This window comes from Polyodon spathula, chromosome 2, assembly GCF_017654505.1.
Source record: "Polyodon spathula isolate WHYD16114869_AA chromosome 2, ASM1765450v1, whole genome shotgun sequence".
Lineage (NCBI taxonomy): Eukaryota > Metazoa > Chordata > Actinopteri > Acipenseriformes > Polyodontidae > Polyodon > Polyodon spathula.
The window spans coordinates 19,372,911-19,434,418 of NC_054535.1; the positions used below are offsets into that span (position 1 = coordinate 19,372,911).

The 61,508-nt window shown below is 37.9% G+C and overlaps 1 protein-coding gene across 4 annotated transcripts; it reads left to right on the top strand.

Moving 5' to 3' along the window:
* Window positions 1-4,917: 4,917 nt before the first annotated feature.
* On the top strand, window positions 4,918-38,632 carry LOC121331125 (spermine oxidase-like). Of its 4 annotated transcripts, none has more exons than XM_041278354.1 (7): window positions 4,918-4,938; window positions 24,560-24,794; window positions 25,402-25,628; window positions 30,965-31,138; window positions 34,414-35,107; window positions 36,917-37,077; window positions 38,448-38,632. In XM_041278354.1, the coding sequence occupies exons 2-7, from the start codon at window positions 24,587-24,589 to the stop codon at window positions 38,598-38,600; spliced, it is 1,617 nt and encodes a 538-aa protein (XP_041134288.1). In that variant the 5' UTR covers window positions 4,918-4,938; window positions 24,560-24,586; the 3' UTR covers window positions 38,601-38,632. The 4 variants fall into 4 exon arrangements, with proteins under 4 accessions (XP_041134288.1, XP_041134295.1, XP_041134275.1 ...); XM_041278341.1 differs by lacking the exon at window positions 4,918-4,938 and adding an exon at window positions 16,474-16,603; XM_041278348.1 differs by lacking the exon at window positions 4,918-4,938 and adding an exon at window positions 16,639-16,724.
* The last annotated feature ends 22,876 nt before the right edge of the window (window positions 38,633-61,508 follow it).

The window sequence follows — 61,508 nt, forward strand, 5'->3', positions numbered from 1 at the left end:
GCAGAATTTTTTTTGCAACATATGACTTGAATGACCGAAAGCAGAACAGCGTGGCAGAACCTCTGATTGGAGATTGATCACTTTTATACAGATAATTAATCTCTTCTTGGTGGAACTCGAGGTTCACTTTGGGTCACGTTCACTCCACAGCACATCAGGTGATGCAATGTTCCTCTAATGACGTTCTGACACACACATTTACACTCCTTGACTGTCTGAATATTTTGAAACTTTTAAGTAATATTGTTTTGTTTGTTTTGAAGAGAAAAACAGTGCTTTCAAAAATAAGAACAAGCGAATGAACATGCCTACTTTAAAGTGGTAGGACTGGATTTTAGTCATCACAATTGGCCTAATGTATTGCTGCTGATTCAAAGTGTCATCGGGCTGCCCAGTGGGGTTTGTTTGTTATATTTGCATAAGATTATGGGGTAGGTGTAAGCATTGGTGCAGTGCAAATAATTGCAGATGCAAAATTTAAATTGCATTGTGGTCCTGCAATTATTTTGCACAGCGCCCTATGTAAGCTTAAGAGCAATGCAAATTACAAATTACACACACAAATAATGATCCGCAATTATGATAATGAGGGCCTCAATGAGCGCATAACCCTACTTAGTTGCTTCACTTGCAGCCCAGAACTGACAGAGTTAGGAGAACAGAGAGCGGTAGGCGCTGTGTGACATTTGTGGAGCATGAAAATACACAAAATAAATAAATAAATCCAGAGGAAGGGCAGCATAGTCCTGTTGGAGCATGAAAATGAAAATAAACATTTCCTGAGAAGGAGCTGTGAGTCCTGATGACTGAGGTCACAGCATGAACAGAGTTGTTTGGAAATGCCTCAGCCAACATCAGTTATGCTAGTATCTTTAGGAAATTATATGTATTGGCCTGCCCTTTTCAGTATGACATCCATAAATTTTCCTTGCATTCTGGAAAAGGTGGATTGGGCTATCCCTCCAGACATTCCAACTGTGGTTTGAAAGGAACCAGAGGCTAAGTAGTGCAGAGAACACAGCACTTTAACACGTGCAGGGATAGCGGCCCCTAGATTGACGCTGGGGTCTAGCTCATCCATTAATTCAGGATCTAGAGCCGATAACACTTTAGCACCGCATAATCCGGTATCCCAAACAAAGAGACCCTGGGATTGATATGATATGCAGGGTCTTCTTCGTCTTGCCCGTCTCCTCCAAACGTGTTCCTGCCTTTCCTCAACAAGAGCCAAGTGTCGCCGTATCAGAAAATGTACCACAGCAGCCATCCTAAAACCAATGATAGGTGTCTGCAGGTGTGTGCTTTTATACAGCTCTTAATTATTCACTTCTACAAGTGCACCTTGTAAGAATAGTGCAAGGCAAAATCCTTAGTATCCAGATCCAGCCCAATTCCATGCTCTTTTCTTCATTTGAATGTATTAAATGCATATAATTATAACGGATTAATGCTGGCAAAGTGTAGAACGCCATGTGAACACCATTCTTTACATAAGCCACATTATGGGGGTTTTGAACTTTACATCTACCCATATATCAACACGTGATGATAGTTCTTCATACAGTTTGAATATAATTAGGAGGCCACACATTGGACATATTGATTGACACTATGTGTCACACAGTTTTCTATTTACAGTATGCATACATGCCAACAGTCCCTATATGGCCGGGACAGTTCTGATTTACTAGCAAATGTCCTATGTCCTGATGCATAGGAAGAAAGTCACGATATTTACCCATAGAAAAAACATAATTTATTCTGCACTGTAGCATTAGTGAAAACCACACGCTGTGCTCTTTGTACAGCTGACACATCTGCTGAAGAGCTGTAGCTAAAAAGAAAAATACAGATGAGAGAATGACGGTTATAGACAGCTATTTCTGCAAAATGATCTGCTTTTAAAGCCATTGACTTGCTTCAGGAAATATTCTATGGGCTTGTTTGTTAACATTTTTAAAGGCCCCTTGTTTATTTTGTAAACCCCCCTAACTTAAAACACAGATACCACCTCCATTTAGAAAAATCCTGCTTAAACAAATGAAGCTTTCTAACAAACAATCATCAAAGCCATTCTCATTTTCTTTCCTCTACATTTCTTTAGTAAATGCAGTCCTGTAAGGGGTAAATTGTTGGGGCTTTCTGAACAGTTGCTAAGCAACTGAGAGAGCATTTAATAGGTCAATAAAAGCCAGTTGTATTCGGCTAACAGTACTGATTCCCTCAGTTTCTGAACTTGTTCCCCTTGCAGTGAAAAGATACTTTTTTCCCACTGCTTTGCTTTCTACAAGGCATTCACTGTGGGCAAATCATAGTGGATTAGGGAAGGCTCAAGAAACAATGCATGTTGTTTTGGCTTTATTGAGGCCAAGGAACAGAGAGTTCTTTCTGCTATCTCACAGGCTTGGCTTATCCAGTAATAGCATTCCTTCTTTCTACTTATTCAACAGCTTCTAAGGTCACTTGCAGCACAAAATTTTAGGTATGAGTTTGGTCCCCATTGTTTAAAAAAGAAAGACGTATTCTGCCTTATACTGTAAGTCACCCTTAAGTTGTAAAATATTCTGTTTTGCTTACTTATCAACGACAATGTGTTTTTGTTGAAAATGTTTTTAATAGTTTTTATTGCATACAAAGCCTTTTAGTCGAAACACTTGCAAGTTTCTTTCAGGATTTCTTAATTATATACAAGAATCTGTATGATTTTGTGAGTTTTATGTTTTAGCTTTGCTTCACAAGGCAGGTTCTACAGGATAACAGACTGCTTTTTAACAATTGACATATCATTTTACACATTGACATCATTTACAAGCATTAACATTTCAAAATATGGACACTACAAATGGACAGAATATGCACCTTCACCACAGACATACTAATTTAACTTTCACAACTTGAGATCCCTAGCCAGAATCTTTCTGTCTCAACCACAGCCAGTTGCTGTTCCTTTCTGCTGCAGCAGATAAGTTCTTCACTGTGTGACGCAACTCTTGGCCACTGAACCCGACATCTCTGAGAAACCGGGTTGTAGAGTGTGCCACAAATCCTCGACAACCCACCTTCACTGGGTAAACCAGGACTCTCCATCCTCACCAAAGTTTCTTCCTCTCATATGTCTCATCCACAGCATCCTCTCATGGCACTGTTAACTCTACCATATGAACAAGGCATCCTGATCCAGACGACAAGCCAATGTCTGGTCGAAGGTTAGTGGTGGCAATCTCAGGTGGAAAAATGAGCCGTTGACCAACATCTGCCAGCATTTTCCAGTCTCTAGCAGCTTCCAGTTGTCCTTGGTGAGGCTTGGTTTTAACACCTTTTCTTGGTGGTTGCTCTCCTGGAAGGAGGAATATTGTCTTTTGTATGTAATGCTTTGATGGAACTGGTGGTAACTTATTGGTCATGTTACGTTTGTATTCTAAGGCCAAACATCGCAGCACCAGGTCATGGCGCCAAGTAAACCATCCTTAGCTAAGATCCTCCTTACATCCTTTCAAAATGTGCCTTAATGTTGCAGGTGATGAATACAAAGGACATGAAGGATCCTTATCCACCCAGAGGTTTAGGTTCTGTGGTGATGGGAGAACATCCTATGTTGATCTGATGAGAAAACTGATCCTGCTCTGTTGTCCATTGTCTATTGGTCTTGCCAGCAGATCTTGTGTTGTTCCATACTCTCCCATCTCATCCATTTTTCCTTTTTGGCCTAGGAAACAGCCTTTACACACCTCATCCTCTCCTCCTGCTTTTGCACCTCATTGACTGCCAGTTTCTTCCATTGAGCTGGGGATGCCTTGTGCCATGTAGGAGAAGCTGAAATGAGACCAAGACTCCCTCTTCCATGCTGAACTTCGAAGGGCAGCCTTTGCATCTTCCATGGTTTTCTTTGCTGCTCACTTTCTTCCAGTTTTCAACACAGGTCCTGCCTCCCTTATGCCTTTGTCACGTAAATCTACTAATGCCATTTCCAGTCGGACCTTGATGCACTTAAACTCCTTGGTTAGAGCAGAGACTGGTAGCTGCAGTATTCCTTTACCATAAAGTCCCACTCTGCGGAGGCAGCGTGGAACTCTCAATCATTTCCTGGCGTATGAACTGATTAAAGCTTCCAGCCTCTCAACTGTTGTCAAAGAAACCTCGTACACAGTCAGTGGTCACAACAGCCTTGGCAGTAAACCAAATTGAAAGCACCAGAGTTTCAGTTTGCCCTGTAAAGCGCTGCTGTCTATGCACTTCAACCCTTCCGCTGCTTGTTGTCTAAGTTCTCCCACACAAACTGTGTCCTTTAGATCCCCATTGTATCTCCCAAGACTTTGCACTGGCTTCTTAGATACTGTTGGTATTGCCTCACCATTAATGTAGAACCTTTTATCTACTACATTACATTTAATTATAGAGATGCTCCTTGACTTAGTGGGCTTGAATTGCATTCGTGTCTATTTGATGTTATTGGTTAATTTGCCCAATAGCTGATTAGTGCAGACTACTCTTGTATTTTGGAATTGGAATTGGTGAAGTTGCATTCCAGAAGCCCAGTTCTCTCCTCCCACTACCCATTTTGATGACCTAATAATTACTTCCATTGCCATGGTAAAAGCCAGTGGAGAAATGGTACATCCTGCCATTATTCCAACTTCTAGGCATTGCCATGTAGCGCTGAATTCTGAAGTTGAAAAACTAAATTGCAAATCTCCAAAGTAGGCTTTCACTAAATTTGTTATTGTCATCGGTACACTGAAAAAATCAAATGCTGCCCAAAGAAGTTCATGTGGCACTGAACCATATGCATTAGCCAAATCCTGGAATGTCACATGGAGCTCTTTCCTTTCCTTTTTATTGAATTTGTTGCCAGATCACACTGATGTGTTCTAAATAGCCTGGGAAACCGGGAATGCCCGCTTTTTGTACTGAAGAGTCAATGAAGCTGTTCTTTAATAGGTAAGTTGTCAATCTCTGAGAAATAATGCTGAAGAAAATCATGCCTTCTATGTAACAGGCCTAATATTTATTTAGTTATAAAACAAATACTGAATAAGATGTCTGAGTTATAAAGTGCCAGCACAGCTTTTGTTCAGTTCAGATACTGTATCTAAAGGGAGAGACAGAAACAGAAGTTAAACTGAGAAGTTGTTTATTGTTTGAACAACACCGGTACTGTATTTACTGTAGGGGAACATGTGGTAGGAGTGTTATATCCGAGGCTCATTATAATTGAGACACTTATACTTAGCCTCTATAAGTCTCTCAGTTGTAACTTAGGGCTTCTGTTTATTGGTTTTTATTAATTGTATTTTTCGGTGCTTATTTTTTAGCTATTTTTGAGTTTGTAAATTGTTGGGTTAGTTTACAGGGCTTTTGTTTTTGTTATACTGAAATTTGTGTTTTCGGTTACTTTCCAAAATGCTTAAGCGTTTTTGTTTTCTGGAAAAATATGTATAATAGTAACTCCACAGTACTTGCACACTGAAGTTGTACCTTCTGTCCTTTGTTGTCTTCCACAGCAAAGTCCCTATGGTCATGGGCACATTCGTCTGGGGGTTTTGTGTGTAGGCATTTTTGTACATTTTGCTATACAATTCTGTTTTAAATCCTCTGTGTCTTAACTGTAATACAGATTTAAAACTCGCTAATCCTCCATTCCTGATTGTAATCTCGATTTAAGTCTCACAAGTGGAGTCTCCGATAGAAATATAGGAATGTGCTGTCACTCAATAGTTGGGATGGGTTTAAAGTATTCAGAACGAATCAATGATAGATACAAGTCAGGAATGCGGGACATTGCCCAGCAGCACTGGGAAATGCATTTCTAATTTTTTTTTTAGTAGTTTTTATTTTTTATTGGGAAAAGGGTAAAGTCAACGTGAATTGATTAAACTTTTCCACAGTTTTTCCTGTGTTTTCCGGTGTTTATTGACTATCCACCGATTTCATTTTTCTTTTGTATTGGGGGTGTTTTATCGGGTTATATCGGTTAAAACCAAAAATCAGAAGCCCTACATATACTATAGCGAGGCGAGGTATCACTGTGTATATATATATATATATATATATATATATATATATATATATATATATATATATATATATATATATATATATATGTATAATAGATGGGCTTCAGTGAGTTACAGGAAAATAATTCCATCTAGGGTTTCTGTAACGTCATAAGATCGAGGGATGAGTAATTTATAAACTGTCACAGAAACCTGAGAAGGAATTGTTTTCCTATAACTCATTGAAGAGGCCCATCTATTATTTTTTTTTATAATACATGGATACCCTTATGATGCTAATATTAAAGAAGACGAGATTCAGCAGTACGGTTGAGTTTTTTTAAAATGTAGTGTGCTGTTCAGAGATTTTATGTTGTTATCTGTTAGTGCTTTAGCTTTATTTAAATGATTGCCTTTACCTTGATTTAATTTCCCATTCCTCTGTATATTATATTATTTATTAATTTTTTAAACAGGCTGAGGGCATTGTCCCCTGGAGGTAACTATAGTTTTTTTTTTTCTGAGGGGCCTTTAGTTTCCCTCTATGAGCCAAGGTCTGCAGTCCATAATTGTTTTATGAATCAGGCAAGAAAGTCATGATTTTGAAATCCATGGTGCATGCTTAGAAACAACATTTTGGCATAGAACTCTCTGTCTGACTTTTTCACTGCGGCATGGAATTCTTGAAGGAGTCCATTGAGTTTGTAAAGGTTGTATTTATTTATATCATGGAACTGGATTTGTCTGAACTTTACGAAGTCAGAAAACACTGAAAGCAAAGTTTTTATGACGATTTTAGTGTTTGCAGCATATTTTATAATTCATTTTGTTGTCATTCATTTTGCTTTGTTGTGACGAAGAGAGTAAGGACGTTCAGAGTGATGATGTAATGTGAGGGAGTTTATAAAAAAAAAAAACTATTGACCGTAAATAGCTTCACAGGGGCAATAGTTGGACCTATTTTGGTCAAGTGTAAAATAGCATGCATGTACAATTTACTAGCAAAGCCTAATGCACAAAATCAAAGGGTTGAACGACATGAGGAATTTGGTAGAAAATGCCACTGAACAACAAGTTAAATAAACAACTGCATGCAACTGCCTGAAAGATACTCTAAAAGAGAAAGGACTGCAGGAGGTATATCTCTGGGGAGGTCACACTTGTCCCCAGAGACTTTAAAAATATGGAGAAATGAAACCACACCAAGTCTAAAATTGTGAAATCTGAATGTCACTGTTAGCTGGTTTCAACCACACCCTGTCGTTTTGTTTTGAAACTTGGATTTTGCTGTGCATCATTAAATTGATTGTGAATACAGAGCCATGCAGTTCTGCTTGTTAAATAAAATATTCTTCAAAACACCTAAGGCATGAGTACACTGATATAGTTCAGATAAAATAGATAACTGACATTTAGCAGAAAAGCTCTTTTAGGCTCCATTTAATTAGAACCCAACCTCCTACACTATTATAACTACATACTGTTCTAATTCCTTTTCTCTAAAAACCAGATAAGTAGATTATGAGTGAAATCCTGTTCACTTCATGGTTCACCTTTGACATAATTCAGCCAAACCATTGCAAATTTGATTTCTTAACACATAAAAAAATAATAATAAAAAAAAAAATGTATGAAAAGCAACGGTGCTTCATCATGTGCACATCAAGACACTGGCCTTCTGCTAAAGGCATACATATTATATTTCAGGGATTTCATTCACATCATATATTTATCTGCCATTGGAGTGTAAGTGCTACATATTGCAATTTTTTTTTGTCCATCTCCCGTGGTTGAATTTATATTTGAGCCTTGATGTCATTGATGGGAATGGGCTCTATAACAGGACTGTGTAAGGTTTGTTTTCTTCTTAAAAATAATAAGTCTTCTTCAGGTAGTTTCAATCAAAAGAGTTTATTCAGGAACACAGTATAAAACAGGAACTGAGTAACACAATACTTAGGAAGTAGAGTTCTGTGACTATATTGTGTCGTTTAAACAGAAGTTTGTGGTTTGGGCACCTTTTGAAGAATTAGCATTTGTGACAAACAAAAAAGTGGCCCAAGAATACCAGTTCATCTTGGTCTTATTAAAACAGTGTGGGTGTAAAGTGTGTATGTGCAGAGTTGCAGGTTTCACAAATTTGGGCCATGTTATACAGTGGTTCAAAAAGCTTTACATTAAACACAGGAAAATTGCACAATGTTTAGAGACAGCCTTTCACTGATTTTTCACTCCTCTACCATTTCAAGGGGCACATAAGCAAAGGTTGCATAAAGGGAACGACTGATGAAACAGCAAAAGCTTGTGCAGTTTAACTGGAACAGAACAATGTGTACACTGCCCTGCACAGGGTGCGTCTTTATCAGAAAAAGCCTACATATTCAATTTGTATAGTGTGTAATTATTTCTTACAATAACATCATGGCCCAAGCTGGCAGGAAAGAGACTCAGAGAGAGAAAGTTGTAGTTAAAGCGCTGTAGCTCACATTTATTAAACAAATAAACAGGCATAAAGGTCAAAATACAAGGTTAAAAAACCAATACCGACCACAAACACTAATGTCAGGTTGGGCAGGCAGGCGGGCAGGCGGGCAGGCAGGCGGGCGGGCAGGTGGGTGGGCAGGCGGTCTTGCCTGCCTGCTTACCTACCTATTCCCTCCCCCACACAAAGGCTTTCTCCTTCCTTTTTATACATGTGGCTACTCCCCAATTAGCAACAGTTACCTAACTGGAGGACTGCCACACCTGTAATTAATGGTAGGGATAGATTTAATCGCATCCCTGCCAACATTTCATTCCCACACACACCTTATTTACAGTAGCAGGGCTTGTGCCCTGCCACAGTCTTCTTTCAGTAAGTCAAACAAATTTCTCTTCATGAAAGTGTTGCTAACAACTGAGATAACATAAGGCAACAGGTGAAACCACCTATTACCCTGCACTGAGTGTGAAAAGAAGACAAGTTCTGTCTCTAAATGAACAAATGACATGCGCACACTGTTGAGCTTTACAAAGAAAGTGGTCTCCTTTGACCAATTACCAAAGGGTTAGCTAAACACAGTGCTAATAAAGTTTTAAGAAATATGGCCCGGTTTTCGAAAGAGGTTTCATTTTCGGTTGAAATGGCAAAATCTGCAGAATTTTTCCAGCAGTTAATCTGTTAAGAATATCCACTTATTTTTTAGCGTGATCCTCCATTTTATTTTCCAGGTGATCACATTTCATACAGAATTTTCTGCTGTTCTAAATGCATAAGTAATGAGCATTTAAGCGGTTTTATCTGCCAAAATAATACTTCTGGTTCAATTGTGTTAGCAAATGATACATAAGCACAATCAAAAATTATACCAAACCAGCAGAAAAATTAGTCAAAATACAAATGCGAACACAAGGGCAAATTTTTTTTTCCATTTAGTCTTACCGATGGCTCGTTTAATTAGGACAAAATAAGACAAACAAACAAACATGATCAGAACAAATTATGGAAGTTTTGGGTGTGAAAGGATGTATAACTGCTGTGTACAAAAATGTACAACTTAACAATGGGTTAATGGGTTAATGCCCTGTTTTTTTTTCCTTTTTTCTTTTTTTGTCAATTAGCGTGTCTTTGCTCCCCCCTTATTGAACACACTTGCTGTCTTTGTTAATCATGTGGTCGGGTGTTGCTTATCAGGACACTCCCTTAGCTTCAGATCAAAGGACTCTGAACTTGATATAGGGAAGGGCCATTAAAGTAAAGGCACGAGCTGTTCAAGTGACAGCAACAGCAAACCATGAAACTATAGCAACGGCAGAGGAGAATTTGAGAGTGCGAGAAAGGGAAGTTGGAATGTTCCTTTTTCCTTTTTTTTTTTACTGAAGCAATGTATTTTTCTTGAACTGTTTTTACTGGAGTCCAGTGAAATTGTGAATGCAGTTGACAGAGAGAAATTGAAAGATGTTTTTTTGCTTTGTTTTGGGACTGGTCAGGGGGCTGATTCAGCAGTATCTGGCTATATATTATTTACCAATTTATATTCCTTCTGGTCTCCTTGGTGACTTAATTGCTGAGCCTTTTTTTAACATGTTTACGAATATCATAAAAGCGCTTTTGAACGTCGGATGTATTTCTATTGGCATATCCCAAACTCTTTACAGAAGTGGCTATGGTATCCCATTTTTTTCTCTTTTTCTCTATGTCTGTTTTAAAATAGTGTGGTTTTATTTTGCAGACCCAGCTCTTATTTTAACATTTCCTTCTCCCTTTGACAACTTTGGGCTGCACATTTGGGGTACGAGCAAGGGCTGAGGTTTCTGGACATCAATTTGATTCAGTTGTGTCTTCACAGAAGAACAAAGGCGAATGTAATCAGGGAATCTATAGGAAGAGACACTGGCCCCCTGTGGCAATATATGTAAATTGGGAAGAGTGTGTGCAATTTGAACTTATTCGAGTGAAAAGAGATCATTGTGCTGCTTTGGGAATGGAGAATACATTTGAATACTGCCTTGAGAATCGGTGGAACAGACGAGATTTGAATTCCAAAAAATGTGAATGTTTGAGACTAGAGCCCACACACAACTGCTTCTGACATGGGATCCATGCTGAATGCTGAGTCCAAAACTCGCTGTCTCTGTCTGTTTTAACCCAACTCTTATCCCGAATGTTGTTTCCATCATAAAATGAAACCCTTTGCTGTTTTCCGACAGGTGGAATGGGTGGAATTTACATAAGTGGTGGAAAAACTATTCAGTATTTAAATAACAAACGTATATGTTAATGATGCAAATTGCAGTTTTTATGTAATTTCAGGATTTCAATCAATGGAGATGTGGGATTGTGGCAAGGTGTGTTGCAGTACGCAGGTGTAGAGGTGATGCTGTGTTAAACATAACGATAGACAACAAAGTACTGTTGAAATGGTGGTTGTAATTTGTAACCCAATAGTCTCATGAAAACAGTAAACAATAAATGGGGGACTGGCAGTACACAACAATATGAACTGCTCAGCTAAATAAACACAGTGTTCAGTCCTGAAATAAAAAGCACAGTATTTAAACACACACAATACACGAGTCCAAGTCCAGGGTGAGTGCTGTTAGTGCTAATGGTTCTCATATGTTTCATCGGATTCAGAGAAAGAAGAGAAGATACATTGAAAAGAACACAGTAAAAAGCAAATGCATCAGGACAAAGAGAAAAAAAAAAGTTAGAGAGCTCCTATTTTAACATTTTTTTATGTATACTGTATGAAATTATAGTTTCAGTTATGGAGGCTATTTTATGCCAAAATAAACAAATTAATGCATAAATAAATAAAAATAAATACATACATGTTGAAATAAATAAATGTCTTTATTTATTTATTTATTTATTTATTTATTAATTTATGTGTTTGTTTATTTAGCTATTTTTCATTTTGGCATACCAGCTACATTATCCCTTTCATCCTTTAAAATCTCAGCAATCTCTAGCAGCACATTGCATTCTATCACCAATTTAGTCAGAGTCACTGCACCCACATCAGACCCTTTTTTTAGACGGAGCCTGTTTGAAATAGGTTCTACATCACATCAACCCTTTTGATTGTTGCACTGGGAAGAGGGTTTGATACACACTTCATTTGCATGTTCTCATCCTTCCTGGCCATTTTTGATTTTTGCTCGGAACAAGAACAACAGTTAAAATCCAGCCGTCGGTTGGAAAAGCTTTGATTTTCAGTGCATTTGTTTTTTACTAGAGGATAGTTCTACTGACCGTGCTGAAGCAGGCGGAAATCTCACTGGTAGAGCTTTACATTATCCACCGCTTTCGTCTTTAGAAAATAAGCACAGATTCTTAGATCATTGCATATACCACCAAAATTAACTGTCAGGGCTCCATTCTAGGTCCCTTGTTGTTTTCATTATATATGCTACTGTTAAGTGACATTATCCGTAGACACGCAGTGAACTTCCATTGCTATGCTGATACCCACATTTGTCCCTAAAGCCAGGAATTTCTTCTGCTTGGATGTTATTAAGTACTTGCCTTGCAGACATCAAGCATTGGATGCCACAGAATTTCCTAATGTTGAATTCACATACTGTAAAACAGAAGTTACTGTATGCTAGTGGATTCACAGAATAGGGGGCGAGGCGGTCATGGTGGAGCACAACCTTTTGCACCAGGTAGACCACCTCACCCACTTGCTGCAGCACTGTACATGGTCCCACCCAAGGAGCATCCAGTTTGAGAGACTGTCACAAAGACGGCTGAAGTGGGCGGCGTCAGAACCAGGAAAAGGAATACACACAGACAGGACAGATGATGTGAAAGGATGATGGTGCTTGCTTGCGCCGGTTTATTGCAAAATAAAAGGGTTTACAAACAAACAGAAACAGGACACGGCACTTTACACCAAAATAAATAGACAAACAAAAACGGACTATACTTAACAAAACACAATGCACAGACAGACACACTAACAAACATGATGAGCAGATAAATACAAGTATCGTGCTGGTCCCACCAGCACGCAATAGCAATTGAAATTATAACGCTCCTACTTTCTCTCCCGTTCTCCACTCACCAAACACCCAACCCCGAGTGGGTGAAAACATGCTGTTATTATGCAGCTGTACCAAGACTCGATTGTTAATTAATCATTCAATTGGAGTCTCGGCACAACTGCACGTGAATTAATAAAAGTGCAATTCCCCGTGCTCACATATTATTACTTTTTACTTGCACGTGAAGTGCTGTGCAATCCTTGTGCTTAAATACAAATATACATTTTAAACACTTGTGTTACACACATCAGTTTATATCCCATGTATCAATGACTATACACCAACATTTAACACACCACATGCAACATATAACAGATAATATACACAGGGGCGGGCACTTTGTCACAGAGACCATTCCTTCTTTCGGCGGGGAGTTGTAAACCCACACCAACTCCCCAGGCTGAAAGTGGCGTCCTCTCTCCTGCATGTCGTAGATCCGCCGCTGTTGGATCCCGGTGGCTTGGAGCTGTTCTCTGGCAAAGGCGTGAGCGTTTTCAGTTGGTCTTGCAAGCGCTGGGTGTATTCCATCCCTGGTGCTCACTGGTGGCTATAACCAGTTGGGTGCAGAGAGTGGACAGATGAGTCAAGAGTGGAAGTTTTTTTGGCCAACATGGGCCCCGTTATGTCTGTCGAAAACCAAACACTGCATTCCACAGTAAGAACCTCATACCAACGGTCAAGCATGGTGGTGGTAGTGTCATAATTTGGGTATACTTTGCTGCATCTGTACCTAGATGACTTGCCATCATTGAAGGAACCATGAATTCTGCTCTGTATCAGAGAATTCTACAGGAGAATGTCAGGCCATCCGTCCATGAGCTGAAGCTCAAGTGTAGCTGTGTCAGGCAGCAAGACAATGATCTGAAACACACAAGCAAGTCTACATAAGAATGGTTGAAGAACAAGTTTAGTCAAAGTCCAGACCTAATCCGCATTGAGATGTTGTGGCAAGAAGTGAAATGAGCAGATTGTGCTCGAACACCCACAAATGTCACTGAGTTGAAGCAGTTCTGCATGAAGGAGTGGGCCAAAATTCTTCCACAGCGCTGTGAGAGACTGATCAATAACTATAGGAAGTGTTTGATTGCAGTTATTGCTGCTAAAGGTGGCGTAACCAGTTGTTCAGTCTAAGGGGGTGATTACTTTTTTACACAGGGCATTGGTTGTTGCATAACTTTCTTTTAATAAATAAATAAAATAAGTATCAATTTTGTGTTATTTATTCACTCAGGGTCCCTTTTATCTAATATTATATTTTGGTTGAAGATCTGATAACATTCAGTGTCAAATGCAAAAAATGCAGAAAATCAGACAATGGGCAAATACTTTTTCATGGTATTTTACATACATGCACACATAAACAAACAGTCCAATAGTTCACCCGATGATTGCTCTGCAAAACTGCATGCACACAAACACATTAACCAATTACTTATCAAGCCAGCACGTGCATTTTTACTTTGCTGGGAAGTGGATGTGTCCAAATTTTTAAACAATTGTGTAATTCCACCAATCAGGTCTACACGTTTCCTGTGTATAATTTAAATCACACATGTGATCATCATAGTGTGAGGATCCTGTTAAGCTAGATGGCATGGTAATTTATTTGTCACAACTTAGGTTCAAAGGATTGAAAGAGTCATTCCCAAGATTGGTTTGGGTGTTTATTTTATTTTTTTATTCAACTTATTTATAGTTTGTTTTCTCTGCAACCCATTTCCTTTGAGTAAGTCTTTTCAAAGTTTAGGACATTGAATTTTATCTTGGTCGTACAGGGTTTTCATTTTTTTTTTTCCCGTTGAGTTGAAGAAGAAACTGTTTAACCGCTAAATAGTGTGGTTTGTCAGACAGTAATTACATTTATTTATGTATTTATTTATTTAATTTAATTGATTTTTTTGTGTGTGCTACGAGACCAATAGAAATGCACTTTAATGCTACATTTCTTTACACCCGGAGAAGCAATCAGAGCAATACAAAGGACATTTCAGTATTTTCAGTTTAAATGCAGTCTCTAAATGATATCATGATTTTTCCTTAAACCAATCAGAAAAATACACCAATCTCTTATCACTAGGTTATTGCCCATTTGTCTTAACCCTAGCTTCAAAGCATCTGGTTCAATCCAGTTTCTTTTTGAAGTATCCTGTTTTTATAACCCTCATAAAATCAATTGTAATTTCTTAAGAAACCCTGTTTTATTTCTAGTTTGTAAAGATGTTTAACACAAAAACAATGATCCACCATAAATGGCATATGCCTTTCATGTTAGAACTGGACATCAAAGGAGAGGCCGACACCTATTTAAAAATGTCAAGCCTAGCAAGGACAAAGTGACCAGAAAGATCTTTATCAACTTACTGACTAAGTAGGAATTTAATCAGAATCTGATTTAATCTTTAACCCATTCTGTGAGTTGTATTGTAAGACCAAAAAATTCATTTATATCTAAATAAAATGTTCCAAAAATAATAATAATAATAATAATAATAATAATAATAATAATAATAATAATAATAATAATAATAAATAATAATGTGTGGATATGCTAAATAACTGAAACATAAATACATGCTTTTGGAATATTATTGTGGTGTGTTTGTGTTCATAGACTGTCGTTTTCCTGTTGTACTAAAGCATTTGTACTGTGGGCTAATTTTGAGATGCAGAAGTGTTTTTGTTTTTGTATTTAGTTTTGTATGCAACGTTTTCATACTAACTTTTAAACTTGATAACATGAATTAAAAAAAAAAAAAAAATCAATTGAAGTATATGATTGTATGCTTTTGTGACTAATTTGAAACAATTAGCATTTAACGTATTAATTGATATGTTTCAGTATTAACTGTTGGAACATTACTGTTCTATAGTTCAATATAACATTTCATTTGTATAATCTGTGTGTTGGATTATTGGAATGTCTAAGTACATTTACTCTAATTAGTTTAGACTGTTTTTATCGGGGTGCGGTTCTGTGTCTTGAAGAATGTATTTGTATTTGGGGGGGGATTCGAAGTCTGTGTAAGCTATAGAGATCATATACCGGGGTACAGGCTCAGTCCTGAAGGTAACCACCCCAAACAGCAGCGTCACAAACAGAGGGTATATGAACCACAACAACTGGTCAGACCAGTGCGTTTCTGTGCACACATCTACCTTGGCACTGGGCGCTGAGAACTGGTAATTTGTTCTGTATTAGACTATCAATGTGTACATTAATATGTTTATAAGTTGTTGCAATTGTACATATCGGTCCTAGAATGATGATTAATAATACATCGTTGGTAGGATATGGACTGAACTTTACACCTAGTAATTATGGTCTATTTCCATTGATTGGTATAATGTTATAACTGTATTCTTAATATGTCGTGGAGAATATAATTTGATGAATGTTGCATTACTGTTTACCGTATGTGTTACATAAAGAAAACACACAAAACAACATATCTATCTATCAAAATTGAATAATTAAAGAAAATAACAAATAGTTGCCATAATACTAACAATCCAACATTAACTAAATCGAGTTATGAATCGCATTGATACCTTTTGTTGGGTAACTGATTTATTAAAATGTTTGGATACACTGTTGCTTGATCCATGTCTTGTTCACAGTCATCATGAAATAATTTTATGATATTTTTTGTTGGGTGGGTTGACTGATTGTTCCGCTAATGCATTTATTTTCCAGCAGCGCTTAGCGAATATTTTATTATTATTATTATTATTATATTATTATTATTATTATATATTATTATTTATTATTTATTATTATTATTATTATTATTATTATTTTGGTGGGGGTGGCTACTTCGGTGCTGCACTAAAGCTCAGGCGGTAAATATGTACACCTTACTGGTGCGACCTGCAGCTCAAGAATTCAAGAATTAATAGGAGGCTGGTCAGTAATCTAAACGTCACGGCGACTCATGTTTATTCAGTGAAAGGCAGCGGCGACGGGAAACTGGCTGCTTCTGGTTTTAGCACTTACGGAAAACAAAGCAAAGCAGGATATAATATTAGAGAAAACACACAGGAGCTTGAGGACGCTTTATGCTGACGACGATCAGAGCCAGGTAGATGTGAATTTTAATACTTCCACTGGGTCTTCGTTTTTTTTTTTTTTTTTTTTTGTTACACTTTTGCTGTCGTCTAGCAACCAGAATACAAAGCCGGGATGTAAAAGATTTAATAAAAGTAAGGTATTATGAACAGGGGGGGGGGGGAATCAAACCAAAAAAAATATTCAACAGTAATAATATAATACTGTTGAACTGGTTTCCGCTTTCTGTTGAAACGCCATAGTATCCAGAAGTGTAATCTTTGTCTCAGTGATTAAAATAGCTATGCCGTACTGTACAGTAGGTGTGGAGTGGATCATATGGGTTGTTTATTTTGCCGTTAGTTTTACAAATTTTTTTGTGAATAACCATGTTTACATGGCTATGCGTGTAGTAATGATAATGAATGTAAGTTGTTCGCAAAAGTTTGAGGGCGCTACATTGCTATCGTTACCTATTTCTTTACGTGGCATCAAGGAGCAGCCAGATGCGTGACACACTGTAACTAGGCTGATTTATTATTTCTGAAAGTAGTGACTAAGCTTGAGCTGTGTTGGAAACAGCGAGATGCTGTATGAGTGTGACTGGGGAGTATCTTACAGCGATTTTCATGTGCAAAAAAAAAAAAAAAAAAAAAAAAAAGTATTGCTTAGGTAGAGCTGCAGTTTTGTATATTGTATAACTGCGATTTATTGGTCATTTGTTTATAAAACGTTGTATTTATTTATTTGTGTCTGAATAGGAGCATAGTAAGATGTGTGTCTAAAAGTACACAACTTCTAGACAAAGTAGACTTCCACTGTTGTCGTGAGCAAGGCAGTTTTCAGTTTGAAACCTAATAAACAGGGCTGCCCAAGATTTGAACACAACTCATTTTCAAATGAACACATAGTGTTTTTCAGTATGCAGGGGATTTTATTCATGGCAAAATGATGTTGGTGTTGAGTCAGTGGCTTTGATAAATAGGTTTTGCATGCTGTGTTGGCAAAAGGTCTGGGAGCTCTAGATATAATTTCTTTAACTCTGGGGTCTCCAACCCTGGTCTGGAGGGCAGGTGTCCCTCCTGGTTTTTGTTCTAACTATATCCTAAATTACTTAATTGGACCAGTTAAACTTCTAATAAGCACTTGATTGGTCAAATTAAGTAATTTAGAGTACAGTAGAAACAAAAACCAGGAGGGACACCGGTCCTCCCGGACCAGGGTTGGAGACCCCTGATTTAACAGATGGAGTTAAAGTAGGTAGAATTGGTCTAGTTTAGTAATTTTGGGTACAGGTGGAAGAAAGACCAGGAGGCCTACATCACAAGGTCCACAATTTCTGCAAAATACATTTCTGGTTTGTACAGCTTTTAAAGGTTTGCTAACCTAGGCCTGTCGGTAGAATAACATTCTCAGTTCTCAAGCCCCCTAATATTTGCTTTTTCACGCATTTGTTTTCCAGACATTAATTACACTTTGACTCTGACAAAGCCAACTTTTCTAGCCGCATCAATAATTTTACTTTCTGTGTTTAAAAGCAGCCTTATCCAACAGAACCTAACATTCACCCTTATGCTACACAAACTATAGGAAACATTGTTAAGGTGTTTTGGGATTCTATTACCTGTAAAAGTGTAAACAAAAATAGGTCATCAAATTACTTTGTAAACAAAGGAGTGAGAGGCCTACACAGTAGAATGTGTTTTGTAAGGGTTCCTTTGCATGATCTCTTATCTTGAATACAAATAAGGTCACTTTTTGTCTTCTAATACATTTAAAATAGTGTTTCAAATAGACTTGCGAGGAATCGCTTTCACAGACCTCTCTCAGGTTGCAATTTGTGTTTCATAAAACTTTTGCAGGGCTGCGACATCGCAGATTTTCACCAGACACCTGAGACTGCCAGACAGCAGTCGCAAGTAGCAATATCCATCGCAGATCCTGTTTTATGACATACCATTGCGCTCCTGCTACTAGCTCGCTGTGGAACTGTATGCTTTACTGAACGGTTTTCAAACATAAAACATTATGATGACAGTATGAACTTGTCTCTGTTTTATAATCACCCCTCCCCACCAAACACCACATACAGGATGCTTTTAGTTTTTGATATATACAAAAGGTTTAAATTACAATTTAATGACATGTGAAAAATAACAGTAACAAGGTCAAGCTGTAAAAACAAACAGTTTACTTATTAAATACAATCATATACCAAAAGTCCCAATTTATTCAGTATGATAATAGCATTATTGGGAAGATTGCATTGCTTTAAGCTGGCAGCAATGCCGTGCAGCAATTATTACATTAATAATAATAGTACAAACCAAATTAAATGTGTACAATAAGTTAAACGCACAAACGTGATACAAATAAATAAAATGGACCAAACTCAAGTGACAAAAATAGTGACGCTTGTCTCCTTCACACTAGATAAAATTTAAAAGAAACCCGCTAGATTTCCAAATCACAGTAAGAAAAAGCACTTTCCTCAATTCATCTCGGCTGTAGTTCACCACAGCAATAACAAAGCTTTGTTGCATCAACCACCTGAATGTTATTGCCTGCCCCACACTTTTAAATGGTGAGGCTAAATGCAGCTTGATTATCAGGCATGCCCCTAAAGACTAATAAGTGCCAAGGTAGCAAGTGTGATGAGCAGGCTGTATATGTTTCGTCCAAAAGAACATTTTCAGAAAAGTAAACACAGATCAGTGCACTTTTCTTTAAATACGTTTGCTACACAGCGTTTTTTTTTTTCTACACAGCTGAAGAAGGGCTTTCCTTAATGTATGTATAGCTTGTCACTTTTCACAGCTCTTAATCTCTGTCGACAGTGAGGTATTTTAGTTTTCCTCAAGCAACTTTAAAGCTTTTTTCCCTCCCTTTTAATTTCGTTCTGTTTTCTAGGTCTATCAATTGTTTTTTCTTATTTCGGCTACTGTTCTTTGCTCCTCCCCAACAGTGTTTACTGCATCAGTGATCATCTGCAACTTTAGTTCATGACTAAAACTTCCAGAAAACTTGCCAAATAGAACTGATTTGTGTCAACCAGCCATTTTCAATAGTTGTGTAATTTTTTTGTTCTTAAAAGCTTTCCTTTGCAACCCTGCTATTGTGTATTTACCTAATCGGTCACTGTGCCTTAAAATGGATTACCAAGTTAGTGATTCACTCATCGCAGATCGCAAAAGTCAGCGCAAGAGGCAGCACTTGCGAAGTGCTTTATGAAACGCATGCAGCGCCAACCTCTGCGTCCTCGCCACCTCAACGCAATCGCAGACTTTTGTGAAACCTGCCCCTGTTGTCCAAGTACAAATACATATTTGATATGCTGTTATGTCAAATTAATCAAGGCACTGTATCCAATGACGTCAATTTTAAAATAAATATATAATTAAAGTTGGATCCTCATAATGGAGAGATTGCTGTATGTGGAGTACAGGTGTCCCATTGTGCTAATCCACTCGTCTCTTACCTGTATTTTAAATTCTGCTTGAGTCCGATGGGCTCAACTAAGTTCTGGGTCCACATCACAATGCTGCAACACAATCTGGCTTGACTGAGTACGACACAGGAAAACTCCATAAGCAAGCCATGGGTATGAGTTAAATTCACTTTAGTCAGCTGGAGTTTTTTTTACTTTATGTACAGGGCTGTATTAAGCCATCATGGAGCCCTAGGCAAACATACATTTATGGGCCCCTACCTTCTTATATAATTAACAACAAATATACAATTTTTACAATTTATATATATATATATATATATATATATATATATATATATATATATATATATATATATATATATATACATATATATTATATATATATATATATATATATATATATATATATATATATATATATATATATATATATATATATATATATATATATATATATATATATATATATATATATATATACCATATATCACACACACACACACACACACACACACACAGTACTGTGCAAAAGTTTTAGGCAGGTATGAAAAAATGCTGTAAAGTAAGAATGCTTTAAAAAATAGACATGTTAATAGTTTATATTTATCAATTAACAAAATGCAAAGTGAGTGAACAGAAGAAAAATCTACATCAAATCAATATTTGGTGTGACCACCCTTTGCCTTCAAAACAGCATTTTTTTTGTATATGATCATGACAATTACATTTGGCAAACTCCTACACGTTCACAACACCGCTTTAATTCCAGTGATTCTTTTTTTTTGCCACATCTTGATGTTCAAGAATTGTACAATTTCATTCTAAAGAAATCCCTTTCTTACATTCCAGATGATGTCATATACAGCCTTATTTTCTTTTAGTCATACATTGTTGACCAGTTAAAGCAGGATATGTAAAGATGTGGATGAATCATGTGGGGCTTTGAAAACTAAAGCATGTTTTGTGTATGTTTCATCAGCAGTGATGTGTGGTAATCCTGGAATAAATGAGTCTTCTACATAGAAGATGTTGGGAGGGAGAAGGAAGCTGAGTAGTTTTATTCTGTTGTAATCATGAACCAGCTCCCTTATTCATTTTTAAAGGCTTCCTTTTAACGTGTACGTTTAGGTGCTTATGATATGATTTTTTAATTTTTGTTTTTAATTTTTATTTTTTTTAAGAAATAGTAATTTTAGTAGATATCAAATGGGGATGGGAGTCCCTGGAAAAAGGAATACAGCCCTGCAGCCTTACCAACAGAAAAGAGTTGGCCATTTGCCTTTTGTATATGTCATGTAAAACACGTCTTAATTACTGATTTTCTGCTTGTAGTGGTAAATCCTGGGATTATTGTGAAGGTTAATTAGGTACAAAGTTTACAAGAAACTCCAAGAGCAATGACTTCAGAACAACTAGGATTTTTTAACTGCATACGGACTAAATAAATAATTCATGCTTATCAAGTCTGTTCTGTTCCGCTTAGTCTAAGTGGCACTGTGTGTGTGCGCGTGTTTGTTTTTTCTTTTTTACCCCTTTTAAATAGATCTCAATTGCTGTAATTAAATCTAAAATGCACAATTAGGCTTGTTTTTAGTTTGCTTGCACTTTGTGTACAGGAATCTCGTCTGCACATCTTGAACTGTTTAATTTAGAAATGGCAATGACTTAATACAGCAGGTCCCAGAATAGACAACTGCAAAATGTGGTCTCTTCTCTTGGTTCATTAAAACTAGGTCACTTATCATAGGAGGAACAGGTACTGCTATACAGTGTTTGTATTCCTACATGCTACGTTCCTAAATGATGCAGTACAACAGTTTATTGGGTATTCACTACCATTGAATTTATGTGTTTAGCTATATTGATTTTTTAATAGGGCTGCAACTAAGGGTACATTTTGACCTTCGAAGGTTTGGAACACATTACCGAAGGAAGGCTCAAACCTTCGATGGTACTAATTTACTTGCGACATCACCATAGCTACTTGTTTATATTTGATTGAAAATTCTATTTTCTATAAATGGAATAACACATTCACATGTGAAGTAGTTTTTTAAAAGTAGTGAGTAGTTGTTTCGATTAAAGAAATGCACAATCCTTTCCTTCAGATATAAGTTTGGTTTATTCATTGTGTACATGTTTAATTCCGGAAACAAAAAGAACGCTCAAAGCAAAACAGTACAGATCACACTTTCATATGCAAACTGCACGGTGCAAAACTTAAGTTCAAAACATAACGGAACAAAATAATACAATGGAATAGTGTAGGTTTGGTCCTCCAGGACTTTCTCGATTGTCAAGTCTCTAGTACTAGTCTTAATGAAAGAGAGAAATGAGCTGAATGCACCTTGATTAAGTAGCCACTGACCTCAGCCCCCCTCCTTTCTTCTCTCTTGAATCTCATGTACGTGTGGTAAAGAAAACTGGTTCTGGCTCACACTGCCTAAGGTGGTGTTATCTTGTGTGGCCCTTTTCTCAGTTTTCGAAATTAAATTATTAGTGTTGGCGTATATTTTATGTTTCAAACATATTCTACCATAGCACTACTCTTGTACACTAGATATTCAGTACATATTTTACTAAAGCACTACAATGGATATAATGAGACCTAGAGGGAGAGTGTGGAAGGGTGGGGGTATTCACTGACATGGGAGAGAGAAGTTGGTACTTGAAAACACTGCACACTTTTTGATTTATTTTAGCCCACAGAGGGGGCTATTGTCGGTGCCCTATACTTGCAACAGTAATCAGGACCACAGGGTTACCAACATAGTTATACACTGGTTCGTACAGGTGCTCAAAAACTATAATGAAAACCAAAGGTGAAATGAAAAGGGAAAGTAATACACAGTAATAAAACTACTAAACAAAAGTGCTGCTTGCTCCGTGCCCCCACTACCACTATGCTGGTCAGCTCGGGTCTCTGTCCTACGCTTTGCTGTGCACTATACACTGGGGTGGCCAAGGTTCCCCTATCACTGCGCACGTTCCCTCGGGTACGTAACCATATATTTTAATACATTGTTTCCTTAAGGCTGGCTGTCGTGCTTGCCTGGCTTTATTCTCTCGTTCCCACCACTGGCGTTCCTGCCTGGTGTTTGTTTATGCTCGCCTCCTCAGCTTACGTCACTGGGTTTCCCCAGTCATGGCCAAGCACAGTACTTATGGGCTGAGCGAACCCCAACCCCCCAAGGCCTGCCTCAGCTACACAGAGAGGGAAAGCCCACACACCCTCTTACTCACTTCTCCGTGTCATCACTGACAGGTGGCTGTTACGAGGCTGCTGCCCTCTTCCTGCAGAACCATGCATACCACAAACAGTCAGCACAGATCTCCCCTGTTAGAGAGATATAAATCACTTTAATTGAGTATTTAAGGTCTAATTTATAATCCTAATTTTATTTAACCTTTTTGTTCACTTGAAGCTTTGTAGTCCATCAAGATGGCATGTGTATTTTTGGTGGATGCTGGTACTATTTAGTAGTTTCTACAACTGATAGTAACACAGATTGTCATCTTAAACTTTTCAGTGTTACAGAGACTCCTTCCTTTGACCTGTGATGTCAAATAGCTGCCATATTGATGTGTTGGTGACCATGTGTGGCGGGGTGCCTCCACTGCGTGCATATTTTGTGTGTTATATGTTGTATGTAGTGGGTTATTGTCTGTGTATGTATAAGTGCACGGGATATAATGTGGGGTTATGTAGCACGAGTGTTGCAAATTATATGGTTGTATTTAGGACGGGGATTGCACAATAACTTCATGTGCAGATAAAATGTGTATTAGTACGTGGGCACAGGGATTGCACAAATCTAGTTCATGTGCTGGGATTCAAGTGAATAATTAATTAGTAATTGAATCCCGACACAACTGTGTGTGTATGTGTGTGTGTGTATATAGGTGTACGTTTCACTCACTCAGGGTTGTGTGTTCAAGGGCGAAGGAATGGGAGAGAGAGAGGAGAGTAAAAACTAAAAAGATAACTAAAAACAATTGCTACCCATGCTGGAGGACCAGCACGATATGTGTTTGTTTCTTCCACTGTTCGTTTTGTTTGTGCTTTTGGCTACTGTGCAGTTTTATTTTTGCAAAGTGTTTTTGTCTTGTTATACCTTTTTGTTTTACAAGAAACCAGCGCATCAGCACGATTTCCTCACTCAACAGTCCTGTCTGTGTCCTTTGTTCGTCCAGGTCTGATGTCACCACCAGCCAGCTTGTCATTGACGTCTGATATAATATAGTTGCCATATTGATCTCCTGTGACTTTCTGTTTCTGCTTTATAGAAACGGTACACTGAGTTCCTGTCGCTTCATATTTGGTACAAAGCTATTGCATTCTGTGATATTATCATTATCTAGTTAATTTTTATTGTACAAGACCAAATTAACTGCTCCTCTGACCATATCCATAATGTAGATGACATGCATTATCAAATCCATTTTACTCACGTTTGGAGATTCCCATTACGTTACTCTCCTTGGCTTGTTTTTGTTCACTAGTTTTAATTGTTAAACTTCTATTTTCTATGTTTTTAGATTCCTTAGAATTAGAGTTTGGACGGTATGCAAAGTTGTGAAATATCTTCAGATGGCACTGATGATCCCCTCAGTAGTGGCTTGCAGAGAAATCGACAACCTCGAATAGTAGTGATTGGTGCTGGTCTGGCAGGACTCGCAGCGACCAAAACCCTCCTGGAAAACGGCTTCACCGATGTCACTGTCCTAGAGGCATCTGACCGCATTGGAGGAAGAGTGCAAAGCGTACAACTCGGTAAGCAGGAGCAGTACAGTGCTGAGGGGGTCATGTCGACCAAAACATTTTAAGCAGTTCAAATGAATGACACATTGACACTTGGCAAATCAGGACAAGTCAATTTTCTTTTAACTAGTCCTGCTCTTTTAAAATACCTTGGTATTTATTACTGTGGTGAGTGGGTGCCAGAAATCTAAGCAACCTGGGCCCATGCTAAATGTCCATTAAACTGGTTGTAAGTCTGGGTAGGTTTAGCAGGACTTGGGATTACTGGTGTAAAATAGGATATCATTATGGGTTCAGCAGAAGCTATAGAGAGCTCCACCACTGATTTAACAATAAAACATTTATTATACCTAATTTTTATGAGGAGGCAAGTTATTTACTTCCGAGAGATTTTCTTTTAATATAGTATGAATTGCACATTTATTTTCCACCAAATTCAAATTAAATATGAAAAATCCACATTCATCCTGGCACTAATAATTTAGGGTGGCAGGTCCATAACCAAATTTAGTACAATTGCAAGGACAGGTTGTGTGTTTTTTTTTTCCCCGAAATGCCTGCATAACTAAGTAATTGATTGCTAAGACCTCCCCCTCCCCCCTTTTTTCTTTCTTTTCAGGACACGCTACCTTGGAACTTGGAGCTACCTGGATTCACGGTGCTAATGGCAATCCTGTCTTTCACCTGGCAGAGGACAATGGCCTACTTGAAGAGACTACAGACGAGGAGAGGAGTGTCGGCCGCATTAGCCTCTACGCCAAGAATGGAGTGGCTCACTACCTCACCAACGATGGCAGGAGGATCCCCAAGGACCTGGTTGAGGAATTCAGCGATGTATACAACGAGGTGGGTGCCAGAGTTGGATTCTGCACAATGGAATGGGACCGGGCCTTAGTGAGTTTGATAGCACAAAATGCAAGGGAATTTCTTGATTCACTGTGAATTAAATTTTTTAAAGATATTCCAGACCCCAATTTACTTACTTGCAGGTCTCTAGTAAAAACCTCTAGTAATTAATTTCAAAGTACATCTTTGCTGCAGTAATTTTCATATCTGTCCTTTTCCAATGTCTTTATTTTATTCATTGTCATTTGAATCAATGTCTTGAATAGTCTTCCACAGATTTGGGGTCAGTTTCACTAATTGAACTCAAATTCAGTTCTCTCTCCACATCAAGTCCTTCAATTCAATTCTTTCTCCAGATCAATTCAGATTAAATTCCAATTTCTTTAAATCAATCTGGTCAACTCCAGTTCCACCCATGTATACATTCAGTTCCCTTACAATTTTGTCATTACAATCCAATTCTACCTCTAGTCCATGAAATGTTATAATTTTGTATTAAAAGATGAGGGACACTCACACAAAATGACACTTAACAGCAATAATGTTCACTTCATCCTTGCACCAGCCCAATTTGAAACAAGGATCCAGACTTGCAGCCATCTTGAAACACTCCCATCTCCTCAAACTTTGCAAGGCACGTCTTCAAGGATAACTGCATGGTTACCACCATCTTGTTATAGGTTTCACTGATGTATGCTATCGCATGACGTAAACCTTGGAAACATCAATCAATCAAATTTACATTTATTATAGCACCCCATATACACGGGGAACATCTTGGGGCGCTTTACATAGTCAGCAAAGGAAAAAGCAACCGCTTTAGGTCTACAAAAAATAAAAACAGAAAAAACGCAATACTATATTAAGAATTTTTTTACTAAAAACCTGATCAAACAAATGTTTGTGTTTTTAAAAAGAGAAAGAGAGTGGATGCTTCTAATGTGCCTCGGTAGGGAGTTCCGTAGTGTGGGTGCTAGATGGCTAGACGAACGCGATCCATACGTGGCAGTTCAAATAGACGGTATACTAAGTAGATCTGCCTCCATAGAGGGCAGCACCTGACTAGGAACATAAAGTAGGGGGGGGGGGGGGGGGGGGGGGGGGGGGGGGGGGGGGGGGGGGGGTGGGGTCTGGGGGCGGGGGGCTTTCTGGGGGAGGGGTAAATTTAAATTGATAAGTTGTTTTTATTTAAAATAAGAAAGCGACCAGGACAAACTAATAATTGATTATTTCTAATGGCGGTTATGTTTACCGCCAGCACTTTACACATAACTCGTGCAATCAAACGATGTGAGTTCCGTCGTTGTGTTTTGTATTGGAGGCTTAGTTTTGTTGGGGCTAATAATTAAAACCCCGTAGCATTTTCCAAAGGGTTTTAGTGTAATATTATCTTCTTTTAAAGAAAGCTTTTTTTTTTTTTTTGAGATCCAACACACATAACCTCTGGTTTGTTAACATTTAATTGTAAAAAATGTTGGCCCATCCAGTTTGTAATCTTGGTAAGACACTCAGACAGCGCTGAAACCGCCCCCGATTAGATGGGGTTTTGTGGAAACAAAGTTGTATATCATCCACATATGAAAACTAATATGTAATAATAAAAGCAATTTTGTCAATTTGAATCTTCAAAAGAACAGAAGGAAAAGGGTCCAGGAGACATGTGGTAGCCTTCATAGACACAAACACATTGGCAAGCATAACATTTTACAGGTAAAAAGTTTGAGAAATGTTATGTTATTATTCTCGGAGAAGGTAACTGGAGATGGAAATCACTACTATGGGCAGAAACAGCAGCAGCATCACATAGTTAATATTTTTTTAAACAAAAAAATTACATAAGCTCCTGGCAACAGGTGTTGGAAAAGGAACGCAGAGTAGAATTTACAGGGGAGACAACATTTTACTAATGGTGGAAAAAAGGACTCTGGAGTTGCCTTGATATTGGAAAAATATCTACTTTTCTCAGCCCTTCAGGCCTTTCTGTATTTCTGCAGATGCTCGTGCCAGATCTGCTCATGGATCACCAAGTGGGATTTCTTCCAAGCTTTTTCCAGTTTGAGTTTGAGATTTCATAACCCTTAAATCATTTGTGGACTAAAGGGATTTTTTTGGAACTACAGCTTTACAGGTCTTAATCGGAGCCAGGTCATCAATTATTTCAGAAAGAGAGTGATATAAGTATTTACACACCAGTCTAGATCAGCACTAACAGAGAATTTCAAGTTTTGAGACTGGATTACATTTTGAAAAGCTGTTGAAGCAACTGCCGGATCCAATCGCCGCTGGTGATTATCTTGGCTCCCTGGACTTTCTCAGTGACCTCTTCAAATGGCTCCAGTATTTCGGAGTTCCCCCAATGATTTTCCATTCGTATGGTGAGCTTGCACGGGGCTTGAAGCTCGGATAGGACCTCTGCAGGAATTTTCAAAATTGACCTTGGCATCTTCAGCTGGCTATTCCACCTTGTGGCATTTCACATTTTGCAGTTTGCAGTGTCCCTCCAGTAACTGTTGCTTTGGATTTATGGCAGTTAAATATTAGAACAACCTTTGTCATCACCTACCTTAAAAGGGCCAGCCTGCTCCAGGGCATTAAGAACAACCAGCTGTAGAGTGTGAACAAAACAGGGGCTACACTTGGGTGATAAATAATCCAGTTTGTCTCTCACACTCACCACTTCAATATCAACAGCCTCATCTTGGTCTTTGTCACCATCGTCCAATAGTGGGAATATGGCGAATGCCTTCATCATATTGGCAGCATTGTCCGTCACTATGCCTGAACCTGTCAGCCATGTTGTAGACGTCAGTAGTCTCCTCATACATTCTGTAGATGTGCTCTGCAGTATGCGCGCCCCTCAAATGCAGACAAACCAACATGACAGTTTTTAATGTGTAGTCCACTATGAAATGGTCCATGATGCCAATAAAGGGCCTCATATCTCCACTAAACCACAGCTCTATGGTGAGGTAGATGTCCTGGGCTTGCTGCATTTGACTCCTCAATTAATCTTGGACACCGGAGGTGCGTTGAGGAAGTAGCTTCTGGCTGAGGTATTTCCTGTTGGGCATGGTTCAGCTGTGTGAAGGATGTTGCAAAATTCTGTGCTGTCTACAACAGACCGGGACATGAGATCATTAGCAATGAAGCTAACAATGTTGTTGGTAAGCTTCACTTGGCAAGGATCTGTGGCCTCCCACTTCTTAGGGTCTGAAGTCCAGTTAGATTGATGAGCAAAGTCCCCAAAGATGTCAGGTGCTTTCTCTGAAAATGCACAGATATATATCACACATTTTATGTACATAATACATTGAACAACAAATCTAGTAAAATAAGCAGTATTCAGCTAACGGATGAAGCTTCGCATTTAATCATCACCTTACGATAATGAATCCTAGATTCAAGATAGAATATTAATTCTCTGTATTTAATCTGGCAAGATAGGGTAGGATACAAATGATAATACTAAATCATTCAGCGAGACCTGCTTAGTACACAGACACTTAAGGTGGGATGCTTGCAACCTATGCAAAAAGTGTAATCGGGTAAGCGCTACCCATTGAAATACAGCTTTTCCTTGAGGAGTGGATACACAACCAATTTATTACAAAAACTATTACTGTATTATGGCAGTTGGCTAGTTTTAGTGAACCTCTATTAGTTCATAAATTATATAACCACAAATTTGCACTACATATGTTCTACCTGCATCATAAAAATTCACTATATAAGCATAAACGTACCAAAAATTAAAATTATAAATGTATCTAAGAAATTTAGACATGCAAGATATAGATTGTCACATAATATACTTCCTTTGAGGTACCTTATGAAGTTGGAAATAGCTTTTGTTGAACTAGAGACAGATGTTCCGCAATATTTACATATAGCACAATGGTTTCCCACTTTGCTACCTTCACATGGCTCAAAGTGATCAAAGAACGAAGTCTTCTATGACATTGTAGCACTTAAAGTAAAGACAACAATGTTTAAATTGTCAGGCAAGTCCATGGTGAAAAAGCAAGCAAAATGGTCTTTATTCCATTCCTCATCCAGTCTAGGGTCAATCACATGATCAGGGTTCTCCGTTCCAATCCAGATCCAAATTCCAAACAATCCTTCAACTACTCTCCAAAGCCTAACACTCCCAGTCAGCCTCCTTGTCTTTCCAAAAATGTACTCAACAAAGACTAAGTGTAAGGCTGGGTCTTAAATAGAGCTGTAGGGCAGGGTAGCTCGTTCCATTTAATTGAGAACAGGAGTTAACGTTCACATCACAATTGTTATACTAATAGACTCACTTGTAAAGATGACAACAAGCAATTTATCAATAGAAGTGGCTGCTAGTGATCTGCTTCTCTCAGGCTGTGGAAATTCAAGCTGTAATCGGCTCATCAGTCATGACGCCTCCTGCTGCGATTGTGTGAATTCCATACAAATGTGTCAACTATTGAGCCAGGCTACACTTGGAATACGATTCCTCCAGGTTTTGTTATTTTTAAGCAATTCAGTGCAATAGTTTTGTGCAAAAATGGGTGTTCAGTAGAATTGAAATGGAATTGATAATTCCATTCACTAAAAAATTCCAATTCCAAAACTTTGAAATTTTCCTCAATTCCAATTCATTACCAGTTCCACACTTGCTCACACTTGTACTGAAATTGACCTATGTTCCAGTTGCCTAATGCCAGATGTAGATTTTTACAATGGTAAATACTTTAATGAATGCCATTTCTAAGTTGTGTTGTGGGGTTTTCTTGTCCGTTACACTAATAATCTTGCTAGAGTTTGTGTAGGTAAGTAGCCCGTGCCATGTTTCTAATGAACAATGCCCTACATATCTGATTTATCAGATTGTACATTGTGTGTGTTACACTTTGGATGTCTTTAGGACACCAGGACAGACCTGCATCTATTATTGCTACCTCTTTGATAATTTGTTTTTAAAGCCCTGCCACTTCCAAACCTAAATTCATGCAGGGATCCACACACAGAGTTTTGGAGTCCTGCTGGATTTTGTTGGCAGTGGAAAGACCATCTGTAAGTCTTGTTGGTGCAATCTGATTGCTCATTATGGAAAGTGGAGATGCATGCCTGGGTTTAGGCTATGATTGACCTATTTTTAAAAGCAGTTTAATTTGCCATTACATTTTAAGAAAATATCTAAGGCTATGCTTGTCTTTGTTTTTGCTTTGACAGCTTATCCCAGTCCATTTTCAATAAAGAAACCAGACTAAGTATTGTCTTTTTCGATATCGAGTTTCGATTTGAGGTATGTGTCTAGGATTATTGCTTGCATCAGCAAACCAGGGTATTTTTTCTTTTTTCTTCTGAAGGTGTACAAGCTGACTCAGGAGTTTTTCCAAAGTGGGAAACCAGTTGGTGCCGAGAGCCAAAACAGTGTTGGCATATTCACACGGGATGTGGTGCGCCAACGCATTCGAGTTGATCCAGATGATTCAGAGACCACCAAGAAGCTCAAACTTGCCATGCTGCAGCAGTATTTGAAGGTGAGCCTAACTTGCTGGAATCTATTCTGAAAACCTATTCAGAATAATGGCTAGTGGCTTTTGGCTTGTTAAAGAAAGATGGAAAGCATCCAGTGGTGTCTAGCTGTTTGGAGTTACATTAGTTACTGATTTTCTGACATCATCTGGGCTGTGTGCCATTTGTTTTTATTCACCTATATTGTTTGTAAACAGATTATATAAAGCATACAGTTTAATTCTAGAGAGAGTAGTGACTGAAATGTTTGCATTCAACATGTTGATTAATACAACCGGGCTAGATAATTATTTATTAGAATACACATTAAGCACAAAAGGCCTTGCTTGTTTAGTTTAGTAAAGGGCTGGACACACCAGCACGTCTCTTCATTTTGGGTTTTTTCACGCTCAGTTGACAGTTCCACACCAGCAAGAATAAAACCCAAGTTTTAGTTCCCTTTCTCCCTTTCCCAGGTAAAGTACCCCCCCCCCCCCCCCCCCACACACACACTGTTTGCTCTTACGAGATATGGATAAAATTTGGATGTTTACCTAAGAAAACCCTGGAAACCTTCCGTCACACTGCAGTCAGCAGAAGAAGAGGAGGAAGAAGAGATTTGTACTGTTCATATGTTTAAATGTAAATTCCCATTTAACTTGAACATCTTAAAAAGGGAATTTAGATAGTCTTCTAAAATAAAGAACATTTGTCTTTAATCAGCTTTAGTACCGAGCCTATTTTAATCCTAGATAGATAATCACAATTTGTGTTTATGCATATGTGTACGTGTGTGTGTTTTTATCTGTATTAATTTTGTGTGTAAACAGTGCATAATATGACTACACCACAGTTTTACAGCAAATGAGCATGTAACAAACGATTTAACTGGTACATACTATAATATTTTTAGTTTAATAAAGACTGAATCAGCAAAACAAAGCACATAAAAATAAAATAATCAAGTCATATTCATTAATTGTGCAATGCGAATATTGTTTCCTGAATTAATTGTACATGCTAGGTTTCAGATTGATCTAGTCAATGCATAAGACTTTTTACAGTGTACTTACTCACTGTATTTTGTACACATTAACCTACATTAACAACAAATCAGCACACAGTATATGAATCAGAATGGATGTCTAATTCACAGTAGTGACTGATTTTTTTTTTGATTATTTTTGTTTTGTTTTGTTTTACATGATAGCAATTTTTCATTTTTAACACTTGTTTAAACTTCTCATTTCATTGGATTGCAGTACAGAGTGTTTTACATTATTGACAAGCTTTACTTTTAGCTGTGCTTGTGGATTCTAGTTCTGTGAAAGCAGGAGAAAGCAGATGATGGCTCAAAACCTCATTCCATTTCCAAATGTAATTGCAGACCTATAAATAACTTTTACATTCTTTTAAGTGCGTGTGTCTCTGTATGTGTATGCTTGCTGCACTACCTGAGTCACACTTTTACATATAACTGTCTGATGCTACTGATACACAGGGTACAACAAATACTGCAAAATAAACAAACGAGGCAAGAAGTTTTTTGCAATTGTATAAGGAAAGGGGTTTTATTTTTAATTTTTTGGTAAAGTTTCAATGCCTAATCAAGGCTAATAATGTGCTTGTATGGCCCCAATCTGCAGTGCTTGATATAGACTGATCTGGTAGGAGATGCTCACAGAGTAATAGGTAAGTAAATCATTGCCATCTCCATTGAAACCGAGATATCAAACGTAATTCCTGCCAGCACACATTCATAAGAACATTAAAACATAAGAATGTAGGAATGAGAGGAAGCCATTCCAGTTCCTAGTAGCTGATTGATCTCAAACATTTGTCAAGTTGGTCTTAATGGATTCCTTGGCAAGGGATTCAGCATGGCAAGATAACTCATTCCATACTGTCTTCCAAACATAGGCTGATGAAATCCTACTTCCGCTAGCTGTGATTTCGTTCTGATGCTGATGTAAATACATTTGACTTCATGTAACTATCAGTCCTGGTAGCACATGGAAATTTCGTATTATTACTTTGTATTGTACAAGTCTAAATATACATTTCACAGGCTCCTAATCTTGGACTACGTAAAGTTCCTTAGCAAATGGTTTCCAACATTAGCTCTGATCAGGGAGTTTCAAATCAGCCGGTAGTTACAGGGTTATGACGTTTTTGTTTTACCCACACTTAGTCGTTCATATGTGTATTCAATAGAGTGGGTATCAAGTCCATAGTTTTATATGTATCTTTTTAGTGCAGCTGTGGAAAACAAAATATTGACTTCAGAACAATGCAACTAGGTAGGTGGAGTCGCATTGAAATTAATCCGATTTGGTATCCTTCTAATTGCGTATCCGATTACCTATAGGATATATTATATATATATATATATATATATATATATATATATATATTATATATATATATATATATATATATAGTGTGTGTAATATGTTTAAAATTAGCATAAAACTACACTTTTTTTTAAATGAACATCCTTAATAAGTTACCTTAATGCATAAACACATTTGAAGAATGGAATTTTCTTTTTATAATAAACATGTTTTCAGCTTTAGTAAGAACACCTAAAGGATTTATATTTGCAAGTGTCTTGAAAACCTTTTATTTTTTCATAATAATAAATGTAGCCTAGAATAGCACGTTGTGGCTTGATTGTGCACTTTTTTTATGTTTTAAATCTATTGCTCTTTTGCTAAATGTAAACATTTCACATGTTCTGGAACTGGTAAACTACTTGGTGCAGTACATTTACATTGCTCTGTAAAATGTGTGCCCACCAAAAAATAAAACTGGTAGTCCACAAGGTCAAAAAGAAAGCCTCTTTGTATGTGAGGCCTTGTTCTTGGTTTCTTGACATCATTTATGAGAGCATTGCAACTTGACTGAGCAAAACTAACTGTGCAGTTCAATAAAAGTTAAGAGGAAATGTACTTAAGTTCGAAAGGTGGTCCTGAAATATAATTTCGTAGCATCTCCTGCCTGGAGGCCTAATTTTGGTTATGACTCGTCTAACAGTGTTGTTGGTGTTCTCAGCTTGGATTCCTTGAAGTGTAGTCTTCATTGTATAACCACTACAATTCAGCACTGTTCCTTTGCTCCAGGGCAGAGGGACAGGATTGAGGTGCCCTTAGTGTTGCTAAATCTAATAAAAACTGCCTTTGAGCAAATAGATTTACCAAAGTTTGAAACGTTACAGTAGTCCCAGTAATAAATTGATGGAACCAAAGTTTTCTGATTTCTGTATTTATTTTTTTTGTGTTGTATTTTTTTTTCCCTGAAGGTGGAAAGCTGTGAGAGCAGTTCCCCCAGCATGGACGAGGTGTCGCTGAGTGAGTTTGGGGAATGGACCGAGATCCCAGGAGCCCACCATGTCATCCCTAGCGGCTTCATCAAGATTGTGGAGCTCCTGGCACGGGATATCCCAAAGAGGGTACTGCAGCTACAAAAGCCCATCCGCTGCGTGCACTGGAACCAGTCTGTATGCAATGAAATTGCAGAAAGCAAAGACCACAACAGCGACCACCGGGGCCAGGACTACCCCGTCTACGTGGAGTGTGAAGACTGCGAGTTCATCCCTGCCGACCACGCCATCGTCACGGTCTCGTTGGGGGTCCTGAAGAAAAGCCACAAGGCCCTGTTCAGCCCGGGGCTGCCTGAGGACAAGGTGATGGCCATTGAGAAGCTGGGGATCAGCACCACTGATAAGATCTTCCTGGAGTTCTCTGAGCCCTTCTGGAGCCCAGAGTGCAATAGCATCCAGTTTGTGTGGGAGGACGAGGCACTGCTTGAGAACCTTGCTTATCCGGAGGAGCTCTGGTACAAAAAAATCTGCAGCTTCGATGTTCTATACCCGCCTGAGCGCTACGGCTACATGCTGAGTGGCTGGATCTGTGGGGATGAGGCCCTTGCCATGGAGAAATACGATGATGAGACCGTGGCAGAGACCTGCACTGAACTGCTGCGGAGATTTACAGGTGGGAGGATGTGTTCATTATTTAGTGAAATACAAGAAAGCAGGGAAATCCTGTTGCATGGTGTGTGTTGGGCATTCTCTGAACATTTTAAATCTTGAACCAAAATGTCTTGGCCAGAAATGAGCCCAGCTAACTCAACTACCCTCAAGGCAGATTTTTTAAATTTTTTATTGGGTGATTTCTGCAAAATAAATTGCACCTTGTGCCATTCTCTTCTTCACCCCTCCCCCCTCCCCATTTCAGAGAGTACAGCCTCCTGCTGGGTTTTCCCTGCATGAATCCTTTTGTGGATTTCAATTTGTCCTGCCATTTAAAGTGCTTTTTAAAAATAACACTGACTTTTATTCAAAAGATTGCAGGAATCACAATTTACCTGCTCAGCGCAATTAAAGTAACCTGTCATTCAAATACTGCTCTTTTAAAATGGTATATGAAACATATATTACACTGAACAAAAATAGAAATGCAACATGCAACAATTTCAAAGATTTTACTGAGTTACAATTCATATAAGGAAATCAGTCAATTGAAATAAATTCATTAGTCCCTAATCTATTTATTTCACATGACTGGGAATACAGATATGCATCTGTTGGTCACAGATACCTTAAAACAAAAAAAAAATAAAAATAAATAGGTAGGGGCGTGGATCAGAAAACCAGTCAGTATCTGGTGTGACCACCATTTGCCTCATGCAGCGTGACACATCTCCTTCGCATAGAGTTGATCAGGCTGTTGATTATGGCCTGTGGAATGTTGTTCCACTCCTCTTCAATGGCTGTGTGAAGTTGCTGGATATTGGCGGGAACTGGAACACGCTGTCGTACACGTCAATCCAGAGCATCCCAAACATGCTCAATGGGTGACATGTCTGAGTATGCAGGCCGTGGAAGAACTGGGATATTTTCAGCTTCCAGGAATTGTGTACAGATCCTTGCGACATGGGGCCGTGCATCATCATGCTGAAACATGAGGTGATGGCGGCAGATGAATGGCACGACAATGGGCCTCAGGATCTCGTCACGGTATCTCTGTGCATTAAAATTGCCATCGATAAAATGCAATTGTGTTCGTTGATACCATAACTGAACCAAAACGGCTACCACAGCATTTTGCAGCATCATGCAATACCCTCTGGTATATGCTTAGTTGGTCAGGGGTTCATCCTACAGCAAGATAATGACCCAAAACATACCTCCAGGCTATGTCAGAACTACCTTAGAAGAAAAGAACAAGACGGTAGGCTTCAAATCATGGAATGGCCAGGTCTCCAGACTTAAACCCCATCAAGCTGGTTTGGGATGAACTAGACAGAAGGGTGAAAGCAAAGCAACCTACAAGTGCAACACATTTGTGGGAACTTCTGCAACAGTGTTGGGAAGAACTTTCCAAACAATATTTGATTTCCATTGTAGAAAGAATGCCACGAGTGTGTTCGGCTGTTATATCTGCAAAAGGTGGCTACTTTGAGTCAAAAATTTAGATAAAATTTTGTTAAACAAAACGATTCCATGATTTCTTTTTTATCTCCAATTGTTTATTTGTTCTATGCCTTAATTTCAGAGTACATTGAAACATTAAACCGATTTGAGACATTGACCGGTAGTGTAAATGCATTGTACTAATTGTAAGAAACAAGACTTGTCAACTTTTATTTCATTTTTAGGTTAACTTCTGTGGACTCATGAGCTGGAGCGAGAGAAGTGCAGAATACCCAAGACCAAACAATTGTTCTGTCCTTCCAGTTTTTCAAATACTGATCTTAGCAAATCTTAGCATCCTTTTATCTTCTTTCTCTCTGTCCAAAAGGGAACCAAAACATTCCAAAACCTCGTAGGATCCTACGCTCCTCCTGGGGACGCAGCCCATACTTCGGTGGGTCCTACTCTTTCACTCGTGTCGGCTCCACCGGGTCTGACGTGGAGAAGCTTGCCATGCCGCTGCCTTACACAGAGAGCACAAAAGCACCTGTAAGTGCACCACGTTGCGCAATGCCAAAAGAGTTGTACAGAACTAGAACCAACATAGGAAGATCATGGTGTTCTAATAGTTTCATCAATATGACCGGTTTTCGGTCAGATGTGTAGAGGAGGTATGGTGAGGTTGTATAATGCACTGGTGAGATTGCACCTGTGGGGAGTGTACAGAATGGGTTAGCAAGCCACATTGTTGCGGCTGAATCAATGATATCTTTTAAGATACGACTTGAAAAAGTTTTGTAACCAGTAACTATATACTGAATCAAAATGATTACATTTTGTTATATACAACCCCTTCAGTAACTGTGTGGATAATTGTAATATATTAAGTCTATCTATTTTAGTGTGTGTGTGTGTGTGTGTGTGTGTGTGTGTGTGTGTGTGTGTGTTTTTATTTTTTATTAAAGTCGTGGCAAATTCTCGAACTCCACACACACACACACACACACACATATATATATATATATATATATATACACACACAGAATTCTTACAATTGTTTTCAATATTTCAAAAGAGACTGACAGACCATTTCTAGGAGTAGGGGATAAATTACATTTAATTTAGTCAGAAGCAACGAATGCATTTCATTGGAAATCCAATCCTGAAAGTTTGAAATGTGTGACTGTGTAAAGGGCTGTTTCCTGCTCAGCAGCCAATGACTTGTTGGTATAAACATATTTTTCCATAAGACTGTGCATCTCCTGGACACATTCCTGGGCCGATCCACTTCTCAAGTTCTTGTTTATGAAACATTAAGAATAATAAATTAATTTAATTCCAAAACACAAAATGTGTGTTTATTCCTTCCATTCTGATGGCTCTTTAAGTGCTGCAAACATTGGTGTGGAGTTCAGCATGCCATTCCAAATTTGTTTTGCTCTATATCCAGTATTGCAGTGTGTTTATTTGATTGCCAAGATGCCCTGAAGGTACTCTCCACTCAATAAACACACTCGTTTCTAATTCTACCTTGCCTGTAGTCTCTAATGGGATTAAAAATGTGTTCAGCAGCAGTATTGCTTATGCAATATTTTTGCTGCAGTGTAATTTAGTTTACTGTTGGTGTTGGTCATTGGGGTGAATCTGTAATGTATGCATTACCTTGGCCAGGAATACATACTGTGTATAACAGGCCTATTTAATCAATCTAAGTCAAACATAGGTTACATTATATTGGTGAGTTAAACACATTTTGTTTTTTTCCCTACTGTATATATTGATTGCATTGCCAGTGAAATTAATAAATAATAAAAAGTGTTTAGATAGCCACTTGTTGGATCATTAAAATAGATCCCATTATCTACTATTGGATGTTACACTGCACTAACACGTGTTTATTTTGTGTCTCGTATCCATAGCCACTGCAGGTGTTGTTTGCTGGAGAAGCGACCCACAGGAAGTTTTATTCCACTACCCATGGTGCTTTGCTGTCTGGCCAGAGAGAGGCTACTCTCCTCGTTGAGATGTACCAAGACCTGTACAATGCAGAAACCGCAAAGCCTATGCTTTAAGAACCACTGACTAGTGATACTAGTGTCCTAATTTATCTTTTTTATATTTAGTAAGACACCTTTTAATTTTTTTCACTTGTTTTGACAGTTTTTTGTCTTAAGGGTTTTCTTTTTAATTAGAATTTATTTTGAAATGTACTGTAATGTTGGCAGAACTTTTTTTTTTTTTTGTAAATTTTGAATTAATACATTTTAACACCTTTTTAAAAATGTTTTTTGTAAGTGCCTTCTGTATTAAAGCAAATGTTTTTAAAAACTAATAAACAGCATATTGAATTATTGATGCTTAATTTGTTTTGGTTTTTTAATGTTGTATCCTTTTCCATGTCATTACCATCTATAATTACCCAAGCATCCTGAGGTTCCTGTGGCATAAAACTTTGATACCAGTGTTACCAGCTTATTTAATGTGAGGGGAACTTCAAATTCGAGGTAACCAGCGGTGTACCACAGGGATCAGTGTTAGGTCCTCTGCTATTCCTAATCTGCATTAGTGACTTAGATTCTAGTATAGTAAGCAAACTTGTTAATTTTGCAGACGACACAAAAAAATAGGAGGAGTGGCAAACACTGTTGCAGCAGCAAAGATCTAGACAGTATTCAGAACTGGGCAGACACATGGAAAAATTACATTTAATAGAAGTGTAAGGAACTGCACGCAGGCAATAAAATGTGCATTATAAATATCATGGGTGATACTGAAATTGAAAAAGGAATCTTTCTGTTGACTCAGAAATATCTTCATCTATGCAAAGTGGGGAAGCTACAAAAAAAGGCCAAGATGCTCGGATATATAGTGGTGTTGAATTTAAATCAAGGGAAGTAATGTTAAAACTTTACAATGCATTAGTAAGACCTCATCTAGAATACTGTGTTCAGGTCTGGTCACCTCGCTACAAAAAAACTATATCACTGCTCTAGAAAGAGTGCAAAGAAGAGTGAACAGAATTATTCCTGGTTTAAAAGGCATGTCATTTTGCAGACAGGCTAAAATAATTTAATCTATTCAGTCTTGAACAAAGACGACTACGAGGCAGTCTGATTCAAGCATTCAGAATTCTAAAAGGTATTTACATTGTCGACCCAAGGGACTTTTTCGATCTGAAAAAATGATCAAGGACCAGGGGTCACAAATGGAGATCAGACAAAGGGGCATTCAGAACAGAAAATAGGAGGCACTATTTTTTTACACAGAGAATCAACTCCCCAGTAATGTTGAAGCTGATACCCTGGGATCCTTCAAGAAACTGCTTGATGAGATTCTGGAATCAATAAGCTACTAACAACCAAACGTTGGGCCGAATGGCCTCCTCTCGTTTGAAAACTTTTTTATGTACTTGTAATTATTACATGTACATATTATTATTATTATTATTAGACAGTAACAGTAACACATGACAGGGTCCGATATCCAAATGTAGTCCACTATTGAAGGTGCTGTTCGATACAAGGCAAAGTCACAGCCTAGACACACAGATTCTGGGCTGTAATTGAAGTGTATTTTACTGACCTTCAGTTCGGATTCAGCGTCATGCTGTTGTATGTTTCCCTGATGACTTGCTCACTCCTGCTTAAACTTCGTCCAGGAATCATCCTTCTCCCAGAAACCAAAGTAGTTTGAAGCGGCATAACAACAACTTTAATAATAATAATAATAATAATAATAATAATAAAAACAAACTAGTAAATGTTGACAACAGCAGCCCTTCTCAGCACTCAGAGTCTCAAATTTGTATTCTAGCTAATCAATTCAAATGTTTTTTTTTCAAATTTACAGAAATAAAATACGCTTTTCACATGATTCCGTACACATACTGTCATCTAGTGGTCAGAAGAAAAACAAGGCACAGCAGAATGCAGTAAGCAGCATGGTAAAGCAGAATGTGACTGTTCATGAAGGCTCTGTCTGGAAAGGTTTGGAATATGAAGCTAAAATGCCATTCTTCCATCATTGACAAACCATTGGACCATTGACTGGGGTGGGAGTTGGGTTTCATCATCAGAAGAGTCATTTGTGATGAGTTGCCTTTTTAAAAACCTCTCCAGCTAGCAGTATGAAGGAAAACTCACAGCTCTGGTACAGACAAAACAACCCCATCAAATACCATTGCTGTCATCTGATATATGCGTACTAGACCAATGGGGAGGGAGACCTGCCTTTACGTGTATGTTATGTGCCCCCAGTACAGTATTATGACATGGTGACTCCCACTCATCACTGTTCAAATTTGCTAAAAACACTAAACGTAGCATATTTTACCCTGTTACCCGCCAAGTAATTCTTATGTCATACATGCAGTTCAAGCTCTTATGTTAACACCAGATACAAATATAAATTAAAACATATGAGAATGAAAGTACACAAAGGTAATATCCCTGCAAATTATTTGGAGATTTGTTGACTGGAAACAGTGGAAAGACGTATGTCACCTGAGCAGCGACACATCCCAGATGAATCTACTTTATCAATGACAGTTGTTTTATTTAAAGTGTAGGTGTTCATTATTCAGGTTAGATCCCATGAAACATTTAATTTATAGGAAACCTTTAAAAAAAAACTAATAATCTAGCTGGACTGGTAAATGTGTTATAGCATTTAAAAAACAATGTTGAAGGATTGTTATCCACTCATTACAATCACTTTTACACTCTTATTCCAATTGGGGGTGTGTATGCTTCAGCTTTGTAAAACTTGGGCCACTCTTCCTGGTGCAATTTTACCTAACCACAAACATACTGAAGTGTTGACTGTGGAGTCTGGTGCTCCTAATGCAGATGAGGGAATAAACAGGTCAATGAAACCCTAAGTATGCCATTTTCATTTGAATGAGCAGTTATAGACATGAAATATTGTGTACTTCCTCTTCTACACTGCAGAGGTCAGTCTTGTGCTCACTCTTGCTGTGTCTCTCTATCTGAACCTGAATTAGTCTGGTAGTTGGAAGCGAGTATTACTTTACGGGATGGAAATAAGACCCTCATTGCGTAGCAATTTGATCCATTCCTGGTTTTACTATGAGTTTAATTAGACACACCTGAGCTTGTTACCTGTACACTGGGGCTGATCAAGCTTGTATCAAAACCTGGAATGGTTGAACTACTTTGAATAGAATTTGTATTTCAATCCCTGCTTTAGCCACTGTAAGCCTTGTTTCTAGGATCCTTTAAAACATAAATGTTTTACCATAGTTAATTTTTTATAAACATTCTTTTTTACATGCAGTGTGCTAGAAAGGTGTTATTTGAATAGTGTCTAATATAAAGTGTTGTATTGTGTAACTGTTTTACAACTGTGTACTACAGAAAGTTATGGTCTGGAAGATTATTTTCAGTGAAGTAATTATGATGACACAGGCTAGGCATATATTAAGGTAATAGCTTCTATAATATACACTGGGTGGTTATTATAAATTAAGCTGTCAGTCTGCTGTATGGCACACATTATTACTGAAAGCTATTCCTCTTTTGAATCATTATTAACTTTTAAAGAATAATCACTGTAATTATTTACTGTCCACCCAAATCCAACCTACCTTTTTCTCACAGAATTTGCTGATTTTCTCATTATCCTCTCTGCCAAATATGCCAGAGTTATTATACTTGGAGATTTTAAAATACACATTGAAACAGACTGAGCCAAAGTCAGTGGAATTCCTAAGAATCCTAGATTCCCTTGATTATGTTCAGCATGTTAAAGGATCTACTCACAATCGTGGCCATACTTTAGACCTAGTCATCCCTGGTGGCTTGCCGTTCACAACCTGTCAGTGAGATCTAACCATCATCTTGCTATCTTTTTTGAGACCAAGCTACCTGTACCCAGCCAAACTGCTCTGCTGTGTACTGTTAAAAAACGGGTAATAAATCCATCAGCTATACAAGAGCTGTCTCATATGCTAAGATTAATACCACCTACTGCTACAAACTCTTTGTCAATTGATGAGGTAGTAGATACTTATCATAACCTTCTGTCAAGGGTCTTTAACAAAGTGGCCCCAGTTAAATCTAGAAACATCTTCCATCTCCCACAGCAGAACAACGCAGTTAAACGAGGCAGTCTTCCCAGCGACAGCGAGTGGGAGAAGTACAGGCGTGGAAAAGTACAGAGCAGTTTCGAAGCAGTTTGAAAGCAGGTTGACGGCTGCAGAAGAAACTAAACTTCAAAAAAAAAAAAATCTCAACATGGTCTTCAAGTCAGTAATCTGTGACACCTGCTTGATGTGGGAAATCCGAGAAAACCCAGCGGAGCTAAACCAAGTGTGCGTAAAGTGCAGCGCGATCCAGGATTTGCATAAACTAGTAAGTATGCTAGAAATGGAGCTGGAAGAAGTGAGACAGCAACAGGATCTTGAGGAACTGGCACACCCACAATTCATGGAAGTCTGCATCACCCCTAACAGACTGAAAGCCACCAGGGAGATAGAAGGTCAGAACAGCTGGGTTCAGGTAGGCAGAAGCAGGGAAAAAAAGAAACTTCGTCAAACACAACCACCAGAAATCAAAACAACCAACAGATTTGAGTCACTTCAGAATTTTGATGAGCAGAACCAACAACAAGAGAATGAAAGGAACAACATCCAGGACCCTATTGACAGTGGTGACCAGACAGCAAAAACTTACTACAACAGTGTGCTGCCTTCCGGGAGCCTCGGTCAAGCACATCACTGAGAACGTGGACAGGCTCCTAGAACGAACAGGAGACGACCCGGTAGTAGTCGTCCACATTGGTACAAACAACATTGGAAGAGACAGACCAAAATCCCTGCAAAACAAATTCAGAGAGCTAGGAAGGAAGTTAAAAGAGAAAACCAAAACTGTGGTATTTTCTGGTATACTACCCGCACCTTGCAAAGGACCATATGGACAGCTGGAAATAATTAATCAAAACGAATGGCTGAAGACGTGGTGCACACGGGAAGGCTTCACCTATCTTGATCATTGGACCACATTCTACAACGAGGACTATCTGTATAGACGGGATGGACTGCATTTAAATAACAAGGGAACTAGTCTACTCGGAGAAAAGATCCTTGAGCAGGTTCGGAAGCATTTAAACTAGAAAGGAAGGGGGGAGAAATCAACAAAAAAACAGAAGGGAGACCGCATCAAAACAAGAACAACAACTCAGGTAAGACAACCATTAAATGTATTTATCTAAATGCTAGAAGTATCAGAAACAAAATTCTAGAACTTGAAGCTACTGCACTAACAGGTAACTATGATGTGCTAGGTGTTACAGAAACGTGGTTATCTGAGAGTGATGGGGACGAATATAATATTTGTGGGTATACACTGTATAGGAAAGACAGGCAGGACAGAAGAGGAGGAGGGGTAGCGCTATACATAAGAAAAAATCATAAAGCCCAGGTGTTAAACCTGGACAAAGAAAATAAAACCGAATCAATATGGGTCAGAATAACAGACAAAAATTCAAAAGGCATAATAATAGGAGCATGCTATAGACCGCCAGATTCAGACGGTGAGCAAAATAATCTGTTATACAATGACATTAGAAATGTGTGTAGCAAAGGAGAAGCCATACTAATGGGGGATTTCAACTTCCCCCAAATAAAATGGGAAAACCCGGTGGGTAGCGCGAAGGATGAAATAGAAATGGTGGAAATGACAAATGACTGCTTCCTAACACAATTTGTCAAGGCACCCACTAGAGGGGAGGCATGCCTTGATTTAGTCTTTTCAAATAACGAAGATAGAATAACTAAAACAGAGGTCAGAGAACCACTGGCAAACTCAGACCACAACATGGTCTCATTTGAAGTGTTTTTTAAATCCCCAAAAGTAAAGACTAAAGCTAAGGTTTACAATTTTAGAAAAGCAAACTATGAAGGTATGAAACAGAGACTAACAGAAGTAGATTGGAGTAAAATAGAGAAAACACCCACAGAAGAAGGATGGTTGTTCTTCAAAAATGTAGTACTAGAGGCGCAAAACAATTATATCCCTAAAGTAGACAAATCTAAATGTAAAACTAAATTGCCAAAATGGTTTAATAGATCAATTAAAAAAAATATTCAGCGAAAAAAGGCACTTTACAGAGCATTAAAAAAGGACCAAAAAGAAAGTACGCAGAAAGAGTACACAGAACTGCAAACGCAAGTCAAAAAGGAAGTTAGAAAGGCCAAGAGAGAAATAGAAATGAACATTGCTAAGGGAGCTAAAACCAATTCCAAAATGTTTTTCCAATATTACAACAGCAAGAGAACATTCAAAGAGGAGATTAAATGTTTAAGAGATACAAATGGCAAAATCGTAGAGGAAGAAAAAAAAATAGCAAATATGTTAAATGATTACTTTTCACAAGTTTTTACAAAGGAAGATACTGACAACATGCCCCACATGTCATACAGTTCCTATCCAGTTTTAAATAACTTTAGCATAACTGAGGCAGAAGTGTTAAAGGGACTAGGAGCTCTTAAAATAAACAAATCCCCTGGGCCGGATGAGATCCTCCCAGTAGTACTCAAAGAAATGAAAGAAGTAATTTACAAACCGCTAACCAAGATCATGCAGCAGTCTCTTGACACAGGGGTGGTACCGACAGACTGGAAAATTGCAAACGTAATACCGATCCACAAAAAGGGAAACAAAACTGAACCAGGTAACTACAGACCAGTAAGCCTGACTTCTATTATATGCAAACTTATGGAAACTATAATAAGATCCAAAATGGAAAATTACCTATATGGTAACAGGGTACTGGGAGACAGTCAACATGGTTTTAGGAAAGGGAGATCATGCCTAACTAACTTGCTTGATTTTTTTGAGGATGCAACATCGATAATGGATAATTGCAAAGCATATGACATGGTTTATTTAGATTTCCAGAAAGCTTTTGACAAAGTCCCGCACAAAAGATTAATTCTCAAACTGAACGCAGTTGGGATTCAAGGAAACACATGTACATGGATTAGGGAGTGGTTAACATGTAGAAAACAGAAAGTACTGATTAGAGGAAAAACCTCAGAATGGAGTGTGGTAACCAGCGGTGTACCACAGGGATCAGTATTAGGTCCTCTGCTATTCCTAATCTACATTAATGATTTAGATTCTGGTATAGTAAGCAAACTTGTTAAATTTGCAGACGACACAAAAGTAGGAGGAGTGGCAAACACTGTTGCAGCAGCAAAGGTCATTCAAAATGATCTAGACAAGATTCAGAACTGGGCAGACACATGGCAAATGACATTTAATAGAGAAAAGTGTAAGGTACTGCACGCAGGAAATAAAAATGTACATTATAAATATCATATGGGAGATACTGAAATTGGAGAAGGAATCTATGAAAAAGACCTAGGAGTTTTTGTTGACTCAGAAATGTCTTCATCTAGACAATGTGGGGAAGCTATAAAAAAGGCTAACAAGATGATCGGATACATTGTGAAAAGTGTTGAATTTAAATCAAGGGAAGTAATGTTAAAACTGTACAATGCACTAGTAAGACCTCATCTTGAATATTGTGTGCAGTTCTGGTCACCTCGCTATAAAAAAAGATATTGCTGCTCTAGAAAGAGTGCAGAGAAGAGCGACCAGAATTATTCCGGGCTTAAAAGGCATGTCATATGCAGACAGGCTAAAAGAATTGAATCTGTTCAGTCTTGAACAAAGAAGACTACGTGGCGACCTAATTCAAGCATTCAAAATTCTAAAAGGTATTGACAGTGTCGACCCAAGGGACTTTTTCAGCCTGAAAAAAGAAACAAGGACCAGGGGTCACAAATGGAGATTAGACAAAGGGGCATTCAGAACAGAAAATAGGAGACACTTTTTTACACAGAGAATTGTGAGGGTCTGGAATCAACTCCCCAGTAATGTTGTTGAAGCTGACACCCTTGGATCCTTCAAGAAGCTGCTTGATGAGATTTTGGGATCAATAAGCTACTAACAACCAAACGAGCAAGATGGGCCGAATGGCCTCCTCTCGTTTGTAAACTTTCTTATGTTCTTAAGTCAAAATTGAAAACTTGCTTTTTTAAACTGAATTGTAAACTGTGTTTCTCTTTAATCTCTATATAAATGTATTATATTAAGATTTTCTTCAGTTTTGTCCTGTACAAATGCTTTTTGTACGAAAGATGCTATATAAATACAGTACTGATTGATTTATAATAAACCATATTTTACTGTGGTTTTGAACTCCTATTTTCATAAATAAAATTCCACATTAATGTTAAAAAAAAAAAAAAAAAAAAAAAAAACTTGAGCCGGTGTACTTGGACCTTCAATTAAATGACTTAGTTGTTTGGTTGTTTGTTAGAGTTAATTAAATACAGTAGTATACTGTGTAACACTATTATTATTATTATTATTATTATTATTATTATTATTATTATTATTATTATTAGTCATTTAGCAGAAGCTTTTATCCTAACCCTAACCATAACCCTTATGGGCCAAAGCTTTTACTCCAGCCTTTAATTAAGAGGTAAAACACATGTTAATTTTACAACACTAGAACCACACAACTCAGTTATATATTTCAGGGCCTCTTAAGCACTCTCAGTGAGATTTGTTTTTTATTTTGTAACATCAACATCTTTTTCTGCCTTAAAAAAAGAGAGAAGTTAATTAAAGAATGGAGAAAACACATGCACTGTGTAAACTAATTTTGATGGACAACCTTCACAAGAGGCCCCTAAAGTCACATGGTTTCCACTCCTCTTCAAACTTTGTTGTGGACAGCAGATGTGTTTAAGAAATAGACCTTTTCGATTGTTCTCCTAAAAAGTTTCAGTTCAAGTTAGTTACACAACAGTTAGATCAGTTACAAAAAGCTGTTATTGCATATAGCAGTGGTATTCCATACAGTACTGATTCCGTTCCTGTTCCATTTTTCAAATTAAATATATAGGCTATATATTGTGACTTTAATGTGCTCTCTTCAACTGAATTGCTGCAAAGTACAGGCAGTACTTTTCACCTTCACAATACATACAATGTTAAGAGCATCTCCTTACAGGTGACTTGTGAATTTTACTACTTTTTTAGTATCCAACAACTATAAAAAAAAAAAATAAACAAACATCTTTTGTGAAACAATGTCAACTGGGTAACAATTATATATAATTGTTTATACTAATAACACTTATTTTATATAAAAAATACAGTAGTTAATAGACAGGTCATAGGTCGTTGCTGTTTTATGTTGTTGTGCTGGCTTGCTGACATATTGTAGAACACTTTCTTTGACAAATCCATCAATGTTTTATATCAATCTGTAATCAAGTATGAGCATTCAGTGTTTTAATGTAACTTAAACCATGTTAAAAAACAAAACAAAAAAAAACTATATATATATAAACACACGTGTACATTATTATACATGATTATATTATTTCTTTTGGCAAAACACTATTTGTCAGGTTGAGATGAACTGATACGTTTTCAGGTCCTAATAATGTATCGAGTGTCAGTATTAATATACCAAAAACGGTATTTTATTCATCGATATGTAAATATATTCATTTAAAAAAAAAAAAAAACTGCAATAGGAGTCGAATTCACCAATGAGAAGAGTATTCTGTATAAAAGAGGTGATGCTACGTTAAGTATGATTATTTTGTTACATCCCACATCACTGCCTTACCATCAGTGGAGACAGAAAGACACAGTTATTGCGAAGCGGGATTTTCTTGTGTTGTTGTTTTTTTGTGCACGCACTTCCCCAAACCCCGCCCCTCCCACAGGGGAAATCAAATCAGGACCAGGAAGCACTCAGCGCAACTAGATACTGATAAAACCACAGCGTATTAATACAAAAATAAGTTTAAAAAAAAAAGACAAACGTCAAGAAGGATTAAAGACAAACGTGCGATAAAAAAATTAATCTCCAAAGAAATTAATTCAATCGCAGAAGTTAACTGCGATTAATTGGCGGCCCTTTACGTTTTAGAAGTACATGTCATTTACCGAAAATTTCACATTTTAAAAATATATTAATAATAGTGTAAGTAATGACACAGACAACATGCAATGAAACTGACACATGCGCATATCAATAATGCCAATCTTAATGTAGCATGCCAATAGTGTTCCTAAACGCCAATCAATTGAATAAAATAATACTTTAGTGTGTGGTGTTTGCCTTCGAGAATGATAATGATTGGTATGTATATAGTTGTATCTTAATATAAAATAAACTTGATTATTCTACGTTTGTATTTTATGAATATACTTTTGTAACCCCACGATATTGTGATATGGAAATTATCATCGATATCGATATTGGTGCCCACCCCTAGTTATAACATTATTTCATATCAAGATTATTATTGTACTTTTTTTTTTTTTTTTTTTTTAAATCATTGCATCCTTGGCAGACATTCTTGAAGGTGATGGTCACATTTCACAAGAATCCGTGTGGTGAATCATTATTCCTGACCTTTTAACCCTTTACTGCTCTGGGTATGTTCCCATACCTGTTTAATGCCTTATTTCTCAATGTCAAGTATATTGGACACTGGGCAGCAAAGGGTTACATTTTCTTTTGATAATACATAAACACATACTGTCAGAAAACAACAACTCAAATATCGGGATCTGGCTCCTAGACCATAGCAACCTTCTTAGATTTGTAAAAATATGTATAAAATATAAGGGGCATTAAACCTGATTACCTGTCTTGGTTATTAAATGGATGTAAAAGGGATGTAATGTAAATGGTAATACAGCTAAACAAACAAAACGCATAGTACTGTATACACACATTCTTCGTATTTGGTGTCACGCTGCTTGGATTAAATTTGGTCTAAGGACCTTTACTGAAGCACAACAACTAATCTGATATTGTTTTCGTCTCACATGAGAGATTAAATGAAGTCCCTTGTCTTTCCTAAACTCAACAGGTTTAATAAGTAAGTAATTATTCGTAAATATTTTATAAACTCCAGCCGACCAGAGAGGAATTAAAGCAATTAAGTTGACAACCTAATAGGACTCGAGTTTATACAATTCCAATAGCCCTGCAGGGGATTTTTCCATCTCCTTTGTAGTTATAGGTAATATTGTCATGCATGTAATGTCATGTCCAAATGCTTTATGCATGACTGTTTAGATCCCCTAGATTCTTGCATCTCTATTTATTTGTATGAACTGTGTTACACATTGCACAATTTATTTGGTAATTGCATTAACATAATATTTTCCTCAGTGTTTCTATTGTTGGGTCCACAGCTCGTTTAAGGGAATCTCTGCTCCTTCAGAATTCACGATTCCATAATTTGCAGTAAAATCACTGTATAGGTGATTAAATTGTCATGTGCTACCCTTTATTTGGTCATTACCCTTTACTAATCCACTGCCCTCAATATTTAAATTGTTGCTTCTAGTTGCTTCTTTATTTGAAGTGTTTTAAACCTGGTCGCTTAGAAGACTGAAATACCAAGTTGAAACTTCTATTCTGTGTCTTCTTGGAGAAGAAACAAATTTTATGAACACATCTCTGTGCCTGTATATGTTCTGTGCTATATATATATATATGTTCTGTGCTATATATATATATATATATATATATATATATATATATATATATATATATATATATATACTCTTGGCTCTCAAAAGTATTCACCCCCCCTTGGACTTGTCCAAATTTTATTGTGTTACAACATGGAATCAAAATTGATTTAATTAGGAGTTTCTGCCACTAATCAACACAAAAAAAGTCCATAATGTCAAGGTGAAAAATAAAATCTACAAGTTGCTGTAAATTAATTACAAATACAAAACAGAAAATAATTGATTGCATAAGTATTCACCACCTTGAGTCAATATTTGGTAGAGGCACCTTTGGCAGCAATTACAGCCGTGAGTCTATTTGGATAAGTCTCTACCAGCTTTGCACATTTGGACACTACAATTTTTGCCCGTGTTCACGGGCTGCAGGAAGAGGGCGGCAGTCGCCCAACAGCCGCCTGTGAGTCATGGCAATGACACGGGGAGGTGGGAAAGGGTGTGTGTGGACTTTCCCCCTCTCTGAATGGCTGGGAGGCGGGTCTTGGGTGATTGTTGGTCCTATAAAATAACACTCTGTTGTTTCCTCAGCTCTGCCCACTTAGACGCACCAAGAGTGCCGAAGCTTTGATTCAGGACCGGGAATCAGCCGGGAGAGAAATAAAGATTAACAGAGAGAGAGAGCGGGGAATCCTTGGGCAGACCCCGGCGTATTGTGAAAGAGCAGGCTAGATAGCCGATAGATTAGGACGGTGATCCGGGTCGTGCGGGTAGCGACGACCGGGATAACGCTGCCGAGTGCAGCACCTTTTATTTGTAGTTTTGTTACTGTTTTATTTTCCCTTGTTCTTTTTGCCTTCTGTTTTCATTATTATTAATTTGAGCACCTGCGAGTGCATTTTCTGTTCACGTACCAGCTGTGGTATTTCCGTGGTGCTGTCTATCATTGGTGATAGGCAGCCCACAGTCAACAGTGCCCTCTGCCGGAAAAAGTAAGAACTGTCTGAAAATAAAACTGGGCACCTGTGTGGTGTTTTCAAGTACACCTGTCTGTCTGCTAGTCAGTGAATTACCCACAACCCTTCCACAAGCTGTTACTCAAAAAGTACCATCTGAAAGCACGTCTGGAGTTTGCCAGAAAGCATGAGAGTGATCCAGCTGCGATGTGGGAAAAGGTTTTGTGGTCAGATGAGACCAAGATGGAGCTTTTTGGCCAAAACTCAAAGCGCTATGTGTGGCGCAAACCTAACACTGCCCATGCCTCAAGATACACCATCCCTACAGTGAAGTATGGTGGTGGCAGCATCATGCTGTGGGGATGCTTCTCATCAGCAGGGACTGGGCATTTGAAGGAAGAATGGATGGAGCAAAATACAAGAAAATACTGCAAGAGAATCTGCTTCAGTCAGCTAAAAAAATTGAAGCTTGGGAGAAAATTCACCTTTCAGCAGGACAATGATCCCAAGCACAAGGCCAAAGCAACATTGGAGTGGCTCAAGAACAAAAAGGTGAATGTCCTACAGTGGCCCAGTCAAAGTTCTGATCTCAATCCCATTGAGAATCTGTGGCACTATTTGAAAATTGCGGTCCACATGCGTCGTCCAACAAACCTGAACAATCTGGAGTAAATCTGCAAAGAAGAATGGGCCAAAATTACTCCGACACTGTGTGCAAAGCTGGTACAAATTTACAACAAAAGACTTAAAGCTGTCATTGCAGCGAAAGGTGGCTCTACCAAATATTAATGTGTAGGGGTTGAATACTTATGCAAGCAAGATATTTCAGTTTTTTATTTTTCTTAACATAAAACCAATGCACCTTACAATAATTGATTTTGAGTTTAAGTGTTTTAAAAAAAAAATATTGAACAGAACGAAATTTCAATGTACCATTTGTAATTCAGTAGTATGAGAGAATTGGTCAGGGGTCTGAATACTTTTGCAAGGCACTATATATATATATATATATATATATATATATATATATATATATATATTAAAAAAAAATAAATAAATAAACAAAAAAAACTGCGTTTTAAGTGACAGTAAGCGCTGACAAAGCCGAAAAAGACAGGAAATTATCAGGTAAGACCACTACTGAGCTCTTAATTCACCCATGTTTTGACAAGGCTTTCCAGCACACACTGCTTAACTGGTACCGGAGGTGGGTTCACTTCACACAACATAGGTAGTCACCATCACTGGGCAGGTCAGTGGGTTCCTGAGGATTCAAAAGTTGTTTGTAACAGCTTAACATTCATTAGATCAGCGGTCCTGGGACCCCCCTGTGTCTGCTGTTACTTTTTTTCCAACTCAGTTTCTTTATTGAGCACTCAATTAAAATAACAATTGGCCTAATCAAAGCTGTTGAATGATTTCAAAGAGATGGAGATTTCAAGTATGAAATTGAATAGAACTTGAAATCTCCACTTCTTATAATCTGAAGAATAGTTAAAAATATATGATTAACCAAATTGTTAGTTTAATTGAGTGTTAGTTTAAGTAACTGAGAGCTCAGCTGGGTCCACATGACCAGGGCTGTGAACCACTGCTTTAGAAGTGAAGAAAGATCACTGTTCTTTGTGACTAAAACCATTGACATATGAATTGTAAAAGATAATCAGAACAATTAGAACATAAACACATCCGAAGTGAGACAATGTGTTTTTTTTTTTGTAGACAAATATTTCTAATAGTAACCTTTCAACCCTTTCAGCTATTTTTATTTATTTTGTTGACAAAAGCCATAGTTTAATATGCTGGAAAATAAATTTGATGTATGTGTGGCATAGTAATGAGATCATTGAAAGGACATAAAATAATGTTTATCATCGGGTTTGTTTTCTCGATTTTTAACTGAAGAAATTAATGTTTACAGTATTTTTTTGTTGTTGTTGATTTAACAGAAATTGATACGCCTTGAGCATGTATGTAGGTTTCCACCCCTGTTCATAGCCTACAGTGTCCATTTTCTTAAATTATATATATATATATATGCGTTTGGCAGGAGCTTCAGTGACCAAGACAGCTCAACTTGTTGATGTTTCACGAGCAACGGTGTCTAAGGTGATGTCGGCATGGAACTCCGAAGGAAAGACTTCATCAGCAAAGGACAACAGTGGGCAGAAGTGCATACTCCAGGATCATTGAGAGCAACTGCAGATGAATTGACTGCAAATTTCAAAGTGGGGCGCGAGCAGACAGTTTCATCAAAAAATGGTCCACCAAGAACTCCACAGAGTGGGATACCATAGTTGGGTTGCAGTGCACAAACCGCTCATCACACCTGACGATGCACGTTTGCGAGTCGAGTGGTGCAAAGAGCACAGGCAATGGACTACTGAGCAGTGGAGAAATGTGACATGGTCATATGAATCATCCTGCACCATGTTCTCGACAAATGGACGAGTGCACGTGTGGCGCCAACCTAAAGAACTCTACAGCCCTGAGTGCTTGGTTCCAACCGTAATATTATTACCTCATTCACAATACGAAGCAAAATGCTACAGTACTATAGGGACGAGGTATATTGTGTATGTGTGTTTTTTTTTTTTTTTCTGTTTTGTTTTTAATGCCCACCTGTCCTGTCAGTCTTTTATCTTAAAAATGTTGTTTTCTAATTCTAATGTTGTGTATAATTTTGGTCATGAGCAAGAATTGGTGTATTTGTACAGCATGCAAATAAGATGGTTTACTTTAGAGGCCGAGTACAGAACTTGTTAATTCCTGTTGAATTTTTTAAAATTTATTTCATCACAGAAGCCCTTAGTGCAACTTAACTCTTAGCTGTCACAAAAAATATGTTTCAAGAATCACAGACTGCCAGCATCGTGCTCAACTTTAAGATGGAATTGTAACTGTGGGAATTGAACAGAATAAGATATGCGTCAGTATTGCAATTTGTGAGCTATGAAAACTGTCACTGAAAAATGGCTGGATTTCAAATAAGACGAGCTGTTGTTGAATGAGGGTCTAAAATGAGTGAACTTGCAGTCTTTTTTTGACAAAACACTAGATTTTTTATTTGATGTACAACCGACGGTGAGTCTTAGATTGTGTATAAATTTATATACGTGGCTTTTGTAAGTATGGGTATTTATTAAGGACTCCAAAGCATCGTTAATCAATTAAATTTATTTAACCCAAAATAAATTCTACCATCCCATGCAACAACAGTTCAACCTTGTTTACATGCCATCTTGTGTGTGTCTCCAGTCTAGACCACAACAGCAAAGTAGGAAGTAACGTCCTGTCAGATAATGCAGGAAGTAAACAACTTTACTTTTTAGACTAAGCCCCCCTAGCAAAAGCAAAAATGCTTATGCAGTATTACAAAAATAAGATACTGATTTTCTTAAACTATACAAATAAAACATAATAAATGCGGTTAATCTATTACCATAAACACAAGTTGCTGCTATACATTGTTCAGCTTCATATTTCTGCTTACACTAGTATAAACAATTGATAAGTGTATTATTTTTTATTACAGGTTTGTTGTTTGTTATTATTATTTTTTTTTTTTTAATGCGGCCCTTGCTTTGTAATAGAGAGGTACTGTGTAGCTGGTCTCCGGCCTGCAGTTGTACACTCAGGATCACTCCTCAGCTCGGCTCAGACATAAGTTAACAAGAGAATCAATGGGCGACCGAACATTCGAACACGAACATTTCACCGAAGTGCGCAGGTGTATTTTCATAGTTATGAAAAAACTAACCATGCATACGCGATGAAAAGCCCAAATATCTCGGCAATTACTTGATTGATTTTGTTGGTTCCACAAAAAGGCACTCCTTGTTAACGAGTTCTAACAGCCTGCAAAAGGTTTAAACTCACAGCTGCCAGTCTGTAACTTTAAAACTACCAAACGGATTTTCTCAGTCTATACCAAAAAAAATTCTCTGTGACACAGACTAAAGCGTGCTAAATGGTGTCCAGTTGCATTGCAATTTAGATCTACGACAACATAAAATACAAACTATTGCAGTTGTACCAGGGTGGACAACCTCGGTACCCTGCAATGAACAACAACAACAACTCATAGCATCTTTCGTAACAAGGACCCCAAACCGCTTCACACACACAACAACAGTAATATATTTTTTCATCTTTGTTCAGCAGAGCTGCGCTCAGGCAATAGAACGGAGGACGATCTGTAAGTAAAGTGGTCAATGGCGTTCCCCACTCACGCATTCCTCCTTACAATTCCCACTTGTTGTCATGCCTCCCCCGATAATGAAATGTTTGATCGTGTTCTTGATTAAACAGGACCTCTTTTATCTTGAGTAAATGTCATACAACAGCATTGCTCTGTGTCCTTGCTTTAAATCCTTTCAAAGCCCAGGTGCGCTGGCTTTGCTCCACTGAAAAACTTGCATACATATGTATGACTGCTTATGGAAACACAAGTTTTGAGCAATGATGCCTTTTATTCATCTTTCAATTACAATGTTTAATTAATATCTAGCTACAACACTTAAGATGAGATCCTCAATTGATATTCAAGATACTAAAAAAAAAAAAAAAAAAAAAAAAAAAAAAATTAATTGCCTAATTAATTCACACAGATGAAAGAGAATCAAAGAGACCTGTTTGAAAAGAAGCACTGGAGCCAGTCAATCCCTTTGTAAGTGTCTCCTAGTTTAATTCACTCAGGATATTCACTCCTGAATGTGGTTGTTTGTTATTGTTGCTGCCTGCTGTCTGTTTGTGCTGTTTTGCCATGAAGCGCCAGCAAATAAAGACACAGGGGTCTATTCGATTGGCCTTAAGTGGTGGATCCTAATACCACCACTGTTTTAACATTAAAATAGAACCAGATATGTCATTTTACTTTAGATTTCATTTGTGTCAAAGTCCCGTTTCTTTAATGTTTTTAATCACGGTTTAGATCAAGTTAATATAAACAACAGTCTCAATGGACAGTGCCCTCTGGATTAATAATAATATAATAATAATAATAATAATAATAATAATAATAATAATACTACTACTAATAATAATAATAATAATAATAATAATAATAATAATAATAATAAAATATCATACTGCTGGACAATCTATCCTACAATTCTTTGCTGATTTTAGGGGCTTTGGTGCTTCAGCAGTCCATGAAGCGAGTTTCTCTCCAGCTGCACCAAACTAACCTCGAAACGGTCAAGTATTTTTGGTCTCCCTGGAACTTCCCTGGTTAAAGAAAAAAAATATATTACTTTCTTTAAATTAATGTTCTTATGGTTTTCTTAGATGTATGTTCCAAATGCAAAAAAACAAACTAACATTAACCATAACCCACAGTGATACTGTTATTAGTTGTACATTGGCAATTAAACTTTAAGGACTGCTATCAGGAACGGCCTTTTTCTAAAGCCTATTTTTTTTTTTTTTTTTTAATTAAGTTTGAAGTTCATGAAACCGTTGTCAATTGTTTTACAGGGGGTTTGAAGTCTGTTCTCATTTTTCCAAAGTAATGTTTACCCTAAGAACATCTTTATAACACATTTCAGTCCTTTAAAAACATTCGTTAAAAAATATCCTTAAAGGTTAGTGAATAGGGCCAAAAAGGAGATTTAGGAAAGATAAATAAATCAAAGTTCTTGTACCTAGCAGAAAGCTACATGCAGTGTAAGAGAAGGGATTGCAAAATTCCATTGTTACTGTGGACAGGGCTGTAGCAATATAAATCATGCCTAGAGTAAAATAATGACATTTTAATATGACAATTGAACCAGGGGGTGATGATAATCTCATATGTTGAGAACTGAGACCCAAGTCAAACTAGCTAACCACTAGGAAAACCCACCCAGTTGTTCACAACTGTTAATCTATAACTACATGATAAGTCTCTGGACAATTACGTCTTGTGATCTTTTTCCAAAACAATAAACATAAATGGTTGCCAAGACAGACTTTGGTAATTCATTTTACACTGGGGTGTAAATAGAAGCTTTTAATTAGCATCTCACTCAGTTATTCTACTCCACTGATTTATTAGGAAAGTAATTTAATTCCCATCAGTGTACACTGAAAGGCTCATAGATTTACCTTCTCATATTAATATAATGAGATGGTTTAAAGGACTCCAGAAATCAACACTCAGAATTAGGGACCATAAAAAGTACATTGGCTTTAAATACCAGTATCCCAACCTTCTATTTTCAAATCTCTTCCTCTGTAGTTATAAATAATACTCAAAGGCATTACTGTCTTTTTTTGATAAAATTGCCTTTCCCCTGTAAAAAAAAAAACACATTTCTGAATGTCTAGAAGCATGTTATTTATATCAAAATTTAAAGTACACATTTTTATTTCATATTATGTTGGAATCTAGAATAAAAAGTGCTTCCAAGTCTCTCACAGATGAGAAAATGTGAAGAAAAAAGAACAAACACATTTACAAAAATGATCAGTTTATTGGAAAATAAACCATGAAAATATGTACAGCAATTTTTTTTGAGAAGTCTGTGTGATAGCCCGATATGTTGGGAAGTTTCAAAATATAACTTTATAACTATATACATATATAACTAATAAACTATATACATTTTCTGATGCCACTTTGAATGTCCCTTACTTGCTGTGCCAATTGTAAAAACATTGTTTATCCACAATTATGCACAGAGGCACATTGCAAGATTAGCATTTCCAAGCAGTTTTTACTCATTGTAGTTTGTGCTCTTTTGCAATGTCTTTCTCTTCTTCTCTATCTCTGTAATTTCTTTGCTTGCTCTGTGTTCCCCTTTTGTGCATGGCACTTCAGCTCTACGCACGGTGTTATGCATGTTTGTAACCTCTTCACTTTGTTGTTTATATGTCATGGCTAGGCTTGTTGTGAAGCCTGTAAAGTAACAAGTAAGACCTAATTGATCAATATCAGATGTACCTGCATGGAGTTATAAGGCACGACGTCACAATGTCTGCAATCCTCACAGCTGTGTATTTTCTGCTCACTCCCCTCTTTGAAGTTTGATGTGTGCACGGCTCTAAAATCCTTGTTTGACCGAGTATCGCATCGAATTTGGTCTTTGACTGAAGCCTGGCTCCTCTTCTTTCGAACAAACAAAGAATCATCACTGACAGACGTTCCTGGACGGAGCTAGAAAACAAAAGGTAAGTGGCCCGCCTGCGGGCCAAATCCCATATATGTGAGTGTGGCAGGGTCTTGCTCGTGTCACGTGTGTGGGAGCCGCTGATTAAGCACATGGAGAGACACAATGGACTTGGAGTTGAAAACGCCGGCACAGGCGCACAGAATTTATTAATAAACAAACAGAAAGTAAATAAATAAAGGTGGTCATCTGACATTACCAACAATGGCAATGCACAGAGGACTAATACAGCAAGGTGTACAAAAATGCAAAATAAAACACAGTACAAAAACTACAAATCAAAGGTGCCGTAAAAACAGCTAGCACTACTACCCTAAGCAGGAGGTCCTGCTGGAATCCAATTCTTTCTATACTGTAGGCTGTTGTTGCCTGAAACTAAACTCCGTTCCTAAACCCAACCCAGTATACATACGACCACTGGCGGCTGCAGTTTCTTGCTGGAATGCTGTAACCCTGACGCTGGTTAACCCATGCAGTAGTGAGCGGTCTCCAGCGGGATTCCAGACCTCCGTAGCGCCAAGTCTCATGGCTTTGCAACAGCCCCGAGCCATCTCCTGGGGATGTTTTTAAACTGATGGACACTCGGTCAAGACCCACCCACCTGCTGATTGAGGACCAGCACAGCCAATCACTTGCTGTCCTTCCCCTCAACCAAGCCTAGCAGGCAGCAAGCCTCAATCGAGCGCCCATCTGTAAACAATAATTCAATCAAACAAATCAATATCAAAACGATACACAATAAACTCCCTTCCACATATAAATCACACCAACACTAATTTATCATTGTGCAGGGCAATCACCCTGCCACACTGAGTTTAAAGGGTACAGTTAACCAATGGAAAGTCACCTGGCCCTGACAGTTTAACTGCCAAATTCTATAAATGTTTTTCATCAGATCTTAGAGATGTTTTATTTTTGGCTTTCCATGAATGCATAAAGACCCTTTGTTTTTGGATAATTGCCGTCCAATTACTTTATTATTTACTGATTACAAGTCATTAACCTACGTTTACTCAAACATAATTTATTTTAAAAAAAAGGCATTCCTAATGTGGCGCCCACTAAATGCCAAACTCTACGCCACCTCTAGATATTACCAGGAGCAAGAAGAGTCCCGAATACAAAATTTGAGTTCTCCACAATTATAATTACTTAAAGTCTGCATGCACAAATCCTTATCAATTGGAAGATAAACCAAAGGAAACAGGTATAGTATAAAAACAGATATTTTATTAAGAGCTCTAGCTGAATTTCCAAAAACAAATAACAAGTCTAACTGACACTATAGCCAAACCTCATTTGGGCAATTTAGAGCAGGCCCCAGGAAATTCACAGCCACCTAACTGTCCTACACGCAATGCCTGATCTGGTATCCTCAAGGATTTTGGGAGGTGATGTTGTTTGGAATGCTGTCCAGCTGTCAACTGGGTACTATGTCGAGGTAACTCAGGGTCTTCATCACCTTGCAGGCTCAACTCTTGGGATTGAGGGCATAGAGCCAACACTGTAGTTGTCACCAGGATCATCCAGAATTGCAAACAGGATTGAGTCCTGGTCATTAGTGCTATCCTCAGCAGGGTCAGGGGTGCCTGGCAAATCCAAATCCGGGTCCTGTCCCTCCTGGTTCACAGGCACAATGAAATACACAGCCTCTTGATCTTTTGGCTGACGCACCGCTCTGTATAAACTGGGCTCCACACATTCTGTATCTTGTTATGACTTTAACACCATGATTTTTTTAATAAACCAACTGGCCTTCCAATAACGGAGACTCCCTCACCTTACTATTATGTACCCGGCTGTGCTGGGCTGACCTAAACTCCAACTGTTGCTGAGTCTATTCATAGGCCATATGAAGTCGCTCCCGGTGTTGTCTGGCCCATTCTTCCATATTGCCTTCAACTGGATCTGACTGGCTGAAACCCAAAAGAAAACATACTGGTAATTGAGGTTCGCTACCAAATATTAGACAATCAGGACTCTTACCAGTTGACTGATGCGCTCTGGTGTTGTAGGCAAAAAGGAGTTGGGGGAGATAGTTGGCCCACTGTCGCTTCTTCTGTGGTGGTAGGATACATAATAAATCATGCAAGGTGCGGTTGAAACATTTGCACTGTCCATTACCTGATTGTAACCACTGGTGAGATCCAGAGTAGAAAATCAACAAGCTCCAGTAAAAGCATCCAACACCTTTTCAATTTGAGGCAGGTGGTGTGTGGTCTTGCACGTCTTTGCATTCAGTAATGGATAACACCGTGTAACAATTTTTAAATTTTTTGTTTTGTTCCTGGGTAGTAAGCAAGTAGTTTTTCGAGATTTACGATTATACTGTAAATACAGTATAATCGTAAATCTCGAAAAACTACTCACTTCTAAATCTTTTGTAGTCATTTTTGTATTACTTTAGTATAAATACATGTTAATTTGGATTCATATGTTGTTTTTTTCTGACTTTATGTAAACGAAAAGACACACATTTGCCCGTTTTCCCATTGGAAATAGTGATATTTTGAAATATCACTGTCCTGGTCACAAAAGCAAAGTTTGTGGGGAATAATAGCCATTTTCTATACTTTTGAGGCATAAGCAATTAGGAAATAACACTTACTACCCAGGAACAAAAATTGTGTTACATAGTGTAATCAATGCACATTTGAAAGGTCCCATCTTTCTTCTGCACTGGGACAGGGGATGCTACTTTCTTGAATGACCTGAGTATCTAAAAGCTGCTGTATGTGGGTTTTTACAGCTTCATACAGCGACGATGGAAGTTGGCGATAACAGTGGCATACCGGCACCTCATCAATCAGGGGAATCTCATGAGAAATCATATTATTACATCCTATGTCTCCCTCACCATTAGCAAATACAGAACTGTACCTAACTAAAAGAGCCCTAGCTTATGCTTTCTCTTCAGGGGACAACTCCTCCCAGTTTGAAATATCACACAGGATATTACTGAATGCCATGCTCGTGCCATGTGAATACACATGCGCTAAATATCCCTGAGATGTGACCTTACTATTACCCTCAATATTTGACTCCTCCGAGCTAAGGGTATAAACAGAGTGTAGATTCCCCATCACAGAACTGATTTGTAGCAACATGTACACAGACTAGCCCCGCTCTCTATTTTAACTAAAGTTGGGGAGAGCAATAACCCAGGAGGAAGACTCCCTTTGTCAGATTCTTGCAGCTCTATGAGTAGATCCCCATGAAATGCTGACCCCAGCTGTGGGCATGTGACGGGCACCATTGACAGGGTACCCGCTGCAATTTGCACTGGTTCTTGCCCTTGCACCTTAACCTTACCTAAAGAGGAGCCGGTTGCC

Bases quoted from the DNA above. Each gene is read 5' to 3' on its own strand.
- LOC121331125 (XM_041278354.1), top strand. From the start codon at position 24,587: ATGCAAAGTTGTGAAATATCTTCAGATGGCACTGATGATCCCCTCAGT. The intron at 31,139-34,413 runs GTGAGCCTAACT...TTTTCCCTGAAG, and splicing joins TGCTGCAGCAGTATTTGAAG to GTGGAAAGCTGTGAGAGCAG. The intron at 35,108-36,916 runs GTGGGAGGATGT...TCTGTCCAAAAG, and splicing joins ACTGCTGCGGAGATTTACAG to GGAACCAAAACATTCCAAAA.